The sequence below is a fragment of the Octopus sinensis genome, linkage group LG9, assembly GCF_006345805.1.
Source record: "Octopus sinensis linkage group LG9, ASM634580v1, whole genome shotgun sequence".
NCBI classification, from domain to species: domain Eukaryota; kingdom Metazoa; phylum Mollusca; class Cephalopoda; order Octopoda; family Octopodidae; genus Octopus; species Octopus sinensis.
Window position 1 is genome coordinate 17,007,208 of NC_043005.1, and position 65,890 is coordinate 17,073,097.

General features: G+C 37.4%; 3 protein-coding genes across 9 annotated transcripts in view; 2 read left to right on the forward strand and 1 right to left on the reverse strand.

Moving 5' to 3' along the window:
• The window catches only part of LOC115215522 (afadin), a 232,217-nt gene extending 229,993 nt beyond the window's left edge, over positions 1-2,224 (forward strand). For all 7 annotated transcript variants that reach the window (XM_036505804.1, XM_036505805.1, XM_036505803.1 and 4 more), the window contains one exon: positions 766-2,224. In XM_036505804.1, the coding sequence (XP_036361697.1) occupies positions 766-1,644 (879 nt within the window). In that variant the 3' untranslated portion in view covers positions 1,645-2,224. The remainder of the gene's footprint in view (positions 1-765) is intronic.
• A 21,019-nt stretch (positions 2,225-23,243) lies between these two features.
• LOC115215643 (bifunctional peptidase and arginyl-hydroxylase JMJD5) lies at positions 23,244-55,669 on the forward strand. Its single transcript, XM_029784893.2, has 10 exons — positions 23,244-23,783; positions 27,702-27,768; positions 31,761-31,883; positions 34,639-34,685; positions 38,037-38,129; positions 42,158-42,331; positions 45,369-45,438; positions 49,307-49,372; positions 51,515-51,586; positions 54,940-55,669. Exons 1-10 carry the CDS (start codon positions 23,332-23,334, stop codon positions 55,030-55,032), a joined length of 1,257 nt encoding a protein of 418 aa, XP_029640753.1. The 5' UTR covers positions 23,244-23,331; the 3' UTR covers positions 55,033-55,669.
• Positions 55,670-64,974: 9,305 nt separating this feature from the next.
• Positions 64,975-65,890, reverse strand: part of LOC115215929 (sushi domain-containing protein 2-like) — a 266,474-nt gene continuing 265,558 nt past the window's right edge. The window contains exon 20 of the mRNA XM_036505806.1: positions 64,975-65,714. The gene's annotated coding sequence lies outside the window, so the exon portion shown is untranslated. The remainder of the gene's footprint in view (positions 65,715-65,890) is intronic.

Here is a 65,890-nt window from a genome sequence, read left to right on the forward strand (position 1 = left end):
TCAATCTGTAGTGATGTCATTTTGACAGTCTTCAGTGCGCGCGTGTGGGGTTGGAATCTTCTAGAAGGCCTGAGGAGGTTCCCTCATGCACATGTGTTAAAAGATGGACGGAAAAGTTCTGTCGCGTTCCTTGCTTGCGTCGAAGACTCGGGACGCAGCCGTTGAACACTGTAGATGTTTTTTAATTAACTCCAGATTTGCTGTTTGGTTGCTGACTGACCAAATGTACATTTTACATATACCCGAATAAAGAGTTATATATATTGTTCGGATGCTTTTCTTGTTTCCTTACATTTACATTTTTTAAAACAAAGAGGAAGAAATTCTACAAATCCTCTACCACCAATAAAAACACTGCATTAATTTGTTTTCATACCTTAGGATGTAATTTTTGGGTAATGTATGAATGGTCTGTGAGCCTGGTCAATCCTGTTATTGTTCCTTCTAGGAGTTGAAAACATGACTTTAAATTAGCAAAACTTTTACTGAAATTTTTTTCAGTTTTGCTCTTGCTGCTTATAAATTGTGTTCCCACTCTGTGGTACCTAAATAATAACTCAGTTGAGTGAACCATTTGTATTTTTGACACAGACAGCACAATGCTGATAGTTGGCTACAAACAACCCCTAGTACTCTGTTGATGTACTCATCCTCACGTAGGCTCTAAATCTCCATTTATTCTCTTAATCATTGCAGCAATTTTTGTAGAGATGGAGTAGGATGTTTTTTCTTACAAACTAACCATTTTTCTTTTTTCCATTCTAGGAAAAAGAACAAATCCTTGCAACACGGGAAGCTGAAGAATTCCGTCAGCAAGCTGAACAAAAGCGCTTGGAAGAGAAACAGCTTCAGGAACAAGCTGACAGACAGATGGGCCGATACTCAAACATATCCAAGTCGAATATCAGCTCTAAAATGTATTCAAATAATACTTATACAGAACACGGTCCCAATCTGACATACCAAACAGCCCCCGAGAAGAACTTCACAGCAGCACCACAACCTCCTGAGAGAGGGTCTTCATTTGAAACCCTCAACCAATACCAGCAGCGTAATTTGATAAAACCTCTCCCTTCTGATCAAATGACCCCTGATAACAACAATATGGGTAAAAGTGTTAGCACGTCTGCTTTGCGAACAAACCAGGATGTGACTGCTCCGAAAAAATCAGTTTCCTTCAATACTCAACTGGAAACCCGGATCAGTGCTGCCTATAGTGACGATGAACGATCATCCAACCCTTCTTTCCGTTCTTCTGGTGAGTTTTCCCCAAATCTCAGCCCCTCTTTCCTTGGAAACAGTGAACCGTCTGAATTGACGTCAAAAATGACCAATGAGGTATTCACTCAAGACTCTCACCAATCAACACCACCACCACCTCCAACAGCAAATTCAGTTGAAGTGCACTATAGGATTGCTGAAACCCCTGGTGTGATTGGTGGACAGGAAATCTATCGCGATCCCCGCACAAGAATCCAAGCAAAGAAAGCTGCTGGTTCTGCAAAATCTCCCGGTCCTGAACGGATGTCATTTAGGGATAAAATGAAATACTTTGCACAAGAAGCTGGAGAAGGCACTCCGAAGGAGAAATCGAAAGCATCTCGTGTACAAAGAGATATAGAATATGCTATGAATGGTCAGTGAACTACTGCAAATAAAAACTACAAAAATTGACAAAGAAATATTTGGTAAATAAAGGAGCCATTTGGCTTGAGGGGTGAGAATTGGGAGAAGGTTGTGGAGTGAGATGGGATAGCAATTTCTTCCAAAATTTTGTGTGTGTGTGTGTGTATGATTTACACACTTCTCACTCCTTCATAAATGGCATTTAGTTTTTTTTTTTTTCATTGTATTTTCTTCCCCTGGGATATTAACTGTACATTATGCTCCAGAAGTGAGGCAGAAACACTGCTGTTCATCACCCCCTCCCCCTTTTTTTTTTTGATAGTCAAAACAGTCATATTATTTTTATTTTGGCCTTGTGCCTAATGTTAGAAATTATTACTAATATTGTTATACAGGATAAATTCTTTATTTTAAAAAAAAAAAAAGGAATAAAAATACATAGTTGACTATTTATTACCGAAAATAATGACTGCCGCTGCCACCAAGTTCCTGGATCTGTCTTTCTGATGTAAATAAACATAATAAAAAAACAATAAAAATGAGGTTATCTCACTTACCTGCAGCAGTAAATATCAATAAAATATATTTTAAAAAGAAATTTCAATTTTTTTTTTTAACATCTCGTCCTGCCGTGTATGTAATTTATGTCTGATGGAGGGTACTGCGATAAGTAGTTGATAACACTGCTACTGTGTACATACTGTACATTATAACAGCCTGGACTGTCCAGTACAATAGATATTTGCATTGTAGAACAAACAGAGCTTTGTGGGGCTGCCCAGTACAGTAATGCCTACATGTAGCTTTATGGACACTTCCATATAGTATCGCTTTATAATGTTGACCTAACATTATGCATTTAACTGTACAATATATCTACACATTTGTATAGACTATCCAGTACAGTATACCAGTGTGATGCAACCCAAATATTACAACTGTGCAGTAACCTGTACTGCTTACTATATCACTGAAGTGGTTACCAAGCTAACATCCACTGCAGAGCAAAGCTCTTTACCTCCAAAGACCTTCTTAAAATCATAGTCCGTTTTTTGTTTGTTTTAAGTTTATTTTTAGTGATGTTTATTCCTATCTCTCCATGCTTTTGTCTTTTATCTATAACATTATGAATCAGACTTACTGGTCAACTCAGTAGATATTTGTTGTAGATCTTAATTTTTTCACATTACTATTTTTGTTGTTAGATTTAATATAAGATAGTAAACACAAAATTTGGTGTCCCAAAACCTATTAGTTTAACATATTTGGATTGTTTTCTTCCCATAGAAATCCTGCCTTACAGCCATATCATCAAATGTATAGGCACACATAGCAGACTCATAAAGTGTGTGCTAAGACCTTTCCTGTATTTTATATTACTGTCTAGTACTTCTTCAAATAACTTAGCATCTGTTGAACCTGTTCTGCTTTCTGTGATTACAATTTGAAGTCAAATAACGATATATATATATATATATGGTTATCCGTAATAATGAAGGGTGAAATTAATTAATTTGGAATAATTATCAATTACACCAAGTAGTCTTCGGCATGTAAAAGCCTCATTCGAGGGAAATTTAAGTAATACTAAGCAATAAGGGTTTAGCAACGAATTGCCTTACCACATACCGAATTTAGAAATAGCAGTCAAAGGGTTATAGCTATTTCTTAGAAGAAATAGCTATAACCCTTTGACTGCTATTTCTAAATTCGGTATGTGGTAAGGCAATTCGTTGCTAAACCCTTATTGCTTAGTATATATATATATATATATATATATATATATATATATTTGTCCTTGGAAAAACTATTTTCACACACACACATTGGATATATATATAAAGTGTATTGTATTCATTCAGCTGTCCCCATCTGGTTTATCTGACTTGTCAAAGTAATTTACTTGGGTCCAGCTACTGATACATGTGAAGAGGTAGGGTGGGAGTGACCAGTGGAGCTGAACTATTGTGAAAAATAGTTGACGATTTTCCAATTAAAGGTGGTAATTTTATAATTGGAAACTCATTTTTAATAAATGATTCAGATTACTACTTTTAATTTAATGAGAACAAATCTGGTGGGTTTGCAGAATTAGTAGAGCGTTGGGCCAAGTATCTTGTGATGTTGGTATCCTATAATGGTCAGAATTTGAATCCTGTTAAGACTGCCTTCCTTATGGGGCAGAGGCAATAAAATAAGTACCGATCAAGCCCTGGGGTTGATAAAATATGGACTGGTCAAGTTATTGTGCTTGGAATAATTGACCAGTTCCTTTTCCCTAAATTAATCTTGTACTTCTATTAGAAATCCTTTGGTCAGAATTTGAATCCTGTTGAGACTGCCTTCCTTGTTGGGCGGAGGCAATAAAATAAGTACCGATCAAGCCCTGGGGTTGATAAAATATGGACTGGTCAGGTTATTGTGCTTGGAATAATTGACCAGTTCCTTTTCCCTAAATTAATCTTGTACTTGTATTAGAAATCCTTTTTAGCATTCAGATATCTTTTAGTCCTCGTTCAGGGGTTGTCAAATCAATTTTTATTCTTTTAGATCAGCCATGATATTTAGTTATGAAGATATTTGTATTGTTGAAATAACCTTTGTTAAAAATGTAAAGATTTAATTTAAGAGTTTATCATGGTCATTGTAGTGGTAGGGGGTCAGTTAGTGGGGTTAACAAAATTTGTTTCCGACATGGCCCATCACCAGTTTCCTCAGATTTTTTTTTCAAATTCCTACCATCTGTAGAAAATCCCTTTTTTTTTTTCTTTTTTCTTCCAGACATTGACTTCTTATTCAGCCCTAGCCAACTCTAATCCAGTAAACCTATGACTGAAGGCATTTCAGCCATGGCCATCAGTTCATATTGTTTCGTATCTCTAGGGCTACATTATCTTGTGTCCTTCCGTTTCTGGAGATTGCAAGGTGAAAAAGACTTGGCTGTTATTTTTAGCCAATCAAGTGACTACATAGTCTCTATTGTTGGCTCTCTGCTTATCTTGACCAAAGTCAGTAACTAGGTAAGAGAAGACCTCTACTAATTTACTGCGATCACTCTGCAAGGATACATTTTTGAAGTGACCGAATAACCTAGTGATAGAAGACGTGTCTTTGACAACCCATTATTTCATCTATTCATTCAGTGTTGTTAGATGATTCATCTGCAAAATAAATTGTACCAAATTCCTCTTTGTCATGTTCTTTGAGAGAGATGTAAAAAGATTATTTAAAAAAAAAGAAAAAGAAGTAAAATGAGGAAATTTAACTTGCTATAATTTTCTCTTCAGTTTTGTTATATGGGAGTGAGAAAGAGGAATGTTCCTGCTAAATCATGCCATGGTTCTTGCCAATAAATTCTTTGAGTGTAGATATGGAGTAGGTGGATTTTGGTGTCAATTTAAAGATTTTAACTAACCGTGGTGGATAAACCAAACATATGAGAAGTGATGGGAGGGCAAGCATAACTATAAAATACAAGCAGTTGTTTAACTAAAGGGCATCTCTGATTGAGCAGTAGTAATATAATCAAAGGTGTTCAAATCATGATGATCTTGACATTTTAAGGATATGTGTGTTTCCCTTTTTCTGCTTTTGTTTTGTTCACTACCCCTCAAAATAAGGGTATAATTTGAGGGAGATTTGACTGCTATTTGTAACATGTTTAATGACTGCTTAGATGCACCTGTGATGGTTAAATACAATTTGACTGGAATTTCTAGCAGCTGTTATAATAATAATAATAATAATAATGATGGTTTTAGAAGGACCCTGGCTAAATGTGATAAATTCCAGCTGTCTCTGTTCCATCTTGGATGCCAGAGGATTTTCTTTTTTTTCTTTTTTTTAGCATTAGTAAGATACCTGTGATAGATAGTATGTGTCTGATTATATATTAAGACATACAGAAACTTTGAAATTTGCCTCAGTGGATTCCTCTAGATGTGTTAACATTTGTGTTGTTGAAGTTGGTGTAGTGGTTCGGAAGAATCAGGTGAGCATCGGACCAAATGGTTAGAGACTGGCAAAAATCGTTAGAGTAACTAACAAAACACTTTGTGGGGTTTTTAGCTACATCACTTCAGGTTCTAAGTTCAAATCCAACTAAGGTCAAGTCTGTCTTTTAACCTTTCATATAATCTATCATACGTCTTCTTTCGCTCAAATATGTCCTCTTGTACTTTGTTAGAGAAAGTTGTGTTGGATGAGGTACCTTGTAGCTTATTCAGGATCTTTGCATTCTCAGTTCAAATACCCTGTGTTTGTGGTGAAAAATAGGGGGGCTTTGAGAACTGATTAATGGTAACAAGGCTCCAATGTCAAAACATATGGACCCTGAACTGAAGTAAGATACATGCAAGAGCAGAAATCAAACCCATGTCAGCTGTTAGCTGTCAGGACACAGCATCCTTCGAAAATACCATAAATTTGCTGAAATCTGTCAACACTACTTTTCTTGACAGGTTTATGTCTCTTCCATCTCCTCTCTATGGTTCCTTTTACTCTTCACTTCCTGGTTATCATTGCTGTCCTTGATTTATTGCTGCTCACTGTCTCTTAAAATAATTAAAAAAAAATTTTTTTTCAGGTAAAATGTTAGAAAAAAAAAATGCATTTAAGCATTTTATACAATAAGCTCATTTCTATCTTATATTTTTAATCACAGCAGTGTACTAGGTTAGACTAAATCCTCAACATTTTACTTTCATTCCTCCAATATTTCGAGTTCAAATCTTACTGATACCAACTTTCCCTTTTTAACCGCCTGGATAGTAAGTACTAATGATGTGTTGAGGATTGATTCAATCAGTTTTATATCTCACCTGATTCAAATATGTGGGTTTTGTGTAGAGAATATCCTTTATTCTGGTATTCAATTCCTCACAAATTTCTGGGGAATTGAATCGTCATCGTTTAACTTCCACTTTTCCATGCATCAATCAGAATTTGTTCAGACTGATTTCCCTATGGCTGAATACCCTTCTCGCCAATCCTCACCTGTTTCCAAATAAGGTAATATTTCCCACATGGCCAGACAGGATTTTCGCAGGAGATCAGAAACACACACACACACATATGTACGACTGGCTTCTCTCAGTTTCTGTCTATTAAATCCATTGACAAAGTTTTAATGAATATTTCATTAAATTACCTTCCTAGTTTTTAACTGGTATTTTATCAGACTTCAAAAGGATTAAAAAGCAGTCTACCGTAACAGGATTTGAACTCAGAACACAGAGAAACATAACTAAATGCTATACACTATTTCATCCATCATTCCACTGTTTTGGTTTTCTTTTCCTGCTGCAGTTATATATTTTTTCTATTTTCATAATATTATTTATTTATAAGATTTATTTAATTATATTTTTTCCTTTGTTTGACTTAATGGTGATGGATGGCAGAATCGGTAGAGCACCAGATAAAATGCCTTATAACATAAAGTTACATCCCTTGACATCATAAGTTCAAATTCTGTCCAAATAAACTTTACCTTTCAGCTTTCTGGAGACATAATTATCATCATTATTATTTAGATTTTAGTCAATCTTGGTCGAACAGGCAAAGGAAAAATGTTTCGACTATGAATTTCCTGTATTTAAAAAAAAATTTTAATCATTTTTTTTTTTACAGTCTTAGTTCATCTTGGGCTACAATATATAGTATGTCCTTCCATTTATAAAACAGACATAGTGAGTTTATAAGGGAGATTTCAATGCTATTACTAACAGGTTGAGTGGCCACATTCCAGTCAGGTATCAATACAATTGATATAATCCTCTCACAAAGATGTGTACCACTTCCACCCCAGGGCCATTCTAATAAAATCTTTGCATTCTCTTCTGAACACTGTTTATAAAGTTGTAAATATTCTTGAAATGTTTGTCTGATTTGTCAGTCACTGTTTGTTTGGTTTCCAATTCCTGCTGAAACTGTTTCTGTTGTTGTTGTTGTTGTGAGACTTTCTCCTATCACGTACAAAAATCAACAAACAAGCCTTGATAAAATTACATTGGTATATGTAATAATAATAATAATAATAATAACATTGATAATAATAAATAATTAACATTTTCATTTGTGTCTTATTTTTCTTTTCCATTAATTCTTTCCTTTTCTCTCACTTTGTGTCCTCATCCCCACCCCTTAATCTTTCCCCTCTCGGTCAGTTAGTTCTTAAATACAATATGACTAACTTATTCATTTTGATCATGTCTCAAAATGATACGAGTCTTAATGTCGACAGTTTTTTTTTTGTTTTTTTTAAAATGAACATCAACTTTGAGCAAACCTATGAATGAAGTTATTCCAATCATGACCATCCTGTCTCCTGCTCATCCACAGTACAGTACACTCAGGATTGAATCATTCAAATTTTCAATACCCACCACTCCAAAAAAAAAACGGTGTGATTTGGAGATTTGGCTGCTACTTCTAGCTGGTCAAGTGACTACATAGAGACTCCTGCATTTGCTCATTTATGCATATAAGTGTGAAAATATACAAACACAAGTGTGTGTGTGTGTGTGTGTGTATGTATATATGTATGTGTATATGTATGTGTATATTGGTCCAACCCATGCTAGCATGGAAAACGGACGCTAAACGATGATGATGATGATGTGTGTGTATATATATGTGTGTGTGTGTATATATATATATATATATATATATGTCCCACCCATGCCAGCTTGGAAGGCAGATGTCATCGTATGAGTGTGCTTTCAAGTGGATACAGCTATAAATAATAGCATTTAATATACTGAGTTAAAATCCTTTGGCTAGAAAAGAGGTTGAATGTTGCCTGTGGAACGCTAACCGCCATTCACAAGATGCAGGTTCAGTTCCTGAGATAGTCTTTTTTGTCCAAGGAATTTTTTTTAATCCAATATAGTAAATGCTGTTACTTATGTCTATCAAAGGTTACAGGCTGACAGAATTGGGAACACACCAGACAAAATGCCAAGGAGCATTTAGCATTCTTAGCCGAAATTCTGCTGACATCCGCTTTGCCTTTCAGGCTTGATAAAATAAGTACTTGTTAAATACTGGACTTGATGAAATTGACCAGCACCATGCCACAAGATTTCAGGCCTTGTGCCTATAGTAGAAAGTGTTTATGGCTGTATTCCATTTTGAAATTTGGTGTGTGTGTGTGTGTATATATATATATATGTAATAAAATAGGGTAAGATTATTAATAATTTTACCAAGTATATATATATATATATAGGTGCACGAGTGGCTGTGTGGTAAGGAGTTTGCTTACCAACCACATGGTTCTGGGTTCAGTCCCACTGCGTGGCACCTTGGGCAAGTGTCTTATACTATATCCTTGGGCGAACCAAAGCCTTATGAGTGGATTTTGTAGAAGGAAACTGGAAGAAGCCTGTCGTGTGTATATATATATATATATAATATATATATATATATATATATATGTCCCACCCATGCCAGCTTGGAAGGCAGATGTCATCGTATGAGTGTGCTTTCAAGTGGATACAGCTATAAATAATAGCATTTAATATACTGAGTTAAAATCCTTTGGCTAGAAAAGAGGTTGAATGTTGCCTGTGGAACGCTAACCGCCATTCACAAGATGCAGGTTCAGTTCCTGAGATAGTCTTTTTTGTCCAAGGAATTTTTTTTAATCCAATATAGTAAATGCTGTTACTTATGTCTATCAAAGGTTACAGGCTGACAGAATTGGGAACACACCAGACAAAATGCCAAGGAGCATTTAGCATTCTTAGCCGAAATTCTGCTGACATCCGCTTTGCCTTTCAGGCTTGATAAAATAAGTACTTGTTAAATACTGGACTTGATGAAATTGACCAGCACCATGCCACAAGATTTCAGGCCTTGTGCCTATAGTAGAAAGTGTTTATGGCTGTATTCCATTTTGAAATTTGGTGTGTGTGTGTGTGTGTATATATATATATATGTAATAAAATAGGGTAAGATTATTAATAATTTTACCAAGTATATATATATATATATATAGGTGCACGAGTGGCTGTGTGGTAAGGAGTTTGCTTACCAACCACATGGTTCTGGGTTCAGTCCCACTGCGTGGCACCTTGGGCAAGTGTCTTATACTATATCCTTGGGCGAACCAAAGCCTTATGAGTGGATTTTGTAGAAGGAAACTGGAAGAAGCCTGTCGTGTGTATATATATATATATATATATATATATATATATACACACATGCACACATATATATATACACACACACACACATATATATATATGTGTTTGTGTGTCTGTGTGTATATATGTTTGTGTGTCTGTGTTTGTCTCCCCAACATCACTTGACAACCGATGCTGGTGTGTTTATGTCCCCGTAACCTAGCGGTTCGGCAAAAGAGACTGATAGAATAAGTACTAGGCTTACACAGAATAAATTCTGGGGTTGATTTGCTCGACTATAGGCGATGCTCCGGCATGGCTGCAGTCAAATGACAAACAAGTAAAAGAAAAATATGTGTATATATATATATATATAAGATCAAGGTGTAGGAAGAAAGCTTCAAGCAATCCGTAGTAAATATAAAAAAAAAAAACTTTGGGGACGAGTGGTTTATTGAGATGGTAGGTTGTGGATTTTGTTTCGAAGAACGATAAGCTAAAAAAAGCTCTTTTTTTTTATATTCCACAGTAGGCGACCAGGGTTGCCAGGTGTGTGAATAAGAATACAAGAGTTACAGAATGGATTAGAAAAGATCTGGGCTACATATGTTTCATAGCAAGTGGAACCTCAGAAGTGGTAAAATCCAAGTGAGGTGTATACTGCAGGCTACTCTCCAAGCCAAGGACACCTTCATTAGATTAAAGATTACATTGTTGCAAAGAGGTACATGTTGATACAAAGAATATTCAATCAGGATGTGTCAACTTTTGTATGTATATATATATCATCATTTGATGATGATTATAAATAATATGGATGGCTAATTTGCAATTTTACAACCCTAAGGCAGAAATATATGTCCCTAAAGTGAAGCAGGAGTGGCTGTGTGGTAAGCAGATTGCTTACCAACTACAGGGTTCTGGGTTCAGTCCTACTGCATGGCACCTTGGGCAAGTGTCTCTTACTATAGCCTTGGGCTAACCAAAGTCTTGTGAGGTAGATTTAGTAGATAGAAACTGAAAGAAGCCTGTTGTATGTATGTATGTATGTGTTTGTGTGTCTGTCTGTACCCCCACCATCGCTTGACAACCAATGTTGGCGTATTTCGGTTCGGCAAAAGCGGCCAATAGTTTAAGTACTAGGCTTACAAAGAATAAGTCCTGGGGTCGATTTGTCTGACTAAAGATGGTGCTCCAGTATGGTTACAGTCAAATAAATGAATGAAACAAATAAAAGAAAGGGTACTAATCAGCACCACTCGTATTGCTAGAAATAAGAGCTAAAACAACTCAATAGTCAATGAAAGCACTATCTTAATGATCTATGTTACCAGTAGCATTGAAAAGCAATCTGACATAATGAAAAAAAACAAAAAAAACATGGAAAACCTAAACTTAAATTCAAAGATACTGCAAAAAGGAATATGAAGTGCAAAGGAATTGGTCAAAATAAATGGCAAACTAAAGCAAAGAACTGACCAGTTAGAAGAAAGGTTATCCCAGTCATACCAAAAGCCATGAACAGTTATAGTCACAATGGCTGGCTGCAGATAATAATACACACACACACACGCATATATATATATATATATATATATGGCGCAGGAGTGGCTGTGTGGTAAGTAGCTTGTTTACCAACCACATGGTTCCGGGTTCAGTCCCACTGCGTGGCACCTTGGGCAAGTGTCTTCTACTATAGCCTCGGGCCGACCAAAGCCTTGTGAGTGGATTTGGTAGACGGAAACTGAAAGAAGCCCGTCGTATATATGTATATATATATATATGTGTGTGTGTTTGTCCCCCTAGCATTGCTTAACAACCGATGCTGGTGTGTTTATGTCCCCGTTACTTAGCGGTTCGGCAAAAGAGACTGATAGAATAAGTACTGGGCTTACAAAAGAATAAGTCCCAGGGTCGAGTTCATCGATTAAAGGCGGTGCTCCAGCATGGCCGCAGTCAAATGACTGAAACAAGTAAAAAAGTAAAGAGTAAAAGAATATATATATACACCAACACATGTACATACAGCTTAATAGCTATGTACCTCTGTATGCATACATATTTAGTAGAAGGTATTGATGAGTGTGTGTATATGTAATCATGGACTTGTGTAGTAATTGGTACATCTATATTTTTGTGTAAGTGTATATATATTTATATATATATATATATATATATAGGGAGAATTCACTAAAAAACAAAAGACGAAGACAGGTGGTGAAGAAAACAAACAGATGTATTAGTATAATGCTCAGGAAGTGGAAAAGTCTTTAACATTTCAAGCTTACTTTCTTCCACAGAAAGAAACAAGGAGAATATATATATATATATATATATAAGCAAGGAAAAATTGTAAAAAGGCAGAATGCTAAATTGAAAGAAAATTTTAATGAAAATGGGTGTATGGAAAAAGTTTTTGAAAAATTGATAAAATATATATCATTTCTCCACGTGCGGTCAACACAACCCCACCATTTATTGATCTCTCTCTCTCTCTCTCTCTCTCTCTCTCTCTATATATATATATATATATATATATATATATATATATATTTGTAGATTTATGTGTGGTTTGTATAAATATATATATCTATGAATGTATGATTGTCAATTTGTTCACCTGCCAGTTTGCAGAAAGAAGTAAATAAAGATTTTATTTTAAATTGTTGAAAAGCTTTGTTAAACAAACTCTGTGTACGTGTTTGTTTGTTTGTATATTGTTTGTATGTCTTCCATCATTGGTCTATATACGTCTCTTCTTTTGCACACATGACCTAAATATCTGATCTATTATACAGTCATGAAGTAAATAAATGTGTCGTATGTCTTTTGTGGTGCCATCATCATCATCACTTTGAGGTTCACTTTCCTACGTTTTTATGGGTCACACAGTTTACTGAGGCAGATTGTCTACAGCAGGATGCCCTTCCTGTCACCAACCTTCACCTGTCTCCAAGCAAGGTGATATTCCCCCCATGGCCAGACATGTTTCTGCAGGACATTGGAAATGAATGAATGCCACTACTTTTACTCAATTACAACTTTCACATGATATCAGACAAGGGGGGCACAAACATACCCCCCCCACTCACTCACACATCTCCACACACCCACACAATGGCCTTCTCTTGTAGTTTCCATCAACCAAATCTACTTACAAGACTTTGGTCAGTCCAGGGCTATAATAGAACACACTCGCCCAAGATGTTGCACAGTAGAACTGAACCCAGAACTACATGATTGGGAGACAAACTTCTTAACCACACAGCCATCTGTGCCCTCTCTCCTGTATACACACAGACATATATGTGTATGTTTAATGCTTCCCATGGTGCATGTGTCTCTATCTGCTTATATATCCCTTTTATGTGACCTGTTGCATGGTCGGGTCGTTGGCGAATAAACCGGCAACCCCACCAAGCTTGCTTGGTGAGGAGGGTGTTTATTGGACACCCTGTGGGATGAAAAACAAAACCTGTCAAAGGGCGGAGGAACTCTTGAGAGTCAACGGCCATCCAATAAATGTCTTAAGGCTGTATCATGCGTGGGGACATAGAAATAATCAGACTGAATACCTGATCGCCCGGTTAAACCATTGGGAGTTAAGGACTCCTAGCCTTTGTTAGGGCATCCTTCTAGGAGAAGGTAACTGGGATAACTCCAACATCAAACCTGCGGCTCAGTGGTTACCGATGATTTTGACTTGTTCTTCTTTTCTGATTATGGCTGCTGTTGCTAAGTGAGTGGGATTGACTCAGTGCACAGCCTTTCCTCACTTTAAAAAAATCTTCTTGCACAGGCATTGCACGATAACAACATTGATTAAGCTTCATGCAATGGCCATACTCGATAACGAGGGGGCAGCCACCATGTGTCGTCTGCATATTTCATTCTCCCCAATTACTTTATCAGCCTGTCAGTCAAACTCGTAATCTTGTTCATAATCATTAATTCTTGCTAAACCCCCACCGCCCCCGTTTCCTCTTTCTTACATAACTAAATCCTTCAACATGTCCAACAGGTGAACCACAACAACCATCACCAAAACACCTGTAACCCACCCCACCTACCAACTCTTCGGTTACATAAATTCCACTACAACTTTCATTGCAGTAACATAACATTGTGAAAGTTGTCTGTTTGACATTTCCATCATAGAAAAACAAACATTCTACTTGGAATGTAAATGTCTCTTCTTACAAGGTTTCTTCCAACATACAGTTCCTCTTTGTCTTTTCCTCCCCTTCATTATTCCTCTATTTAAACTTTTTTTGTTGTTGTTTAAGACATTAACCTTTCCCCACTTTCTCTCACCGTTTCTTAGCACCACTTCCATTTCCCAATCCTTTTTTTTTTTTTATTAACCAAAAGGGGCTAAACATAGAGGGGACAAACAAGGACAGACAAAGGGATTAAGTCGATTACATCAACCCCAGTGCGAAACTGGTACTTAATTTATCGACCCCGAAAGGATGAAAGGCAAAGTTGAAAAAAATTGACTTGTAAAGACAAGGAAAGTCTTCATATATCGATAAGACGGGGAAAGAATTTTCTAATCATCACTGCCATTTCCCTATCTTTTTGTGCACCTTTCACTCCCAGGCTTCGGATCCACTCACAAAACCTCTATTTTTCTATCTCCTTCTCATTTTTTCTCCTCCTCTCTCCCCGTCTCCGTATTGTTCTATTAAATGAACAGACAAAAGAAATACCTTGCAGTATTTTTTTATGGCTCCTTTACATTCAAATCCTATTTTAATGTCCACTTTTCCAGACTTGCATGAGTTATACAGAATTCATTGAAGTATATTTTCTACAGCTAAATGTCCTTCTGTTTGTCAACTCTTGTTTGTTTCCAAATAAGGAAATGTTTTCCTATAGCCAGACATGCTTTCATGGAAGATAAGAAATGAAAGGCAGCGAGCTAGCAGAATTGTTAGCATGCTGGGCATAATGCTTAGTGGTTTTTGTCGGTCTTTACGTTCTGAGTTCAAATTCCGCAGAGGTCAACTTTGCCTTTTATTCTTTCAGAGTTGATAAATTAAGAACAGTTGCGTACTGGGGTCGATCTAATTGACTGGCCACTTCCCCCACCCCCCCAATCTCAAGCCTTGTGCCCATAGTAGAAAGGAAGATAAGAAACGAACAGTACTACCACTACTTGTGTGACAATAACACTTGTTTAAAACCATTGTGTAATGTCATGACAAGGACACACACACACACATATCATCATCGTCATCATCTGTCTTCCATGCTATCATGGGTTGTTCAGTCCAATAGGAACCAACAAGCCAGAGAGAGCTGAACCAAGCTCCAATGTCTGCTTTGGCATGGCTTCTATAACTGGGTACCCTTCATAACGCCACCACCTTACAGAGTGTACTGGGTACATTATTCATGGCACCAGCATTTGTGAGGTTACCAAATAACTTGTAAGACAAGACCCCTTCGATGGAGTGGGGGTCAAGTATTGCAGGAGGAGAAAGTATGGGAGAGGGGCATGAAAATGGTGTTTTGCTAAAGATGGGATACATGGCTTCCTTAACTCTTTCAAGCTGGGTGGTACAAATAAAGCACTACTTATTTGTATCAGTTTAATGAGCAGTGGTACATAATTCGTATCAAAACTTAAAATTCTTTTTGCTGCATGGTTGGTAAAATGTACCACTTTGATCTACTGTGCCCATAGTAGAAAGGAAGATAAGAAACGAACAGCACTACCACTACTTGTGTGACAATAACACTTGTTTAAAATCATTGTATAACAACCTTATTAGGACTTGTGCCTTGGAAGGTAACTTTCTAGGTGCAAACCCTTGGTCATTCAAGACAGAAGGGGGTCCTTCTAAATTTATATTTCACATGGAATCAAATTTCTATAAGGTTACAAACTGATTTCTGTAAGGTTACAAATTGATTTTAGAAGATTCTGGTTTGGTATTTTCCAGAAATTAGTCAAAGTCACATATTGCAACCCAAAACCTCAAAGAAAAAGCAAGAATATACAAATAAAGTTGCTAATACTGAAAAGGTGTAGGCATAGATGTGTGGTTAAGAAGTTCGCTTCACAACCATATAGTTTGGGGTTCAGTCCCACAGCATGGTATCTTGGGCAAGTGATTTTTACTATAGACCCTGGTCGGCCAATACCGTGTGAGTGAATTTGGTAGATGGAAACTGTGAGAACAAGCAATCTATGGCAAACAAAGGTAGAGTCTTTAAAGTCTGTGGACAGGAGTGGTTGTGTGGTAAGTAGCTTGCTTACCAGCCACATGGTTCCAGGTTCAGTCCCACTGCGTGGCATGTTGGGCAAGTGTCTTCTACTGTAGCCTCGGGCCGACCAAAGCCTTGTGAGTGGATTTGGTAGACAGAAATTGAAAGAAGCCTGTCATATATATGTATATATATGTGTGCATGTTTGTGTGTCTGTGTTTGTCCCCCTAACATCGCTTGACAACCGATGCTGGTGTGTTTAGGGTCCCATAACTTAGCGGTTTGGCAAAAGTCACCGATAGAATAAGTACTAGGCTTACAAAGAATAAGTGCTGGGGTCGATTTGCTCGACTAAAGACGGTGCTCCAGCATGGCCGCAGTCAAATGACTGAAACAAGTAAAAGAGAGTACAACCAACCAAAGTGTGTAAATGTAGCAAAACACTGATAAGATAGAATGAGGCTCTGTTCACCATCATCATCATCATCATTTAATGTACTGCTATGTGTTGGATGGTGTGACAAGAATCAACAAGCCAGAAAATTGTGCTGTGCTCCGATGTCTGCTCTGGCTTGGTTTCTTGTGCTGGACGCCCTTTCTAATGCTACCACTTCACGTACTTGGAGTGGTTCTTGACCAATGTATGTACAGTAGAACCTCGCAGTACGAGTGCACCATTGTATGAGTAATTTGCAGTACGAGCCGAGACTCGTGCGAATTTGTGTCTTGATGTACGAGCAGAAACCCAAAGTACGAGCACACAAGTCGTCCCATTTTTAAGGTAATTCAGTTAATAAAACCAGTTTCTCTTTTACTCTTTTATCTTTTACTTGTTTCAGACATTTGACCGCGGCCATGCTGGAGCACCGCCTTTAGTCGAGCAAATCGACCCCAGGACTTGTTCTTTGTAAGCCTAGTACTTATTCTATCAGACTGTTTTGCCAAACCACTAAGTTACGGGGACGTAAACATACCAGCATCGGTTGTCAAGCGATGTTGGGGGGGACAAACATAGACACACAAACATATACACACACATGCATATATACATATGCATATATACGACGGGCTTCTTTCAGTTTCCGTCTATCAAATCCACTGACAAGGCTTTGGTCAGCTCGAGGCTATAGTAGAAAACACTTGCCCAAGGTGCCATGCAGTGGGAATGAACCCAGAACCATGTGGTTGGTAAGCATGCTACTTACCACACAGCCACTCCTGCATGTTCATATATATACATATACATACACACACACACACATATATATATATATATGACGGGCTTCTTTCAGTTTCCGTCTACCAAATCCACTCACAAGGCTTTGGTCAGCCTGAGGCTATAGTAGAAGACACTTGCCCAAGGTGCCATGCAGTGGGAATGAACCCTGAACCATGTGGTTGGTAAGCAAGCTACTTACCACACAGCCACTCCTGTGCCTATGGTTTACATATTTCTTTTGCAATCTTTTCTTTAAAATTGTCATTTTACTTGTAACTACTCCTTTTTTGTTTTGAATACCATAAAATAATTTTTTTGAGTGGTTTCAGGGGGCTGGAATGGATTAATTATATTTTCGTTAATTTCAATGAGGAAAACTGATTTGTGAAATGAATAAATTACAAGACAAGCTCAGTCATGGAACGAATTAAACTCATACTGGAGGTATCATTGTATCTGTGTTTCTGTGTGTGTGTGTGTGTGTGTGTGTGTGCTTTCATGTGTGTCTGTTTGAGTGGTTACTTTCAGTCTTTGCAAGAAAATAATGCTAAGCTACAAAGAGTGATTTTCATTGACCATTTCCTGTCAACAAATCATATAACAAATGTTTTAGCTTTGAAATATCAAAGATGTGTGGAATGAAGAGAAAAAAAATCTGCTAGCATGCAAAACTTAACATAAAACAAACAAAGAAGCACATCCAGCAACCCTTTCGATACCAACCCGGCTAAAACCGGCTCTGGCTCTGAGTACAAATGTCTTGTTTTCATATGTTTTGAATTAAAATCTTCCACCAAACCTTAGTCCCAATTCATGTTCCTAACTCTAGCTTAATGATGACTAAGTTATTTTACTAAATTCTTTGTTATATTTAAAGTAATCGAAAGAAACACATAGCATCTCAAAATAAATACAGTAACAAAAGGGTTAATAAAACATGTCAAAAACATGAATTTTGTTTCCTTTATATGAACCACTTAACTGTGAATCAGAGTATTAAAGTCAAACCTGAAGTCAGCAAAACTAACAGGAATATTACTGTATAGCTTGTTGACAAAACAAACAGATTAGCCATTAATAAGATTTATATTTAGAGTTATTGTATTATTTGATGTGACAATGTGACCAGCCATGCAATGTTATAATCCCACAGGTGTTCTGTCTTCAATACAGAGAAACTTTTAAATGACGGAGTTAATTACTGGGTTTTATTCTTTTATCATTTTACTTGTTTTAATTATTTGATGGCGACCAAACTGGGGCACCACCTTGAAGAGTATAAGCAATCAAAGTGACCCTAGTACTGTGAGGCAAAGGGAGAGAGAGAGAGAGAGAGACATTAGGGTCCTGCACAAAACATATGCGTTATTTAGTTAGGGCCCTTTATACGAGATCAGCAAAGGCATCCTCCTCCTGCAGGACAACGCTCCGGTCCACAGATCAGAAGCACAGGCGTGCGGCTATGAACTCCTCCCCCATCCCCCCTACTCTCCTGACCTTGCACCCTCTGATTTTCACCTCTTCCCAGCCATGAAGTTGTTTTTGAAAGGAAGCGTTTCCCAGATGATGCAGCCTTGATTTCTGAAGTCACGTCGTGGTTGGAGGACCAAGCTGGGGTCCTCTACAAAAACGGTCTCCAGAGCTGCATCAAACGATGGGAGAAATGCGTAACTCAGGGTGGTTCCTATGTAGAAAAAGACTAATAACTGTGCCAAGTTTCGTTGCTCTACTGCTATGGGAAGTGGGTCAGGGGCATTACTTATTGAACTCCCCTCGTACTTGGAGTTCAAATACTGCCATGAAGTAAACTTTGCTTTTCATTCTTTTGAGGTAAATAAAATATAAATGTCAGTCATACAGTTGAGCTGATTAAATTTTCTTCTAACACAACTTATTCAACCAGGGCCGGCTCAAGGGACTAACAACTTGGGCAGTCGCCCATGGTGCCATGTGCCGAGGGGCACCAAGGCAGGCTTGACAAAGATAAGGAAATTTCCACGACCATCAGCTTGTACATGCCGAAGTTCAGCTTGCTTAGGGCTGGTCCTGTATACAACAAGAAAAACTAAGATTCTGAGGAGAAATGATTTCTTTCTTTCAGGTTGTATGATCATTTAATGGTTTCCTTGTTGTCTTGCAGTCTTCAATGTTCATATATGTAGCAGAAGCACTGTCCCGGATATATAAGTTGTACTCCAATAGGGACCGTACTTCAGTTTCATAGAATATTAGTAACTAATCAAGACTAAAATATTTTCTGGCCTTAATGCTGGAAGCTAGCCTTTGGGACACAGATTTGCCAATGCTATACATGTACATGGGTGGGTCCAGCAAATTTTTTTTTTTAATCACTATCTTAATTTAAAAGAACTGTAGCAAAATCAATTTCTTTTATGGTATATTGTAGTCGACTTTTATAGGCTCCACACATTAATCTTTAATGATTGGAACATTTGGTTGAGTTCTGTACTTTGATTGGCCAAGTTTTGCACTGGATATGGATCTCAGATCCAATCATGTTGTGTGTAATACATTCGAAAATAACTAACCTGAACCATCACATGTATCTAATGACAGCCAAAGCTGAATTATCCAATTGATGGATGAACTATACAACCATCAGAATCTGTGATGTGTTTATTTGGTCCACTGTATAAATTAGCAGAGGAATAAAGTCTCACTGTTTTTTTTTAAAGTTTGTTTCTTGTATCATTTCCATGAGTTAACACACAACACATGTTATATAATAGTATGCAAAATTCCATAGTAAACCAAGAGAGATTTACAACTGCACAGCTAAAGAACCATGAAGAAATACTACTACTAATAATAATAATAATGCCCTGTTGCAGTACCAGGCAGTGGCTCTTGTGGCTTCTGATCATAACTGATTGGAAGTGTTATGTACATTGTTTTGTCTTGTTATAAAAGATGGGCTACAGCAAATATTCTGCTCAATACCACAGATTTGCTTGTCATTTGTTTGACCATAGACAGTTGAGCATGTCCCTTAGTGGCTGACGATATGTGCCTCTCTGATCACGAGCAGAAGTAGTGGGGGAACATCGTAGCCATGTGTTGAAAGGAATTCTTGGAGGTTTGGATAATTCACCTCTGGAAACATGGGTGTTTTGTTCATCATCCTTTAACAAAACTTTATTCAAGGACCTTTTGAGCAGGATGGGCTATTTGACCAGAAGAAAATTCTAACTGGACCCCACCTGCAAGGTCATGCACTGTTTATATTGATATGAGATCACTATGTCGCACACACGTGATTGTGATGCATGTGGCTGGCGTACCCTTATCAGATGGGTAATCCTGATGGGTATACTGGGTTTTGTATATTTTACCCCAGTGTCACTTTGATGGCATGCACTGATCTCTCACTCAATAATAATAATAATATAATAATAATAATAATAATAATAATAATTGTACTTCCCGTCGAAGACTTCGTATGAGTGTTCAGGCTTTGCCGAACAAATAATTTGTTTATAGGGATCAAATGGTCGTGGTGCACATTAGCTCACTTTTTCCATGAGATCAACGTTTTAAACTGGTGCACTGTGCACCACGCATCAGGTATCGAAGTAATTGTAGAGCAATGTGAAATGAAGTGTTTTGTTCAAAAGTACAACACACCACCCAGTTTAGGAATTGAACTTACGATCTCACACTTGTTAGTGCAACATCCTAACCACCAGGCCATGTGCCCTCAATGATAATAATAATAATGATGATGATAATAATAATAATAATGATAATAATAATTTTTATTTCTTTATTGTCCACAGGGGGATAAACATAGAGGAGACAAACAAGTACAGACAAAGGGATTAAGTCAATTATATTGCCTCCAGTGCGTAACTGGTACTTATTTAATCGACCGACCCCGAAAGGATGAAAGGCAAAGTCGACTTCAGCGGAATTTGAACTCAGAACATAACGGCAGACGAAATACCGCTAAGCATTTTGCCCCGCGTGCTAATAATAATAATAATAATAATAATATTAAATAACTACTGGCTCAAGTGATTAAGGTCAACACACGAGTGAATTGCATTGCAATTAGACAACTACCTACAGATTAGTGCAGTTCCGGAATAGATTGTAGAGGGAAAAATAATATTGTTGAAAGATCGGTAAAAGGGCAATGTGATTGGCAATTACTAACCCATTGTTTGTCTTAATGTCTTATAGAAAATGTTAATAGGGCATCCTGGCAGGGAAAATATATACGTCCCTGGTGGAAAGCAATCTACTTCCAGTATAACAAAAGGCGTGCCGAAAAGGATCCAAGGGCACTAAGGACCACCTTGTGATAGACAAGAAAAACTGCAAACGGTACTAAAGAAGAAAAAAAACTGGATAGACTTTAAAACGGCTTACAACATGTGTGGAAGAGCTAAGAATGTGTGTGAACTGATTAAGAACAGCATGCCTAGTTGGAAAACACGTCATTTCTGTAACAACCAGCACTTTGTCAAGGTAACAATCAAAAGAGGTATCTTCCAGGGAGATTCTTGTTCACCTTCATCATATTTGTCATAGTTCGATCCCACTTTCCGTAGTTCTACGCAAAGTCAACGTGCATTATGAGCTGAGAAAGAATGGACCTCGTCTCAACCATCTTCTCTTCATGGATGATTTAAAACTCTTCACAAAAAAACTGAGCCTGGAATAGAGAGGCTGGTTGAGACTGTGCAAATGTGCAGCAAGGATACAAGGATGGAATTCTGTATCTCAAAGTGTGTGGTGCTCACTTTGAAACAGGGAGAAAGAGCAGATTTTAGGGACATAGAATTGCCAAGCGGAGAGCGAATGGAAGACCTGGATGATGATAGATACAAGTACCTTGGGATTCAGGTGTTGGACAATATCCTGCCCTGATAAATGAAAGACAAGATAACTACTGCATATTTGAAGTGCCTCAATCTTCTCTTGAAGTCAAAACTCAACACAAGGAACTTTATGACAGCTATCAACATATGGGTTGCTGCTGTAATCCATTACAGTGCACCAATTCTGAAATGGACACAAGTGGAGATTAATCAACTCGATCGCACTACCCAAAAGACAATAACAATGCATAGTACCCTCCGTCCTAAGGCGAACATATAAGGTAATCACTCGCCTTATAGTGGTTCACCTATCGTGCACTCTGTACATCACAAATTTTTCTGGCTAATATATGCAAATTTATATTGCGGACTCCTCGGTATATCGCGGGTTTCTGCAGCTGATAGGTATTTCTACTGTAATAGTAAATAGTACATATGTCATGCAACATAATAACTTTGACTTGCACGGTTGCTCCCACAACCATGTTGCACACACATGGTTGTGATGCATGTATCTGGTATACCCTTATCAGACAGGTAGTAATGATGAGTAATGTACCCCAGTGTCACTTTGATGGCATGCTCTGCTTTCTCACTCTATAAAAACCCTATGGGCACAAGACCTGAAATTTTGGGGCAAGGATTACATCGACTCCAGCGTTTCACTGTTACTTTATTTATCGGTCCCGAAAAGATAAAAAGAAAAAATCGTCCGGGGGCATTTGAACTCAGAACGGGAAATCAGACGAAATAACGTTATGCATTTTGCCCGTCGTGCTAACAATTCTGCAACAACAAAAACAACAACAACAACGACGACGACGACGACGACAACAGAACTATGAAGAAATAATAGATCAGAGGGGATTTATTATTATCATAGTATAATACCGGCAATCCATTTTAATATAGGCACAATGCTTGAAATTTTGTAGGAGGGCTAAGTTGCTTTTATTGATCCCGCTAGTTGGCGGATACTTATTTTATCGACCCCGAAAGGATGAAAGGCAAAATCGACCTCGACGAGAACTGAACCCAGAACGTAAAGGCAGACGGAATACCGCTAATCATTTTGTCCGGAGTGCTGACGATTCTGCCAGCTCGTCAATAATAGTATCTATGCAGGGGTTTAAATGTTTCCGTTCCTTGACAATAAATAAATGAATGAATCTCGAAGGGAAGTAACTCGCTGTAAGCCACTAGAATTATCTTTCCTTTGTTTTTACTCCCACACTGTCAGTTCAGTTCCTGACAAGCGCATGGGACAGAGGAACAGGTTATTGTTTTGGTTTTAACGATGTCTTACTTGTTCTACCTTTCGTTACTGCTGTACACTAGCGTAATATTTGCACAGGTAGAACAACAACCATCGGCAGATACAGAGACAGAAGTAGAAAAAGATCTCACAAAAGAGCCGGGACATCTGAAGAAATTTGGAAGTGGAAGACCCACCTATCTTATTGATGAAATTGACGGTTTTCCGGACGTTGAAACATTCTTCTCTAAGTACGTATTCGGATCACGTCCTCTGAAAATGAAAGGAGCCGCCCATTGGTCACCTGCTTATCATTTGTGGACAGATAAATATTTCCTGTCTCTGGACATCGACCCAAATTCCACGGTTTTGGTGGAGGAACACAAAAAAGAGAACCGCACTCTACCGGTGAAATGGATGCATTTTCAGAAGTTTGTACAGATCTATAATGACTCGAATATATATATGGTTCAAGATGTCCCACCTTATCTCAAGTAAGTGTGAATAACAGATCTCTTTAGCAATTCATTGAATCTTCACACGCAGAACATATGCCCCTGTTTTGTTGTTATTTATTGTTATTGTTTAGACCCCCGCCTAGACTTGATCAAGGAAGTTCTTGTTCAAAGGCATTCCAGCCGTAACTATCACGTCTTTATTATGTATTTTCCAGACATAGTATATCTAAGATTTCATTTTCCATTTTTTGTTAAGACGGTAGATTGTGACGTAGAGGAAACTTGGCTGCTATTTCTGAAAGCCTAAGCGACTACGTGGAGATTCTCATTTTTGTTATAAAGTATAAGAAAGTAGCAGAGTGGATCAAGCTGTCGATGGTTGAAAGAAATGTCTTCCTCTTTTTAGTTTCCCATTCTACATTTCTTATCCCATCAAAGCTTGAAGACGGTTACCTTTTAATCAAGTTAGGGTTCCCTGCAGATAAGTACCAGTCATTAATTGGTATCAGATCAATCGACTGTACTTCACCTCGTGTCTTGTAAACGGGCCAGAGAAAGAAATCAAGCTTAATTTACTTCTATTGAATGTAAAGTGCTATTATTCTTTGTGTTTTAGCGTTAGAATATCAGACAAAAGTGTCTTGTGGTATATCTTTCTGCTCTTTGCCTCCTGAGTTCAAATCGCCCCAAAGCCAACTTTTTCTTTCTTCTCTTCTGGGTCCATAGAATAATGTAACGGTTAAGTACTGGGGTCGAATTTGCTTAACTCTTTCACAATCCGATTATTCTGTCAAATGTAATATTTATTTACTCACATTCTTTTGAATTAATCATGCGTTATCTTGTGGCTTCAAAATATCAGTGCTGTGTTTGTTTACTTTTAGTATGCCAATGTAGGATAGGTGTAAGAGACCGGGTTTGGCCAGTTTGAGCAATAAACAAGTAGAATATTTTGGCTGGATATTGCCGATTTAAATGCTAAAGGGCTAAGGAATACAAAATACTTATTAAAAAGAAGAGCAACCCTTAACACTCCCGAAGACATTGTGTAGGACACTAAAAAGAAAAAAAACTATAATCTGCAAAACAGTAAGATTCAAAAATTGCAAAGTTGAATGAGCAACACACACTAGTGTAGCTGGAGGGTGGGGGGCACCCCAGGCAGCACTTTTGGGTCTGCTGTAGGCAATATGTGTTTCTTGTGGGGTTTAGGGATGGCGAATGGAAGGGCCGCCCTGGGTGGTACACACTCTAGCTATGCTAGTGGTAACACAACCACAGATTGAAATATAATTACATCCAGTGTGGGGCATTAAACCTACATTACAAGAGGGAAAAGATATGGTACTGCAGAGGTGAGATTTGCCACAGAAGAGGAAGCAAAGAAGCACTCCACTTTGACCCTAAAAAACGAAGACCTCTTTTTATTATCGATATGCTTGGGTCATTGAGTGGCAAAAATAAAAATTGCAGGTATACCACCAGAAATAGATATCTGCTGGTTGGTGGCAGCTGTCATCCTGCTCGTAGAGGACAAAATGAGCATCTTGAAAGCATGGAAACTGCACAAACAAAACTGATTGGGGCAAGGGTTAGTTGTGGGTGCAGATGGATAGCCAAAGTCTGGAAGCAATTCTAGATATCATAAATTTACCTGAGGGTACCAACTTCCACATGGCTGTTGAGTGTAGAAAGCCAAGGTGTCACCTATGTGGGGACACAAATCATCTAAAGGCCTTCTCCTCTCAACAAAAGAGAGAAGGGAGCCTCTAATTTTTGTCAGCACCACCACTACCACCACAGCAACAACAACAACACCAACAGAGGCAGGTGACCATCATGGTTGCAAAAACAATAGTAACAGTGGCAACAACACCAATTATAGCAGCAGCAAAAACAACAGCATCAAAACCCCACCGAAACATTGACAACTTTATCAAGAGAAAAACAGCAAAAGAAATCCACCCAGGCATGCCCTGCATGGAGAGGATAGCAAAAAGCCTAAATAAAAAACAGTCACCAGGATAAACAAAAGAAAAAGAAGCAAAAACAAAGACACACTGGCACCAACACTAAAATTTGGCAGGTGTGGGGACACCTTTAAAACAAACACACAAATACCTATTTCTTTACTACCCACAAGGGGCCAAACACAGAGAGGACAGACACACGGATTAAGTCGATTATATTGACCCCAGTGCGTAACTGGTACTTATTTAATCGACCCGAAAGGATGAAAGGCAAAGTCAACCTCGGCGGAATTTGAACTCAGAACATAACGGCAGGCGAAATACGGCTACGCATTTCGCCCAGCGTGATAACGATTCTGCCAGCTCGCCACCAAACACACAAATACCTCCCCCAGCAGCAGCCATACTGTACTGCCAACAACACATCACTATCTCCATCACTATCATCACCATTACAAGCATAACCCAATTCACACACACTTCTCAGATCCAGTGGTGGCTTGTAGATAAAATTATTGGGGGTGCTGCTTCATAAAATTTTTAGCACCATCTGAACATTGCCAATGCCAGTGCTGCCTGACTGGCTCCCATGCCGGTGGCACCAGCACACCAGGGTTGGCACTGCATGAACGACAGTGCTCTCTCTCCCTAGCATGCAGCTTCCTATCTTGGACATGTGATCATGTGCACAACAGCCAAACACTGCATTGCTGGAACTGTGAAGTGCACAGTTCTATACAAGGATTTTTGTATTTTTTTTCATAAACTAAGGAACGGCTACTGACATTAAACTTAAGGATTATATAACGGACAAGTATAAAGAAAGAATTAAAGAAAAGAGGACTCGTTATATATTGAATGCTATCGATAATATTGAGTGGAAATAGGAGGGGGGGCTGCAGTTCTGCAGTGCCTATACACGAGCTGCCACCGTTCAGATCATACATCTCAACACCAGCAAAATTCAAACATTAATTGCCCTTAGTGTTCAGGGAGATCGTGGATGGTGAAGTTCTTCGATTATCCCTGGAGGTCTTCCTGTGCCAGGAGGACAGCATCACTATCATCCCCACCACTTTTATTTTATTTTTACTATTGTATATTGTGTGTGCCTTTTATACTGTTATATATATATATATTTTTTTTCTCTCATCACACTCATTGTCTATCTTTGTATTGTCCTCCTTATCCTTTGCCCTGGTGGCAAATAAAAGAAATTATTATTATTATTATTATTATGGTAGTGAGTTGGCAGAGTCGTTAGCATGCCAGGCAAAATGCTTGGCGGCATTTTGTCCGTCTTTATGTTTTGAGTTCAAATTCTGCTGAGGTTGACTTTGCCTTTCATCCTTTTGGGTTCGATAAAATAAAGTAACAGTCAAGCACGGGAACTGATGAAATTGACTTGCCCCACTCCTAAAGAACTGCTGATGTAGTGCCAAAATTTGAAGCCTTTACTATTATTATTATTATTATTATTATCATTATTATTTGACAATAATGATAATGATGATAATAATAATAATAATAATAATAATAATAATCATCATCGTTTAAATTCCGCTTTCCGTCCAACCCATGCTAGCATGGAAAGCGGACGTTAAACAATGATGATGATGATGATGATTATTATTATTATTATTATCATTATTGTCATTATCATCATCATTATTATTATTATATTATTATTATTATTATTATTATTATTATTATTATCATCATCATCATTGTTAGCATTATTATTATTATCATTATTATCATTCTCATTATTATTATTATTATATCGACTTAATCCCTTTGTCCATCCTGGTTTGTCTCGTCTATGTTTAGCTCCCGGTGGACAATAAAGAAATTATCATCATCATCATCGTTGTTGTTGTTGTTGTTGTTGTTATTATTATTTGTTGTAGTAGTAGTAGCAGTAGTCTTTTGACATCATTTTATTGCATTCTGAAGATTTCACAAATTCATTCTCCTCTTTTAGACAAGATGTGATTCTTCCTTGTTGTATTCAGTGTCCTGAATTATTTGAAGAAGGGTTTGCAACCACCGTAAGTATTTACACCTCATGCCCCTCTTTCCCCCCCTCTCTCTCTGTAACTTTGTCTGTCTTCCTCACTCTCTCTCTCTCTCTCTCTCTCTGTCATTGCCCATACTCTCCATCTTCCCTCTCACTATCTCTGGGTTTCTCAAGGCATTCATACAAAATGTATGCATGTCTTGGCTTTCTGAATATTGTTCCAATTTAGTTTACCTTCACAGTCTACTGACATGGAAAACCTATGTGGTCGCTAGACTTGCTAGAAACAACAACCAAAATTTCACTCAAGTCAAACCGTCATAAATAAGGGAAGGATACATTCAACAATGATGTTCTATATACTTTTCCTTATATTTGTTTCAGTCATTTGATTGTGGCCTTGCTGGAGCACCGCCTTTAGTCGAGCAAATTGACCCTAGGACTTATTCTTTGTAAGCCTAGTACTTATTCTATCGGTCTCTTTTGCCAAGCTGCTAAGTTACAGAGATGTAAACACACCAGCATCGGTTGTCAAACGATGTTGGCAGGGACAAACAGACACACAAACACACACACACACACACACATATACATACATACATATATATACATACAATGGGCTTCTTTCAGTTTCTGTCTACCAAATCCACTCGCAAGGCTTTGGTTGGCCTGAGGCTATAGTAGAAGACACTTGTCCAACGTGGCACACAGTGGGACTGAACCTGGAACCATGTGATTGGTAAGCATATTAGAAATAGCAACCAAATTCCTTAAAGCAGTATTCAAGGCAGCAAGCTGGCAGAAACGTTAGCACGCTGGGCGAAATGCTTAGCAGTATTTCGTCTGCCGCTAGGTTCTGAGTTCAAATTCCGCCGAGGTTGACTTTGCCTTTCATCCTTTCAGAGTTGGTAAATTTAATACCAGTTGTGTACTGGGGTCGATCTAATCAATTGCCCCCACCCCCAAAATTTTGGGCTTTGTGCCTAGAGTAGAAAAGAATTCTACGGTTGGAGGCCCTTCCTGCAACCGACTTTTACTTGTTTTTTAAGTAAAGTACTTAATTCCAGTGGTCTTTCATGCCTCAAACTGGAAGACTACATAAAATAACATCAACACTGCCCATGTAGTATTAATGCAAATGCACACACACACACACATACACTATCACACACATATACACACACTCACACTCACACATATATGCATACACACTCACACACACACAAACATGCACACATACACAAACATGCACACACACACTCTCACACACTCATACACACACAAACATATATACACACACACTCTCACATACAAACACATTCTCACGCACACACACATGCACTCACACAGACAAACACGTACTGCTGTACAATTATACACAAATACCTATAAATCATCATATTTGTGTATAATTCACTTGTGTTGTATGTGTCTGTATGTTTGTATATACATATATACATTATTATACATATAGGCACAAGAGTGACTGTGTGATAAGAAGCTTGCTTCCCAACCACACGGTTCTGGGTTCAATCCCACTGCATGGCACCTTGTCCAAAACCTTGTGAGTGGATTTGGTAGACAGAAACTGAAGGAAGCCCTTCATATATATATAGATATATGTATTTGTGTGTCTGTGTTTGTCGCCGCACCATTGCTTGACAACTGATGCTGGTGTGTTTACATCCCCGTAACTTAGCAGTTCGGCAAATGAGACACAAGTAAAAGAATATATACATTATTTCATTCAATGTTTTGTAAATTATATCATAGTTCTTAGATTCTGTCAATTTACTACTATACAAGTCTAACACTTCATGATTTACTACCTCCCAGTATCACTTTGTTCTGATAAGTATATTGACATGTAATCTTACTGCTAGACATGACAGTCAATTTTGCATCAATGGGCCTCTGTCCAGAATTTATATTCTAATTTCTAATTCTTTACATATTATCTCTTTATTTCTCTTTTATTTTTATTTTCCCTATTTAAAAAAAAAAAAATCTTCAACCTATATGAGAGCAGAATTGAATTTTGTAGTTCATATTCCAAAAGAGCTTCCTGATGAGATAGTTCTTACAAATTATGTAATGATTGTGTTACGTAAGAATTATTGAAACAGCCGTGGGAATGAATAATTTGAAATATCATGGATAATGCTTTCCATCTTTCTCTCAAATGTGTTTTGTTCTGTTCATGTATTATAGTCTGTTTCTCAGTATGTAATTTTAGGAGTTTAACATGATACTATAGTGTGCTCTGATATAGCTGGTTACTTGTTGTGCATACACAGCACGTTATCTGTATGCATTTGTGTATCATGATAAAATGCTCATGGTACTCTCTGTAATACAGTCAGCTGCAGAAAGGGCATCCAATCATGCAAATTGAAGCCATACAAATAGAAAATGGTCACTTATTATGTGCAATGTGGTCCCTGACCCATTCTGGGAGGGCAATACCTCCAAATTATATCTGATTCAGTGATGAATCATCCAACCCATGCCACCATGAAAAACACAGACATAAAAATGATGATATATATATACAGACACATACAGAGACTCATATCTATCTATCTATCTATCTATTTATCTATCTATCTATCTATCTATCTATCTATCTCTATCTATCTATCTATCTATCTATCTATCTATCTATCTATCTATCTATCTATCTATCTATCTATCTATCTCTGTATATATATATATATATATATATATATATAGATAGATAGATAGATAGATATAGATATATACATATGTAATGTAAACACACACACACATATAGGTGCATGCATGGTTGTGTGGTTAAGAAGTTTACTTCCCAACCACAAGGTTTTGGGTTCAGTTCCCCTGCATAGCACCTTGGGCAAGCGTCTTCTAATATCACCCTGAACTGACCAAAGCACTATGAGGTGTCTGATTGATGGAAACTGAAAGATGCCCATCTTATACAACCATCTGTACACACACACACACCACACACACACAAACACACACACAATAGCTTAACTGGCCAAAACTTCGAAGTCACTATCAATTCTATTCTTGTTAAGAATATATTCAAAATATATTTGAACCCTACAAAAATATGGAATAGCCTTTCAGATTAATGCAGAATTGTTTTTATTATAGCTAAGCATTAACACAAGCATAATACACACACACACGTACAGAGAGAGAGCGAGAAAGAGAGATCTTATCCTACAGAGATCTGCTTTGGTTACGTATAAAGGAATGGTTCTGGAGAAATATGGTTTGTGACTAAATTGAAGAATCATTTCAGTGTAGAATAATAAAGAATTGAAGAAGAATCATGTTTATTTGTTAAGTCTGTAATTGTTATTTCTCCCTGAAGTGAACCCTTTAGCATTCCAATCGGTCATATCCGGCCCAAATATTCTACCTGTTTTATATTCAAAATGACCAGATCCAGCCTCTCACTCCTACCTTACGATGCATTTCTAAAAATAAGCAATCACATCATTAAAATCTCAAAGCTATGAGATAACGCATGATTAAATCAAAACAATGTGAATAAATAGGTGCAGGAGTGGCTGTGTGGTAAGTAGCTTGCTAACCAACCACATGGTTCCGGGTTCAGTCCCACTGCGCGGCATCTTGGGCAAGTGTCTTCTGCTATAGCCCCAGGCCTTGTGAGTGGATTTGGTAGACGGAAACTGAAAGAAGCCTGTCGTATATATGTATATATATATGTGTGTGTTTGTGTTTGTCCCCCTAGCATTGCTTGACAACCGATGCTGGTGTGTTTACGTCCCCGTCACTTAGCGGTTCGGCAAAAGAGACCGATAGAATAAGTACTGGGCTAACAAAGAATAAGTCCCTGGGTCGATTTGCTCGACTAAAGGCAGTGCTCCAGCATGGCCGCAGTCAAATGACTGAAACAAGTAAAAGAGTAAAGAGTAAATAAGCTTTACATTTGACAGAGGAATTTGAATGCTGGAGGGTTAAAGAATTTCACGATTGTATTAAGAACATCTCTCTTCTTTTCTATAGGTTATGTGGTTCAGTAGTGGTGGAACAAAGTCGGTCATCCACACAGACAATCTGGACAACATCAACTGCTTGTTTCGTGGAGATAAAGAAATAGTCTTTGTTGACCCCAAGTATCAGGATAAGGTGAGAACAACTAATGCAAAGCTTGATTAGCAATGACCAAGGTGTGCCACAACACACTCTGGTCTTTATATGTTGCTCTTGTCTTGGTGCCACTCGCATTCACCTTTTAGTCTTTCTGTAAAGTTTCCAAGCTGATGAGTTTAATGTCTGAAGTTAGGGTGACAGCTCCTACCATATATATATATTAGCAACAGAGACAGTATTAATGTCAAGAAGTAATATCTATTCCCAATTAATTCCTATTGGAACAAACTTTACTGTGGTAGACATCATGAGAGAAACTCAAATATTGGATTTTGGTGCAGAATGCATGCTTGTTTGTTTATGCCACCAGCAGTGAGATAATTCCCCACCAATTCCAGCACTGAGACCAACAGATCTATAATTTCAATCTTCTTTGATCTCATCAGTGAAGTTTGTTCTAACAGAAAATTCATATTTAAGTGAGAATAAACATTACCTCTTGCTAGCAATACCTCCTTTGCTCCTAGTATATATCTTTTAACAAGCTAACTGGCTAATTGCTACACCAGTGCCTGTTCAGTTACAGGATTTGCTATATGTCACTAGTGTGGAAGTGAGTCGCTGCTATCGCATATATACATATATTCATCAGTCAAACCGTCCAACCCATGCCAGCATGGAAAACAGACATTAAATGATGATGATGATATCGCAGGACAGCCTGCTGTGCTAACCTTGGATCGTAGAGTGACCTGCTGTTCTTGAGGAGACCTGTTGAGTCAAGTTCGTCAACATCAAAAAATTCGAATGGAAATTGTAGTTAAGACACCCATGCCAGTGACATGTAAAAGCACCGTTCGAGCGTGGCAGTTACTAGTGTCGCCTGACTTGCATCCGTGTCAGTGACACGTAAAAGCACCAACCGATCGTGGCCGTTTACCAGCCCGCTCTGGCTCCTGTGCCGGTGACACGTAAAAAACACCCACTACACTCTTGGAGTGGTTGGTGTTAGGAAGGGCATCCAGCTGTAGAAACACTGCCAAATCAAGCTGAAGCCTGGTGCAGCCTCCATGGCTTACCAAACCCCGGTTGAACCGTCCAACACATGCCAGCATGGAAAACGGACGTTAAATAATGATGGTGGTGATGATATATATATATATATATTCAGTACCTGCTGTGGGAAGATTGGTGTTATGAAGGGCATCCAGCCATAAAAGCCATGCCAAAACAGACACAGTAGCCTGGGGTAGTCTTCAACCTGGCCAGCTCCTGTCAAACCGTCCAACTCTTACCTGCATGGTGAGTGGACGTTAAACGATGATTGTGATGATGATACATATGTGTATATATATATCACTATCATCGTTTAACATCCGTTTTTCATGCTAGCATGGGTTGGATGGTTCTACCGGGTGTCTAGGAAGCCAGGAGGCTGCACCAGGCTCCAGTCTGATCTGGCAGTGTTTCTACAGCTGGATGCCCTTCCTAACACTAACCACTCTGTGAGTGTAGCGGGTGCTTTTTACGTGCCGCCGGCACAGAGTCCAGCGGAGGCTGGCAATGGCCACAATCGATTGGTACTTTTTACATGCCACTGGCACAGCAGGTCACCCTACGATGCAAGGTAAGCACAGTAGGTCGGCCTATAATCCAAGGATCTAAGGTAAGCGGACAGATGAATTAGACTTATTGATATGTAGATGTCCGCTTGCTGTACATGGTACAATCATGGTTGTTGTTGTTATTATTATTATTATTATTATTATTATTATTATTATTATTATTATTAATATTAATTTTATTGACTTTTTGTAGGGTTATATATTTTAATGAACTGAACTGTTTTTTTATATATATATGTCTGCTTTAAATTTAAATGTGAGTGTACATGTATTTCCTTGATGTTAGTTATGGAACCAGGAGTCCAATATGGAAAATAACTGTGTTTGTTAATGTATACTGATATATTTTGTTTATATTGTATTATTGTATTAATGTGTATATATATATATGTGTAGAATTATGAGTGTCTATGCACACATTTTTATATTTTATATTTTTATATTTATATGTAAATTTTTTTCACACTTATATTAAATTCTCTGAAGAGGCCGTGATACATCCTTGTTAATGTCTCATTTATACCTGCTTTATATGGCTAATAGGTTAAATGAGACATACTTGTCCTCATGGCCGAAACAGCTGTCAGATATGATGTAATTGTATTTTATATTTCTATTTCCATGTCTAGTTATATTTACAATATATTATGTATAATGTCTTTGCTGTTATGTAATGGTGTAATAAAGTATTGATTGGGTATTATCTGATGGTTGATGATTGATTGATTTAAGTATGTTTCTCCAATTTCTCATTTTGTGTGTATATATATATATATATTATATATATATATATATATTATATATATATATATACACACATATATATATACATACACACATATATATATAATATATACACACACACACACACATATATATATATATATATATATATATATATCAATCTATGCATGTATATATATACATATATATATATATATATATATATATAGTCCAACCCATGCTAGCATGGAAAGCGGATGCTAAATGATGATGATGATATATATATATATATATATGTTGAGCAGTTAGTATTTTTGTATGAAAACATAATGAAACACTTACACACACACACACACACACACGTGTTTATGCTTATGTACATAAATACACATTCAGACATAGTCCACCAATATGTCTAACATAAGAATCATTTCTCCCTGTAGATCCAACTGAACACCTATGGCTCATATTCAAATATTGATGTCGACAGGTAATTAAAATTCTAAAATATTCTTTACAATATTTATTAATGATTTCCTTGCACATATAGACTCTTAATTGAATTATTTCTTTGTAGTACCATAAATTTGTATAGAGCTTCTAAAAATTATTATCAGATTTGAAATATCATACAGTTCGGATCTTTTCGGATTGAACAGCAATTTTTAAAATAATTTCTAGGTAACTAAAAAATTTTAAACTTCGTATATTGGTAGAATGTGTTTATAAAACATCTTTTTCTCTTGGCTTTATTGAGAAAATTCTATAGTTTGTAAGATATTTGTTGTTTTTTTTTCTTCAATTTTTGCAATTTCAACCAATCGATGACGTCCATTGAGGTAAAAAGCATTCTGTGCCGTATGAATATGTCCCTCGTTTAAGAAACAGATTGGGTTTATTTACATTTGTGAAGAAAAAAAGATACCCTTCCCCCCACCCCTAACCCTAACCCTAAAAGAGATTGAAATGCAATAGATCGATTCTAGGGTCATAATTATGGGTGACAATTTCATGTGACACCGCTAGAAAAAACTGCTGTTCAAACCAAAAAGATCCTACAGTTCTTAAATTTGGCATATGAGGGAGTCTATCTTTTGTACATTCCTGGTGTTTAACGAACCTGCACATCTAACACATGTAAAGACTACTTTCTCCATTAGTCATCCAGTGATACCACTTCACCTCTTATGTGCCTATAGCTTTCACTGGGTACACCTTATGAAGTTTCTCTTGACACCTTTTCTACATACTGAGCAGGGCCATCTCCCTGAAGGGATCTGCGATTTGTCTGTTTTCCTACTTAGCAATACTTTGATCTTTACTAAATTAACTCTAAGGCCCTTTGATTGTAGACCTTGCTTCCACACCTGAAATTTCTTCTCTAGTTCTGGTAGTGATTCAGCAATAAAAACAAGATTGTCAGCATAGAGGAGCTCTCAGGGGCAGCCTCAGTTATAGCTTGGATGGCCATGATAAATAAGAAGGGGCTAAGAACAACTGAACTCTGGTGGACTTCTACTTGTACACTAAACCCCTTGCTATACTCATTGGTTACTCTGACCTCACTAACAGCATGTGAGAGCTGTACATTGCTTGTACAGCTCTCACTAACCACTCATCTATTCCTAGCTTCTGCATTGCCCACAAATAAAAGAGCAGGGTAGAATTATTAATAATCTTTTCTACTGGAGGCACAAGGCCTCAAATTCGTTGGGTGGGGACTAGTCGATTATATTGACCCCAGTGTTTCACTGGTACTTAATTTATCAACCCCGAAAGGATGAAAGGCAAAGTTGACCTTGGCAGAATAGAATTAGTAATAATGAAGAATTTAGTTATAATTTTGTTCTTATTAAGTTGCTGTTAGGAACATAAATTAATTCTAAGTTTTGGTGGAAGATTTTAATTCTGAACTTTTGAAAACAAGACATTTGCAGTATAGAGCCAGGCACAGTTTCAGGTGGGTTGGTATGAGAAGGGTGGCCGTGTGGTAAGTAGCTTGCATACCGACCACATGTGTTCTGGGTTCAGTCCCACTGCATTACACCTTGGGAAAGTGTCTTCTACTGTAGCCTTGGGCTGACTAAAGCCTTGTGAGTGGATTTGGTAGACGGAAACTGATAGAAAACTGTTGTGTATATGACTGGGCATGATGAAGCCTTCCAGCTTCACAGACCCCAGTTGACCCGTCCAACCCATGCTAGCATGGAAAGCGGACGCTAAATGATGATGATGATGATATATATATATATATACAAAATGAGAAAATGGAGAAACATACTTAAATTAATCAATCATCAACCATGAGATAATACCCAATCAATACTTTATTACACCATTACATAACAGCAATAACATTATACATAATATATTGCAAATATAATTAATATATATATATATATATATATATATATATATATATATAATATATATATATATATATATATGTATATATATAATAGGCGCAGGAGTGGCTGTGTGGTAAGTAGCTTGCTTACCAACCACATGATTCTGGGTTCAGTCCCACTGCGTAGCACCTTGGGCAAGTGTCTTCTACTATAGCCTTGTGAGTGGATTTGGTAGACAGAAACTGAAAGAAGCCCGTCATATATATATATATATATACATATATATATATATATATATATGTATGTGTGTGTGCCTGTGTTTGTCCCCGTCAACATCGCTTGACAACTGATGCTGGTGTGTTTACGTCCCTGTAACTTAGTGGTTTGGCAAAAGAGGCAGCGAGCTGGCAGAAACGTTAGCACGCTGGGTGAAATGCTTAGCGGTATTTCGTCTGCGTTACGTTGTGAGTTCGAATTCTGCCGAGGTCGACTTTGCCTTTCATCTTTTCGGGGTTGATAAATTGAGTACCAGTTACGCACTGGGGTCGATGTAATTGACTTAATACCTATGTCTGTCCTTGTTTGTCCCCTCTGTGTTTAACCCCTTGTGGGTAATAAAGAAATAGGTTTGGCAAAAGAGACCGATAGAATAAGTACTAGGCTTACAAAGAATAAGCCCTGGGGTCGATTTGCTCAACTAAAAGCGGTGCTCCAGCATGGTCACAGTCAAATGACTGAACCAAGTAAAATAGTAAAGAGTATAAGCATACGTATATAAATATATTTGACATCATCATCATCATCATCATCTTCATTGATGTAGTCACCGTTTGAACACCTGTTTTGTTCCTGTTGACATAAGGGTTTCAGTATACTAGTTTGTCACATTAGTCAATAAATACCAATTTCTAATTCAACTTTCTTGTCCAACACTCTGACATGATGTAATTACAATTGCAATTAACTTCCCAGCCCTTGTGTTTGTCTTTCATGAGAAATTAAGTTTTATGAGCTATTTCTATTAAAAAAAAGAAAGAAGCATTTTAATAACATCACCATCATCATCATCATCGTCATCGTCATCATCATCGTTTAACGTCCGTTTTCCATGCTGGCATGGGTTGGACGATTTGTAAAAATATATGTGTATATATATATATATATTTGCTTACTAACTGTTATTTCAGTCCTTCTGCATGGCATCTTGGGCAAGTGTCTTTTGCTATAGCCCTAGGTCAACCAATGCCTTGTGAATGCATTGCATTTGCTAGAGGGAAACTAAAAGAAGACTATTGTGTGAGTGTGTGTGTATGTGTGTGCATTCATATGAGTGTGTGTGTGTGTGCATTCATATGAGTGTGTGTGTGTGTGTGTGTGTGTGTGTGTGCATGTTTACATCTGCCTCTAATCCTCTAACCTACCACTACAACTCCTTTTAATTAACTTTGTTTCTGAAACAAATCAATTAATTGTGTTCCATTTTATCTTTTCAGAATGGATTACACACAATACCCTGAACTGGCTGAGATTGAGTATCACCTTGGCAACATGACTGCAGGGGACTGTCTTTACATCCCCTACCTTTGGTTAGTTCTTGTTATTTTTTTTTATTACACACATGTGAGTGAGAACACTTTGAGATATTTTTGTATCTAACATATGTCAGATACTGCGAGCGCTGCTTCTGATTGGTCAATCCATGGTGATGACCCGAGGTCACGGTGACGGCACTACTTTTGTCATTCATAAGTTACAACTAAACTTTCAATCTGTGTTATGTATTTCTTGAACGTGAACTTGAATGTTAACAAAATGTTAAACAGTCATCAGTTATCAGTCATTTCACCTGAAAACTTAGCGCTATAAAGTCGGACTATCTTCCTGCGGCATGACATCTTTTACAGTTACACATTGTGACGTCACTGACGTGAAATCAAGCTGTATTCATGCGCGCTTCAACACGATGTGAAGAATTTAGTTTTATTGGGTTAATAAAATATGATCGTTTATTCGTGTGTAATGAACAAAATACCAAACTCATTCCCTATGGATACCGTATTTATTACAACTCGTGGCTTGTAAACATACCTAACTCGCTTTCGCTCATTAGATACATTTACAAGCCACTCGTCGTAATAAATACGGTATCCATAGGGAACTCGTTTGGTATTCTCTATTTACTACATCTAACATGGTAGTAGAATGTAACCCTATCTGTTGTGCCAGCATGGAGAGTGAACATTAAACTGATGATGATTATGGCATCTGTCCTAGTGGAGCGCTAAGAGCACCATCCGAGCATGATCGTTGCCAGAGCAGCAAACTGGCTTCCGTGCCAGTGGCACGTAAAAAGCACCATTCAAGCGTGATCGTTACCACTGTTGCCTTACTGGCACTTGTGCTGGTGGCTCGGGAAAAAACATTCAAGCGAAGTTGTTGCCAGTGCCGCTGGACTGGCTCCTGTGCAGGTGGCACGTAAAAAACACCATTTGAGCGTGGCCGTTGCCAGTACCGCCTGACTGGCCCTCGTGCCAGTGGAACATAAAAGCACCCACTACACTCTCGGAGTGGTTGGCGTTAGGAAGGGCATCCAGCTGCAGAAACTCTGCCAGATCAGATTGGAGCCTGGTGCAGCCATCTGGTTCGCCAGTCTTCTGTCAAATCATTCAACCCATGGAAAGCGGACATTAAACAATGATGATGATGATAATGATGATGATAATGATACATGCTTGATGAAAATGAAGATGCTGGAAAATACATCTCATTAAAGCTAAAAGGAGGATGCTGCATCTCTTACCCATCATCATCATTTAACATTCGTGTTGTATATGCATATATATATATAAATGCAGAAAACAAAGCAGGTTAATTTAAATCAATTCATTCTTTCCTTGTTAATTAATCTTCATAATTTTACTCAATGTTCATCACAGTCTTTATGTCTTCATCCTACAAATATTTACATATAAACATGACTACATTATTTGTATGCATGTACATTAGAACATAAGACAATGCAGTGATTTCTAAATACATTGTTATATTTCATATCTTTTAAAGGCATATGAATAACAAATGTGTGTCTGTGTGCGTGTCAATTTGCTGAAACGTCAAGCTGAGTAAATTCACTGTCTTCCATACATCCAGGTTTGTCCTTTTAGGTGCTGGTGCCACTTAAAAAGCCCCTGTACTGCTGCTGCATTAATGCACCTGTGTTGGTAATGCATAAATGCACTCATGATGGTGACATGTAAAAAGCACCCAGCCCACTCTGTTAAGTGGATGGCACCAGGAAGGGCATCCAGCTGTAGAAACCATGCCATAACAGACAGTTGGAGTTTGGACAGCTCCCTGCTAGCCAGCTCTGTGTCAAACCATCCAACCCATGCCAGCATGGAAAGCAGATGCTAAACGATGATAATGGTAGTAGTGCACTAGACTGTAATGTGAAGGATTGGCCTGGGCAAGGCTTTAAATTACATCTGGTAGTGGGGCTCTGGTTTAGGAATCCAAGGTTTTGAGGAGTGTGGAGCCACCTGAGCCCAGAGCAGTAACACCTGTCTGGGTCCCAGTTATTGGTTAATTAGCATGTCACAGAACTACCTCTGAAAGAAGGTCACTCACAGACACCCTAATGCACCCAGGCTGGTTGAGGGCTCTTTCAGCTCATTAGATGCTCAGCTAAGAGAAAGTAACTCCATATGAGGGAGTGCCAAAAAATTCCTGGCTTTAAGGTTATCACGAAAGGCCTGGTTGGAGGCCCAGCCTTCCAAGTTCCTTTAAAGGGCTTCGAAAAACTGAAGGACCGCTGCAATAAGTATGAATCTGAGAGGGGAGATATGTTGAATTAAATCATTCTTAATTGATTCCCCTGTATTTTCTTTTACCCAAGGCCAAGAACTTTTCAGCAGCCCTTCATACAAATCTTGCATTCTGATAACTAATGATCTTATGGCTCTTGTTGTAACAAACCAATTCAAATCTGAAGAACAAGAGAGTGGGGCTGGCTCTGCACAAACCATGCCTACTGTATATAGTATGTAATGATATTCATCGTGCAGGTTGTTCAGCAAGCCAAGACATTAGCACCAGCACCATAACACCTTCTTCATAAGTCCAAGGTGATAGGGATATAGGCAATGGGGACAGGTAGGGGATGCTATTGTAGCTTTGACCCTGCATACAGAGGAGCATGTGGGTGATGGTCACCTCAGGGTGACGGTCGTTTTTCGCAGTCCTTCACTGGGCAGCTATGTCTTGCTGCATGTTCATTTATTGATGCAATGCGAGAGTCCATCACTATGAATGAAAATGCACAGTATTGTAGTGGGACACTAAACCATACTGGCCAAGTACTATACTGTCTGTGTTTCACAATTATCAGACCTACTTTTATTCACAGTAAACCTGACAGAGAAGCCACTCCACCAGAATTCATACTTAACAACCAGTAATAGAGTTCAGGATTTATCTCTTTGTGATTACAGATAAAACCCTGATAAGACTATCACTCTTCATATCCTTCTCACTCACTCACTCTCTCTCTCTCTCTCTCCTCCCACTCTCTCTGGGTTGATAAAATATATATATCAGATATGCTGTTTCGCTGAACTACGAAAAATAAGTGACACCCATATTTAGCTTTGTGCCATGTCAGGCCAAACATAGAAACTTTAGGTCAACTTCCAGATACCTTTAGGTCATCCTTAGCATCTCAATTTGTGGAAAATATGTTGTGTGTTTTATATTCCAATGTAGAGGCAACACAGGTGAGTAGATTCAGCACCAGACTAGTGACTGATAGGTCTGAAGTTCAAGTACACTGTCTTGAAAATAAGAATATTTTTTGAATAACGGTTGGTGATATGTAAAAGGCACCTGAGTCAGTGACACATAAAAGGCATCTACTATATTCTTAGAGTGGTTGGCGTTAGGAAGGGTATCCGGCTGTAGAAACCAAGCCAAAATCAGACCTGAGCATGGCGCAGTTCTCCAGCTTACCAGTTCCAGTCGAACCATTGAACCCATGCAAACACAGAAAACAGATGCTAAATGATGATGATGATGGTGGTGAAGAGGCACAAAAATAACAACCAATAAACAGATGCAAAAACAATGAACATAAACACCACATAACGGCATATATAAATATATTCACCAAACTGAGTTGTAACAGTTCTCACCTGAAGATCCCTGAGGCATGAAACTCTAGTCATGCAATAAATATTGAGTTTTAATAAATCACACACTCTACATGTATTAAGCACTCTTCTCTCATTTGTTCAACATGTATATGCATATAGTGGTCTCAATGATAATGATACGAAACCACAATGATATTTTGGTCATTGACTGATGAGGAAAACTTAGCTGTGAATATTCTGTGTATTGTGTCTTTGTCTATATTCTCTATTCATTAAGTTTTCATCTTGTTTCCTGTTAGCTTTGCTGTCATCTAACTTTTTCTCCTTGTTGTGTTCCGTCTGTTCAATCCTTGATATATATATATATATATGTATACATATACACACACACACACACACACATACATACATACATATACACACACTTTTACAAACACTTATATTCAAAATATTGTTTTGTATATCAGGATCCACCAGGTTCGTTCTTATGGAAGCAATCTGGCTGTCAATGTCTGGTGGAATAATTCCAAAAATCACCTCATTGATGTCAACAAATGCTTGAAAGAGTGTAGACATGATCTCAGTTTGGCAGATGTGAGCTTTTCCTTTAAAGAGGATGACGATGATCTGAGCAACTTTCAGTGAGTATGTCTTTTGTTGGTTCTTGTAAGGGATTAACTCTAATATCAATCACACTGATTCTGAAATATTTTAACCTGATTATTGACAGCTAATCCTGTAAGTATTCTTGAAACAGATCTTGAAATATTTTACACAAACTTTTAACAGCTTTCCATGACATATACTGTATTTTAGCGTGTATAATTTGTCAAAAATTAGGTTAAAAAATATTGGATTTTCTTATACATGGATAGTATTAGAATCCCTTACAAAACCTTTTTTCCAAATTTTAAGTCCAAAAGTTAGGGGGTTCCTTATATACTAGGGTTCCTTATACATGTTCAAATATGGCATTTTTGCTTACTGTAAATCCTCAAGTATAGTCTGCCCTTGAGTATAATACGCAGGGGATTTTTAGGGGGCTGTACCTCTGAAAAACCTAAACCTTGTGTATAATACGCACCCCTTCTCTAACTTGAGTCAAGGAGGTCTATATAACATCTTTGGTTTGTAAAAATGTATACGGTAACGTCCTTTATTATTGTATATATAACATAATGCAAATGTGTAGCTTTTGTGTGCATTTTGTTTGCAGAAAATAAAGAAATAACAGTAATGACATTTAATAAATGTTGCTTACTGCAATTTATGGATGATTCTTTTATGACTTTATTGCTTTCAGGCTTAGCTTAAGGTATTTTCGCGCCCGACATCACAAAATGTGTCTGAATAAACATTGCCAGACAGCAAATAGAGACACGGACATTGCTTAGAAAATAATTTTCATTTTTAACCTCGTATATAGTACACACTAGTGATTTTGACCTTTAAATTTTAGGGAAAAAATGCAGATTATATTCGAGGATTTACGGTATGTCATAAAAAATTATTATCATTGAGAAATGTGAGATAAATTGTTTTTAGCAGAGGACCTCAAATTAGATAAAGCTATAAATAATAAGATTTAAACATTAGGATTTAAAAACCTTTGGATGGAAAAAATTCAAAAGCTGCTTGAAAATGTGGATTCAAGTTCCATGGGTAATTTTGAGTTCTTCCATCCAAACAGTATTTACACACTATCATTTATAGCTTTGCTTTCTTTGAGTTCCACCTTTTAAAATTATTCATTTATATATCCTTGGGATTTTTTTGGTTTGAACGGCAGTTTTTAACATAATTTCTAGGTAACTAAAAATTTTAAACTTTGTATACTGGTAGAATGTGTTTATAAAACATCTTTTTCTCTTGGCTTTATTGAGAAAATTCTATAGTTTGTAAGATATTTGTTGTCTTTTTTCTTCAATTTCTGCAATTTCAACCAATCAATTACGTCTATTGAGGTAAAATCATTCTGTGCCGTATGAATATGTCCCTCGTTTAAGAAAATGATTGGGTTTATTTACATTTGTGAAGAAAAAAAAATACCCTTCCTCCACCCCTAACCCTAACCCTAACTAACCCTAACTCTAAAACAGATTGAAATGCAATAGATCGATACTAGGGTCATAATTATGGGTGACAATTTCATATGACACCGCTAGAAAAAACTACTGTTCAAACCGAAAAGATCCCATCCTTGTTACAAATTCAGAATATTTTTACATTGGTTTTTGAGAACAAATTATTGTTAATGGCAGGCAACTATGTACAAGATGTTTGGGCTCAATTTGATGATTTATTACATCGCCTTTATCTTGAGAACAACTATTAAGCAGTATTGGGAAACGGTCAATGGCATTGGAGAGCATGAAGATTAAAGTTGCAGTTGAGAAAAAGTTAGCTGGGAAGTAGCTTGCTTACCAACCACATGGTTCAGGGTTCAGTCCTACTGCGTGGCACCCTGGGCAAATATCTTCTACTGTAGCCTCAGGCCGACCAAAGCCTTGTGAGTGGATTTGGTAGATGGAAACTGAAAGAAGCCCGTCGTATATATGTATATATATATATATATGTATTTGTGTGAATATGTTTGAGTGTCTGTGTTTGTCCTCCCAACCCCAACATTTCTTGACAACCGATGCTGGTGTGTTTACGTCCCTGTAACTTAGCTGTTCGGCAAAAGAGACCGATAGAATAAGTACTAGGCTTACAAAGAATAAGTCCTGGGGTCGATTTTTCTCGACTAAAGTCGGTGCTCCAGCATGGCCACAGTCAAATAACCGAAACAAGTAAAAGAGTGATGCAAAGAGCTGGAAGCCATCTGAATATTAGAAAAGAGTTGCCTGTATGATGATTTGTGTCAGATGTCTAAAGGCCAACACTATGACTGCTGCTCATTGTTCTGTAAAGGCTGTAAGATGTGACACGGACGTCATGAAAACCAAGCTTCCCCAAAATGTGATGGTGTTTGGGTGCGTCTCCAGTGAGGGTAATGTCATGCTGCCCCACATCTTTGAACAGGCCTTTTTTTTTAGGATCAATTTTTAGGGTCTTGTCAGGTCAGGTCTGTTGTATGCAGCATCGGATCCTACTACTGGTAAACTGTAAACCAGTACAACCTGTGTCAGTGGGGTAGAAAGGGCTCCCTTAGCCGTAGTGAAGGCAATCTATCTAGGGAGATAACCTTACAATAAATCACTCGGTCCGTAGCTTAGAAATACTGGGTTGACGTCCAGCGGGAACAGCTTTGTTTCATGGAGGAGGAAAGATCTTCTTTAGTACTTGGTTGTACAATGCTTTCCAATGTGTGTAGTAGTGGCGCGCGCACACATTATTAGCCATTTGAAAAGACTATGGTCTTGACCACGGTCGAACAATGATGATGATGATTGGCTCAATTCAGACAGCTATGTGAAACTGCTAAAAACTGTGGTCAATCTCTGGTTGGAGAGGGTTACCCCCAATTCCCCCAGTTGTAATCCCTTGGATTACTATGCATTAGCCAGCCATTCAAAACTACACAGTCTTTTTTTTTTTTTTTCTTTTACACAACTGATTTTATTTTAAAATTATACCAGTGTTTTTGAACTGTAGACAGACTCCCTATCAATTCAGGTTAATTAGATCCCTCTTTGCATCTGTTGGACTAAACCTTATTATGTTAATTTCTTTCAGGGATAGAATGTTTTATATAGCCGAGTCAAAAGACATTGAACTGGATGATTTGAAACTTATTCTGTTTGGGGTAAGTTACACCATGAAGTCTACATTAATTAATTAATGTGTGTGTGTGTGTGTGTGTGCATGCAAACAAGCAAGGTAATATTTCCCAATAGGTAAAGCTGTTTTTCACATAAAAGGTACAAAATGAACAACACTGCTTGTATGATGGTGATTGTCATTTACAAACATCATGTGATGTCAAGGCAAGGATACACAAACACACACACACACTATGTATATATATGTATTCTTCTGTTCTTTTACTTGTTTCAGTCATTTGACTGACCATACTGGAGTACCACCTTTTGTCAAACAAATTGACCTTAGGTCTCTTTTACCGAACCGCTAAGTTACATGGTCGTAAACACATCGACATCGGTTGTCAAGCAATGTTGGGGGGGGGGGGCAAACACAGACACACAAGCATATATATATTTATATATATATATATTATATATATATATATATATATATACACATATATATATGATGGGCTTCTTTCAATTTCCATCTACCAAATCCACTTACAAGGCTTTGGTCATCCCAAGGCTATAGAAGAAGACACCTGCCGAAGGTGCCATGCAGTGGGACTGAACTCAGGACCATGTGGTTGGTAAGCAAGCTACTTACCACACAGCCACTCCTGCGCCTATCTATCTATCTATATATATATATATATATATATATATATATATATATAATATGATGGGCTTCTTTTTAGTTTCTGTCTACCAAATTCTCTCACAATGTTTTGGTTGACCTGAGGTTCATTAAGCCAGAGTTTAATCCAGATTCCAAGATAGTGACTCAGAGAGTGCAAAATTCTATCCCTTAATAGAATGCCAACCTGTCACAGGTTCAGTCCCCAGCTGCTTCTGGTTCTCATTGTCAGTTGACTAGATGAGAGCAACAGGTAATGCAGTGCTTTGTTCAGAAAAAAAAAAAAAACTGCAGACAGACCAGCCAGCCTAAAAAATCTGACCCATGAACTTACAATCAGGAGTCCAACACCCTAACCACTGAGCCATGTACTTTTACTCACATATACACATATATATTTATGTCATGTTTACTGGCAGCACTTTGTGTGAGAGAAGACCCATTCTCCTGTCTCAGCATGGCAGAACAATTCTTAAAATTGTTATGTATATGTATTTTTGTATATATGCAAGCACATTGCTCTGTGGTTAGAGTAATGGGCTCTCAATCATGAGGTAGTGAGTTTAATTCCTGGACTGAGCTGCGTGTTGTGTTCTTGAGCAAGACACTTTATTTTCACGTTGCTCCATGTCACTCAGCTGTAGAAATAGGTTGTGACGTCACTGGTGCCAAACCGTAATGGCATTTGCCTTTCTGTAGGATAACATCTGTGGCATGGAGAGGGGAGGCTGGTATGCATGGGTGGTTGCTGGTCTTCCATAAACAACCTCACATGGACTTGTGCCTTGGAGGGGAACTTTCTGGGAGCAATCCCATGGTCATTCATGACCGAAGAGGATCTTTATATATATGCAGGCTTGTATTACTAGGTATACATGTGTGTGTGTATATGTGGATACATTCAGGCATGCGTATGTACCTACCTACTATCAAAACTACATCATTGGCCACTTGATAGCCTCTTACACCCCTTTATCATTCACCCTTCTATTTCTCATTCTTTACATCACATCCCTATCACTCATTTGCCTGTTAACCATATCCTTGTCACTCATAAGTCTTTTACCCATTCCTTTATCGTTTTTGCTCCCTGCATCCTCATCCTTATTGCTCAATCACTCCCTTCCTCTTCTCAGTGCTTACCATACTATGTTACCAGTGTGGCTAAAGATAGAAGTGGACCTCTTTTCTGCTCATCATATACTGCACTCTTTCATCCATGTCTTCTATTTGCCTGTCTTCTACTTGCCACACAATCTTTCACCCATGTCTATTGCTTATCTCTCAATCACTCTCCCCTCATCTCAATTCTATGCTTCACTGAGGACAGCAGTGGATCTCTTCTGAATGCCAGACATTACACTTCCGGTGTAACTAAAGAAGCCACTGGATCTATTCTGACTCTGTCCCAAACACTTTATGCCTGCCACTAATACAGACCCCATCTACTTTCCATTCTCTTGCCAGCATTCTCAACACCCAACATCCATCTCATAACCTATGTAAAGGTGGTCCCATGGGATCCCTTGTGCTCAGTTCACTTCTCATTCACCTCCCTCCCCTGTACTCCCTGTTGTCACCCCATGTCACTCTGATTGCTAGCATACCCTTGCTCCTTCTTGCCAATACTATCTAGGCCTCTGTCTTAGCTCTATCTCCTGGGTCACATAGATTTCTGTGACCCCCTGCCGTATTGGTCATATTGTGTTACTTTGAATATTTGTATATTTGTGCCCATCTCAGAGTACAGAATACTCCTGTTGCTCCACCCCTTATCACATATCCCTCTCATTGCTGTCATCTGTGCCTCCATCATTCATGATTCTTACCCTCTAAAGTGGCCAGTGAGTTTGCAAAAACGTAAGATAATGAGATCCTTTTAGTCATGTCAAGGACATGGATACTTCTCTAGCGGTAGTAACCTAAGCCTGAGGAGTTAGATTCACTGATGAGCTTACAAAACTTTAAGTTCATGGAGCTGAATCAAACTGTTATTAAATACTAATATATGTACTTTACTGAATGTGTAGAGTGCCTTTTCTTTCGTTTGTCCACTCATATATATATATATATTATATATATATATATATATATATATATATGTCTGTGGTGTGTGTGTGTATGTATATATATATATATATATATATATATATATATATATATATATATATATGTCTGTGTGTGTGTGTGTATGTATATATATATATATATATGTTTGACCCTTCTGTCCGGCATTAGTCGCCATGATAGATCGTTAGCCACTACACACATTTTTTTTCTCTCCCTGTTTTTTCTGTGTCCCTTTCTGTAGAAGAGTGTAGGCTCAAAACGTAAAAGACTTTTTCTATTCCTGAGCATTATACTAATACATCTGTTTGTTTTGTACACCACCTGTCTTCGTCTTTTGTTTTTTTCATAAACTCTCCCTCATGATAGATCGTTAGCTCCTACATGTTTCTCTCCTTGTTTTTTTTCTGTGTATCTTTTTGTCGAAGAGCGTAGGCTCGAAATGTAAAAGACTTGTTCTATTTCTATTCCTGAGTGCCATACTAATACATTTGTTTGTTTGTACTCCACCTGTCTTCATCTTTTGTTTATTTTCGTAAACCTTCCCTTTATATATATATATATATATATTTACATACACACATATATACAGACGTATCTGTTTCTCCAGAATCAGACCTCATAGTTATTTGTAGTCACATAACTACAAATGACGTTTGGCAAAAGTACTCATCGCTTTGTGATGGCCATGGAAGGATGGAATGATGATGATGATGTGTACAGTGATGGATTCGAGGGTTTCATTTAATTATGACTTGATTTCTTAATTTCACTGGAGTATAAATATCTATGAAGGTGATATTAAAAAAATATAATAATTAATTCAGTTTAATTAAAAACATGGGTAAGCAATGCATTGTAAGCCAAACTATAATTTACAAAATATTTATCTGCGTGCAAGGTATGCATGGCCCCCTCCAATCCCTTTTTTTTTCATTAATTATGTTTTCCCTGTTGGTTCACTGCATTTACAGTGACAAAAGTAACAAGGGATTGTCTATATGCTATGGGTGGAACAAATACCACCCAGAGTGTTTTTATTCAAATGCATGTTTTTCAGTTTCATCCTCCATGTTTACATGTTTTGTTGATGTACTTCGTCAAAAAATAAACATGCTCACAGATACACAATTAACAAGCAGCAATCCTTCTTAATGTTCCAGGAGAAATTCGGTGAAGAGCTGGAGCAGATGAACGCCGGTTATGGATATGTAGCCCAAGTAAAGAAGGTAAGACGTTTATCTTCAGATGCCACAGACATGCATCAGTATTGTCATCCTCCTCCCTCCCTCCTCCTCCTCCTCCTCCTCCTCCTCATCATCATCATCATCATTTTTTTCATCATCATTATTTTCATCATCATCATTTTCGTCGTCATCATCATCATCATCATCATTTTTTCATCATCATTATTTTCATCATCATCATTTTCGTCGTCATCATCATCATCATCATCATTTTTTCATCATCATTATTTTCATCATCATTTTCATCATCATCATCATCATCATTTTCATCATTTTCATCATCATCATCATTTTCCTCATTGTCATCATCAGCATCATCATCATTTTCATCATCATCATCATCATTTTCATCATTGTCATCATCAGCATCATTTTCATTGTCGTCATCAATAATAATAGTAATGATTGCTTAAAACTTTGGTGCAAGGCCAGCAGTTTCAAAGGAAGGGCCAAGTTGATTACATCAACCCCCAATTGCTACTTATTTCATTGATCTCAACAGATGAATGGCAAAGTCAACCTTGGCAGCTTTTGAACTCAAAGCACAAAGACAGAAGAAAGGCCTCTAAGCATTTCTTTCAGCACAGTAAATATTCTGCCACTTAAAGAAAAATAATAAGTATACTCTTTTACTCTTTTATTTGTTTAGTCATTTGACTGCGGCCATGCTGGAGCACCGCCTTTAGTTGAGCAAATTGACCCTAGGAGTCCAATGCTCTAACCACTGAACCATGTGCCTTTTGTTACCAACAACGGTAACAACCCACTGAACTTTGCCTAGTTGGTTCTAATTCTAGCAACTATGCTTTCAGGCTGCACCAGGCCAGATCTGACTGGCCTGGTGCAGCCTTCGAGCTTGCCAGACCCCAGTTGAACCGTCCAACCCATGCTAGCATGGAAAGCGGACGTTAAACGATGATGATGATGATGATGATGCTTTCAGAGCATCCTCCACCACTGCTACCCCTTGGGCATTGCAAGAAATCTATTTCCTGTATGTTCTTTGTGTTTATTGTTTCTGCACATCTGCCACACACAAAGACTACTTTTTCTATTAGCCTTGCTCTGATTCCACTTATGTGTCCATAGCTTGTACTGAGTACACAGTATGGAATATCTACCTACTCCTTTTCTATATATTTAGCAGGGTCATTTTCCAGAAGGGATTAGTAATTTTTCTGCTTTCCTACTTGCTAGTACTTTTGTTGTTTCTATGTTATTTGATATTAAATGACATTTGACTTTAAATGATCATGATGATGATCATCATTATCGTTTAACGTCCATTTTCCATGCTGGCATGGGTTGGACGGTTCGATTGGGGTCTGGGAAGTCAGGAGGCTGTACCATGCCCCAATCTGATCTGGCAGTGTTTCTACGGCTGGATGCTCTTCCTAATGCCAATCACTCCAAGAGTGTAGTGGGCGCTTTTTACATGCCACCGTGGCAGGGGCTAGAGGAACTGGGATCGACCATGATCGGATGGTGCTTTTTACGTGCCACTGGCACAGAAGCCAGTCAAAGTGGCACTGGCATCAGCCACATTCGGATGGTGCTTTTTACATGCTACCGGCATGGGGCTCACAACTACAGTTTCCATTTGATTTGATTTTAATATTGCTGTTGATGTTGATTTACTTGACTCCTGGCATAAAATGATTTTTGACATGAAATGATATTTTGACATTAAATGTTTGTTGACAATAAAATGTATTTGACAAATGATATTTGACATGAAATGTCATTTGATGTTAAATAACATTTGACATTAAATTCTATTGGCTTTAAAAGATATTGGCATAAAATGATTTTTGACATGAAATGATATTTCGGCATTAAATGTAATTGACAAATGATATTTGACATGAAACGGTATTTGACATTGAATGTCATTTGATGTTAAATGGTATTTGACAATAGATAATATTCAAAATTAAAACATCATTTTATGATAGAAAAGGAAAACCCTTCCACTGACATCTACAATGAGTCTTGTCTCAAATTGCTGCTTAATTTCAATAACATTGAAATCACAGAAGTTTAGTCATAAAAGTAATATAACGAAGTTGAGAGCAATATTACAATGTTGTTAAGTCTATTTTTTTCTGTCTTTTCTTGTGCCAGTTATTTCAAAAATTTGATTTGGATGGAGATTTGAAGATCACTGAAGAAGAACTGAATTCTCTACCGGATGTGGTATGTGTCTTTTAACTACATATGTTTCAGTTTATATTTAGAGTAGGCACTTGTATACCGAGGGAGTTTCTGAATTTGCTTCCAAATGCAGGAGTTGATGTCTCATCAGGCAAGAAAGCAACTCTGTAAGGTGTTGCTTTCTTAAGGTGACAAGCTGGCAGAAACAGCATGCCAGGCGAAATGCTTAGCGGTATTTCGTCTGCTGCTATGTTCTGAGTTCAAATTCCGCTGAGGTCGACTTTGCCTTTCATCCTTTCGGAGTCGATAAATAAAGTACCAGTTACGCACTGGAGTCGATATAATCAAGTTAATCCATTTGTCTGTCCTTGTTTGTCCCCTTTGTGTGTAGCCCCTTGGGGGCAGTAAAGAGATAAGAAAGCAACTCTAGATGTTTCAGCTCCTTTCACTGTTACACCAAAGCTGCCTGGTGCCACCCACTGATGTTGGTGATAAGACTCCTACACAATAGCCTGAGCTTTGTTGAGTCAGAAGTTGGGATTCTGGGCCTGATGTTTCAATCATCCTCAATGCTTGTTCTTGCTGCATCACTCATCCCTCTCTTCAACAGGGTGAAATGGAATGCTTTCTAGTGGCTTTTAACAATTTTCTGGCAACATCTTTTCCTCCCCTTTGCAGATTGTCCAAGATTCCTGAGCATTGAATGAACCATCATCATCATCATCATCCTCGTTTAATGCCCGTTTTCCATGCTAGCAAGGGTTGGACGGTTCAACCAGGAGGCTGCACCAGGCTTCAGTCTGATCTGGCAGTGTTTCTACAGCTGGATGCCTTTCCTAACGCCAACCACTCCATGAGTGTAGTGGGTGCTTTTTATGTGCCACCGGCATGGAAGCCAGTTAAGGCGGCACTGGCATTGGCCACATTTGGATGGTGCTTTTTATGTGCCACTGGCACAGGTATCACAATTACAATTTCCATTTGATTTTTATTTTGATGTTGATGTACTTGACTCAATAGGTCTCCCCAAGCACAACAGGTTGCCCTACGAACCTTGGTTCCAACAAATTCTTTAACACCCAGCTCTGTATTTTACTAACCCTTTTTGTATTTCTTTCACAAACTAAGTTATTTATCAGTGTTTTACTACCACCATTTCCTACTTCCAACATGTCCAAGTCCGAAATAGTTAGTCATCACTATTTCTGTTGTAGTCTTTATTTTGTAGGAAGCTTAAATCATTCTTTTCAATGATTTAATAATCAGTATGAAACCATGTTATTATTTTGTGTCTCAAGAAGTGGTTTACCTAAGGCGGCGAGCTAGCAGAAACGTTAGCATGCTGGGCGAAATGCTTAATGGTGTTTCGTCTGCCACTACGTTCTGAGTTCAAATTCCACCGAGGTCGACTTTGCCTTTCATCCTTTCGAGGTTGATTAAATAAGTACCAGTTACGCACTGGGGGCGATATAATCAACTTAATCCATTTGTCTGTCCTTGTTTGTCCCCTCTGTGTGTAGCCCCTTGTGGGCAGTAAAGAAATAAGAAGTGGTTTACCTTGTTATATGGATATTATTCATAGAAAAAATACAAATACATTCACACACACAATATATGGATGTACATAGCAACATGTATATAGGTCGTAGAAGTACACATATAAGTACATACTAGCACACAGATAGCTACATACTAAAGTAGCTTACACAGCTATTTAGTAATACATGTAGAGCATTCTAAAGTTTCTACCAAGCGTAAATAGTAAGTATTGATGACTGTAGTAGATATATTGGTAGCTAGAATAGACATACTGGTGGTTATAAATAAAAGTTAGTTATTCTTCACTGTAGTGGGGCTGTTAACTTTGGTGTCATTGGTGCGTTAACTATGTTGCGTTAACTGTTGTGTGACTGTGTTAACTAATAGCGTTGGTATGTTAACTGTAGTGTGATTGGTTTGTTAACTGTTGTGTTAACTATGGTATGATTGGTTTCTGAACTGTGGTATGACTAAAAAAAAAATAAATGCACCCTTTTAAAGCCTAGCCAGGCTCATGGGCCCAGTTTTCCGGTTTCTATGGCGTATGTGTTCCCCAGCTGGATGGGATACCAGTCCATCACAGCATTACTCATTTTTGCCAGCTGCGTGGACTGGAGCAACGTGAAATGAAGTGTTTTGCTCAAGAATACAACGCGTTGCCTGGTCCAGGAATCGAAACCACAATCTTACGATCATGATGCTGACACCCTAACCACTAAGCCACGCGCCTCCACGTGGTATGACTAGTGTGTTAAATGTGATGAAATTGGTTTGTTAACTGGTATGAATGAGGCACTGTCTTCTGTGTTATTGGCGTGTTAACCTTTGTGTATCTTAACTGCTGTGTGATTGATCTGTTAATTAATATATTTTCTGATGAGACTGCTCAGCTCTCTGTCAACGATGCCCAGAGTAACTCCCAGGCCATCATGGCTTGTACCCACAACAAACTCTCTGTAGAAATCTGATGCTATTTTCCTGCTGACAGCATTGTCTAACTGGTGGTGTGCTGTGAGAGCCAGGCAGTTCTTGTATGATTAGCACATTAACTGCTGTGTTATAAGTTTGTCAACTAGTGTGTTATACCATACTAACATGTGTATAATTAACTGATGTGTAAACTCTTGGATTTGGTTGGTGGTAATTATAAATTGTTCTTCTAATTGTTGGTTAATGTGTTGACTTGGTGTTGTGCGATTATTAATGCAGTTCTATATTTAAGAGATGAGGAATTATGTACATTATTTACATTTGATGGATATTTGTCCTACGCCATACGTCCACTGGCATATGGCGTAGTGGTTAAGAGCGCGGGCTACTAACCTCAACATTCCGAGTTTGATTCCAAGCAGTGACCTGAATAATAATAGTAATAATAATAATAATTATAATAATAATAATCATCATCATCATCATCATTATCATTTAGCGTCTGCTTTCCATGCTAGCATGGGTTGGACGGTTCAACTGGGGTCTGTGAAGCCAGAAGGCTGCATCAGGCCCAGTCTGATCTGGCAGTGTTTCTACAGCTGGATGCCCTTCTTAAATAATAATAATAATAATGACATCGAAAAATACCTTAGGAATGAGAACCCAGGTTTGAAATTTCCCCAAGACACCTGATGAAGGCTGGAGGGTATATCAGCTGAAACGTTATTAACAACAAACAAGATGAGGACAAATATCCATCAAATGTAAATAATGTAAATAATGTTCTTCTAATTGTTAGCTAATGTGTTGATTTGTTGGTGTTGTGTGATTATTAATGATTTAATTGGAAGATATCGACTAATGTGTCTGTTGATTCTCCTTCTCCTTGCTTTCTGACTTTCTATATTTCCTCTCTTTTATTTCAGACATGGGAAGAGTGTATGGATCTTGTCATTGACCTCGGCCATCTCTTAGAGGCTATCAAAAAAGCATCAAAAACGTCACATGAAGAATTATGAATGGTCTGTCTGCTAGTGACTAACTTGAGGTGGAAATGTTCTAAAATCTCACTTGCTGCATTATGGGGAATTCATCACAAAATATTTATGGGTAAAACAAACCTTTCATGGACTTCATCCCAAAACATTCAGATATTTAATGTCTCAACCCTCATCTATCAGAATTTCTGTGTAAGGGAAAAGCAAAAGAAATATGCAGCTCAGCCCGATGATAAATTCATATCTTGGATAAAAATTTTAAATTTAAATTTTTATGAAAAAAAATTGGGGTTTTCTCTTTAAATTTTTCAGAAGTGGGTGTTTGACCCTTTATTTATTTATTTATATTTTTAATTACCTACTGATGAGAGGAAAGCAGTGCCCACGGCCCTTTACAGGGATTCGAGTGGAGGGACAGAGTGTATCTTCAAATCAGAGATCTGGTCTGAATGCTTGCTGTAGCATGGCCTCTGTTAAAGGCACCCATGGACTAGGTGGTGATGTTAACCTGGACATCAGTTGTGTCTGTGACCATGTATGTTCCTTCATCTAAACTTCATCATTATCACAAACCCTTTTTTTTTTGAATGGTGGCTTGGCAAAAATAATTTTGCACATATACTTTTTGTAAAAAGAACAATAAACACATTAAAACTTCTTTCAAGTTTCCTTTTGCACCTGATACAATGTGTGTGTACAGACATACACAGATATGTTTGTTTGTGCTTATATATATATGCATTATATATGTGTTTGTGTGTATGTATGTATATATATGTGTGTGTGTGTGTGTGTATATATGTGTATATATATATATTTATATATATATATATATATATACGAAAAATATGATGAATGAAAAAATTAAACTGAATTGCCTATTTAATAAGATGAGATAATGTTTGATTCTTAAGAAAATAAATAAAACCCTAACTTTAAATCAAATAAAATTTAATCATAATACTTAGATATAATGTATAATCATATTTTATTATTTAGTATGACTAGAATATATCTACTTATTTATATATACTATAAGATAATATTTAATTAACTTCTAATTTAAGATATTTTAGTTTCTTAATAAAAATCTATAGCATAATAAATATTAGATGGTATTATTCTAAACTTTTAATCTTAAATTAGAAACTCAAGTTTAAGAATAATAATAGTATAATCAATATATATTAATTGTATTATAATTATATAAATAATAAAAAATTAGATTTTTACTGATTTTACTTATTTCAAAATATTTAAAAAATATTTTAAAATTATATGTTGAGTAATTTAGTATAGGCAAGTGTGTGACACTTGTGGAGACCTGTTGAGGCAAGTGTGTGACACTTGTGAAGACCTGTTGAGGCAAGTGAAAATCAAATCAAACCAAATCAAAATAGATGAACATCAATGGAATTTGTATCTTTGTGGTTCCAGTACGGGTGGCACACAAGAAAACCATCCGAACGTGGCCGTAGCCAGTACCGCCGCATCGACTGGCCTCCGTGCTGTGGGCACAACAACACACCATCTGATCGTGGCCGTTCGCCAGCCTCATCTGGCACCTGTGTCGGTGGCACATAAAAACACCATCCGAAGACCCGGCGACGTAGTCAGTCCACCTGTGCATACCTTCCTACTTATGACACTTGTGAAGACCTGTTGAGGCAAGTGTGTGACACTTGTGTAGACCTGTTGAGGCAAGTGAAATCAATCAAATCAAATCAAGACCTGTTGAGCAAGTGAAAATCAAATCAAATCAATCAATCAAAATAGATGAACATCAATGGAATTTGTATCTTTGTGGTACCAGTACCGTTGGCACACAAGAAAACCATCCGAATGTGGCCGTAGCCAGTACCGCATCGACTGGCCTCCGTGCTGTGGGCACGTAACAAACACCATCCGATCGTGGCCGTTCGCCAGCCTCATCTGGCACCTGTGTCGGTGGCACATAAAAACACATCCGAAGACCCGCAAGACTAGTCAGGCCATAACCCGTGGCCCCTACCTGGGACGTAGTCAGTCCACCTGTGCATACCTTCCTTCTTGTGACACTTGTGAAGACCTGTTGAGGCAAGTGAAAATCAAATCAAATCAAAACAAATCAAAATAGATGAACATCAATGGAATTTGTATCTTTGTGGTACCAGTGCCGGTGGCACACAAGAAAATCATCCGAACGTGGCCGTAGCCAGTACCGCATAGACTGGCCTCCGTGCTTTGGGGACGTAACAAACACCATCCGATCGTGGCCGTCCGCCAGCCTCATCTGGCACCTGTGTCGGTGGCACATAAAAACACCATCCGAGCGTGGCCGTCTGCCAGCCTCGTCTGGCACCTGTGTCGGTGGCACATAAAAACACCATCCGAGCGTGGCCGTTCGCCAGCCTCGTCTGGCACCTGTGTCGGTGGCACATAAAATCACCCACTACACTCTCGGAGTGGTTGGCGTTAGGAAGGGCATCCAGCTGTAGAAACACTGCCAGATCTGACTGGCCTGGTGCAGCCTTCGGGCTCCCCAGACCCCAGTTGAACCGTCCAACCCATGCTAGCATGGAAAACGGACGCTAAATGATGATGATGATGATGATGACCTAGAAATTCATTATTTATCAAAGTTAACAAAAATAAATTAAATTAACCAGAAAGAAAAAAATTTTTTAACTATTCCCATCATGCATTCACTTCTGGCTTCTTTTAAATGGTAATAAGAATTATCTCCCCTGCAAAGTAGCTCTCTGGTAGCCATGCTTAATTCATAAGAGAGAAAATTATCATACAGGTAAGTTAACATTTCTTTTTCCTGCTTTTATTCCACATTTCTGTTCATTATTTACTAAAGTAAAATTATTCCAACAACTTCTAGTTATATAATTTTAGTTTGTCATGTCTTAATATACAATGTAAATAGCAAAATAAGTTCATATAAGATAGACATGAAGATTGGCAATATACTTGTTTTAATATTGTATTGTATTTAGAGACATTCTATTTCAGCAATATTGAGGAATATGTTGTCATGAAACGTGCGTAGTCTAGATAATGTAAAGTATATGATTTGTAATAAGAATTGAAGGTATTAATTTTGATAATTTGGCATAAGAATTGTAGGTATTAATTTTAATATTTAGTCCTATATGTACATATTGCGGATAATGTCATTCAATGATGATTGAGTTGCTTGAGGGTGATTCTGTCTCTTAAACCTATATATATATAATCAAAAATTGTGAAGCATGACTGTCACCACCACTACATGAACCTGAAGATTGCAGAATTTAATGCATGAAAGTACTAGTTCAATCAAAATGAACATTTAACATTCTACTATTTTATTTTATTCTATTATATTATATTATCTTATAATATATCATTATAAGATTGTAAATAAAACGTGAAAATCAGACAAGGTTGGAATTCCTTTTATTAATATATTCTTCTATACACAATCACACACACCCATATATATATATATATATCTATATATCTCTTATTATAAAAGGCAGATTTTATCTGCCTCCCTTTGTCAGTTATAGAAATCTACAATATAGGATTTCTTCAATTACAATTTACCTAGCATTTTTAAGAGTAGAATGCATCGGGTTCTGCCAGGTCCAGTTTTTAAAATTTAAACTCCAATTAAGCAAAATTTACAGAAAACTCACATTCTGGTGTGTATGTCAAATGCTTTTCTTAGTCTGGTTTACAGCACACGCAAACGCACACACACAGTGTGCAACCAATAAAGTGAAACTAGATGTAATATTTGTTTCTGTCTATCACGCTGATAGATACATGAGTAAAATGTATGGCAAGCTAACAGATAAGAGTGAGTGAAAATGTTCTTGGAAGAGAGTAAATAGCGACAGAGTGATTTGAGGAAGACTAAACTGAAAGTATGAAACAGTGTTTATGTATAAACAGACGACACTTATATAAACCCTTTCGTTACCAAACCGCCTGAATTTACCTATTCATATTTAAATGAGAATATCAGAGTAAATCTCTTTAGTACATTCGTGAAAACACGTATTATACTTCGTAAACACTTCAAATACAGTTTTGTACAAAAATCGAAGTGTAATTTTAATTCCGTGAATTATGGGAGATTTTTTTCCGAAATTTGTTCCTATTGTGTTTTCAAAATTTGTAATTCTGACAAAAAATGGATACGAATTTCATTATATCAAGCAGTGAGTCAGAATTCGAAGGATTTTCTACTGAAGACCTTCATAAATCTAACTCTATGACTGAAAAAAAAAGCATCTTTATATAAGAGTGAAGTTGTGTGTCTGTCTCCTACAATTTAGATTCGTAACTACTCCCACATTTTGCAGTGCAGTTTAACCAAAAGCGGGTATCTTATAGTCGTGATTCATATCGAGCCCTTCTGGGTATTAGCGCGCGTCTACGATGAGTCTACGATTTAAAAAAAATTTACCATCATATTTTTCCATTTTAATGCATTTTTTCGCTTTTATATAAGGGAAGTAACTCTCTAAAAATATCTACGATGTGTCAACGATTAAAAAAAAAAATTTACCTTAATTTTTTTTCAATTTTTAATGCATTTTTTTGCTATTTTTTGGCTATAACTCTCTAAAAATGCTTATATAGTTATTTCCCTTACAACCCGAGCAACGCCGGGCGATACTGCTAGTATATGTATATAATACAGTAATTCATTTTAGTACTACTAAATTGAACTTCTCTCTCCTGTGGACTCAGAAATAACTCCCCTAGTATTAATATTAAATATATATATGTATAATCTGTATATATATATATATGTATGTATATGTATAATCTGTATATATATATATATGTATGTATATGTATAATCTGTATATATATATGGATATATATGTATGTATATATATATGTGGATATATATACGTTAAACAATGATGATGATGATGATGTGTATGGATATGTATGTATATAATATATATATATGGTGAGAAATTTACATCCTATCACATGGTTCCACATTCACTGCTTGCCACTTTGGGCAAGTGACAGCCTCAGGCTGACCAATGCCTTATGAGATTTGGTAGAAGGATACTGAAAGAAGCCCTTAAAATTTTCACAGATTCATTCTACAAAACTGTTAAGTTGCATAGTATTGAGTCGAACTGTTATTCTTTTTTACTCTAGGCACAAGGCCCAAAATTTTGGGGGAGGGGGCCAGTTAATTAGATTGACTCCAGTATGCAACTGGTACTTAATTTATCGACCCCCAAAAGGATGAAAGGCAAAGTTGACCTTGGTGGAATTTGAACTCAGAGCATAAAGACAGACGTAATACCGCTAAGCATTTCGCCCATCGTGCTAATGTATCAGCCATCTCACCACCTTGATCTTGGGATATATTTATTTCTTTATTGCTCACAGAGGGGACAAATCAGGTCAGACAAAGGGATTAAGTCGATTGCATCAACCCCAGTGCGTAACTGGTACTTATTTAATCGACCCTGAAAGGATGAAAAGCAAAGTCGACCTCAGCGGAATTTGAACGCAGAATGTAATAGCAGACAAAATACCACTAAGCATTTCGCCCAGTTCGCTGCCTGTATCATACAATGAGCTTGCTGACTTCCCCAGGTTCTCCACTGTAGATCCTGTCATTTTATATAGATCTTTACATACCTTGTACTTAACCCTTTCGTTACCAACCCGGCCTAAACTGGCTCTGGCCCTCTAGTATTAATGTCTTGTTTTCATAAGTTTTTCATTAAAATCTTCCTCCAAACCTTAGTTGCAATTTATGTTCCTAACACTAGCTTAATGATAAGTAAGTTATTTTACTAAATTCTTTATTATATTTAAAATAATTGAATGAAACACAGAGCATCTCAAAATAAATACAGTAACGAAAGGGTTAAACTCTTAATATCCTCCTTTCTCAGTAGCAGCAAGCCACAGAACCCTCAGTTTCTTGTGAGTACATGACAGAAAAGGCACCCAACCATAGAAAATCTGCCTCAATAAATTGTCTAACCCATGCAAGCATGGACAAGTGGACATTAAAATGATAAAGCAGAATCCATACAGAATATGAATGGCTGACATTTTGGCTGGAGTTTGGTGTCCCATAGAATAAGGCATCCACGTTCTTCACAATGTTTGAGTCTAAAGTGGAAGTGCCGTGCTCATTGTTACACTTGATATTCAAACTAGGGCATCTGTATCGAAAATGTGGCCAGGAAGGAGATTAAGAAAAAATGGTCATCTTTTATACATTCACAATGTTGACAATTACAAAGACAGAAATAATAATAAAACAAAAAGTTTTGTAATTAGATTTTATGATTTTCTTTCTTTATTGACAATCTCAAAAAAAAAAAAAATATATATATATATATATATTATATATATAATCAAGCAATAACTATTTACAAACAATAAATAACAAGTATAAAATTTAATTTAATGTGAGCTTGTTGGTAGGTCCATGACACGACCGATCCTATTTTTTTTTTTTGTTTAAATCACAAGGATTGTATCATATGACCAGAATATCTCAATCTATACACTTGGTATGGCTTGGAATATTCCACAAAGAGAAGAAACACTGACATGAAACTCTATATTATATATATACACACTCACATATGTATACACACACACAAACATATATATATATACATTCATATACCCATACACAATTGTTTTTTTTTTACCGTTTAAAAAATTTTTTATTCTACGGAAAGATTTTCAAAATACATCTGAATTGTTTTTGGCAAAAGAAGGGATTACTATTCGAGTCAAAATCCCAATTTTATTTCATAAAAGAAATTCTGTGTTGCTAAGGGGATAGAATTGGATAGCTTACAATGTCTGTGAGGTGAAGGTCGTGGGTTATGGACCACACACATAGTTCTAACATTCACATCTTAATTACTAGTCATGTTTTGCCTCCTGAGCAAGACCCATACCTCTGCTTGCTCTAATTTCCTCCTTGATTGGTTAGAGCAATCATGCACAAACTGTGACCCATGGCACTTTCTGAATGGCACGCCAAGAAAAAAAATTACCTTGAATTTTTTTTTAGCAGTGCAACCTGCCTGATGCTGAGTCATGTCTCATGTAGCTTGTTTCTTGAAGGTTGTCCATGACTGGTTTAGAGAAACAGAAAAAAACCCCCACTCTTTACTTAATAGATGAGGAGTAGTTAGGAATATGAAAGGAAAGTAGAATCATCCAGCTGTGAAAAAAAACCCAAAACAAAACAGAACACTTGCTCCAACAAGTAAACAATTTCAGCTGTGTAAATAAAATAAAAAAACCCAACAAGAGTATTAAGAAAACACTTAATCGAGACCTTCACACATGTGAGATAAATGATTTGGACAAATCCCTTCCTTGGCTGCTGCTGTGCTGAGGGAATTCAGATGGTGTCCCCTTGTCTCAGGAAAAGACAAAGTACTGCAGGTGATTTTACAGTCAGTTGGTAGGTTCCAAAAAGACAATTTACCAAATGGGTAAGGTGGGGAGGGGATTATCAGAAGACCTCAGAATACTGTGTGTACATTGGTGCAGATACCATGACCAAATGGTATAAAAGTTCACTTCCCAATTGTAGCAGTCAATGGTTCAATTTAGACATTTCATGCTGGTAAAACCTTGTGACTGAATTTAGGGAGATGGTACCAGCATAGCAGCCCATCAGATGAACTCTACTTGTAATTGGAGGGGTTCCACCCATAACATACTGTGTAACGATGATTCTACTTGAGGAGCTGTGGAATATGCAGCCATTTACACCAATTGGACAATAACAGATACACTGGCAGAAGAGACAAACACAGGACATCAATAAGTTTTATGATTTACAATTTGGAGTTCATTTTCCAGAAAGAATTTCTCAGATGATAGAATTTTACATTTGAAAAGATTAATTTTTGACTGGATATGCATCAAAGAGACCTAACATAAGCAATCTTTTGAATCATGTAAATGAAGCTATGGAGCCTATGGGGCTTTGTGAAAGACAAGTTAGCAATGATCTAGAAAAATGGAAAATGGGATTTAGTGAAGCTGTTGACTTTGCTATGAATAGGGACCAATAGCTAGTGTTGAGTGTACTTCTCTTATGGTGTGAATAACAGCTTTTGAAAATGGAAAATATCAGAAAGGTTTTTCTGTTTTTAAAAAAAAAAAAAGGGTGGGGTAGAAATTTTAACTTCTGTTTGTGGTACGAAAACTAGAAATGATTACTGGCTTTACGGATCATTGTGATTAGGACAGAATTTGCTTAATCCCTGAAATTTTGGAGTCTGATACACCGGTTAGTCATTCAAATGAGTTAAATCTGACTGTTATAAAAAGCAGTGCTATTTGAACCAGACAAAACAAGATCGGGTGACATGTTACTTTTGGTAGCAGGAAAACCCCTTCCAAATCAAACAAGATTATGCTTTAAGTTTCATAATTTCCATACAAACTTAGGTAAGACATTCATGGCCAAGATCAGCTAGTATGTAACTTGATGTGGGTTGGATTTACAGTACACAAATGACATGGAAAGTTAGACTTCTCCCCAATAGTGACTGCTCTGTCGTGTTCAGCTAGGATAGGAGTGTGTGTGTAAAAAGAGGGGTCTCTATCATTATATTACAGTGGCAGTTCCCATAACCAAGTGGATTAAAGAGACAGAATTGAAGACATTTGTCCTAAAGTAGTGTAACTGTTGTAGTTTGTGCAACACATTTTCATAGTTTATCAAATGACTTTTATCACAAATAGGGACAACATATTCCACATGCATTTTTGCCATGTGTGTCACATCTATTTGCCTACAAATATAGGAGACACCTCCTTGTAAAATGTCCTCTATTGCAAAATAGCAGTTGATTCATATATATAATTCAACCATGTTCCTTCTTGTTAGGGGTGGTAGCATAAGATTTCAAGATAATATCACTGGTTTCCTTAAGAATTAAAGGTTCCAGAAAAACATAATACAATATTGTTATACAAACTAATTGCATAGATGTTATAAAATTTATTTTGCTGTTGCAAGACAAGTCATCCTGATTGAGCCTAGATTTAATCACCAACAGTAAAAATTTGAACTCAGCACAGCAAGGTAACAAAACATTCATCAATTATACAATCAATGCTCACAATGATAATTAGCACCTACTGTAGTACTTATTAATAACTGAAGTAGTTTACTGAGATGAATTCATATTTCACAGTAAGCATGTTGTATTGCTCAGTTAAACATTTAATTATCTTTCGTACCTCTATCTTAGGTACCATAACAGCAAGGGACACATAATAACATAGTTACAGCTGTAAACACAGTATTTTACTACAGATGGGGACATAGAGACAACATACAGCTTTAGTTGGGGACATACATAACATGGTGGTAGGATGGTTAAACTGGGGCCTAATGTTTCAAGTATTTCCTTCCCTTTGAGAAATAACCATTTTCAAGTTTGGTATAATTCCAAAATCTGAAGAGACTGGTTAAAAACAAACAAAGAAAAAAATATTAAAAAGACATGAAACACAGTTGACATCAAACCTGGCACTAAACTTTCTTTTCGTAATATTTTCTTCTCTTCATGTATATACAAACATCTTTTTTATACAATTGTATACACTCGTATGTACATATAACACAAACATGTTGATTCTATATTTCTGTGGCAAACCCCTTTATAAAAAGCCCCCATACTCTTTTTACTCGTTTCAGTCAAGCAAATCGACCCCGGGACTTATTCTTTGTAAGCCCAGTACTTATTCTATCGGTCTCTTTTGCCAAACCGCTAAGTGACGGGGACGTAAATACACCAGCATCGGTCGTCAAGCAATGCTAGAGGGACAAACACAGACACACAAACATACACACACACACATATGCATATATATATATATATATACATATATACGACAGGCTTCTTTCAGTTTCCGTCTACCAAATCCACTCACAAGGCATTGGTCGGCCCGAGGCTATAGCAGAAGACACTTGCCCAAGATGCCATGCAGTGGGACTGAACCCGGAACCATGTGGTTGGTTAGCAAGCTACTTACCACACAGCCACTCCTGCACCTATGTTTGTGTATGGCAGTAAGTAGGATTTCAAACAGCCAGCCTTATACTGAGATGACTGTGTTTGTCACAGATACAAGATACAAAAACAAACAAAACAAAACTATTGTTGACTCACTGAGAGGGTGGCTGTACAAAACCTTCCTAGAAGTGTTTGTTATCCTATTCACTATGTACAAGCAATCTTTACACAATTTCCTATTTTTGTAGGAATGCAAAAAATAAAAAATAAAATAAAAAAAATAATAAACCATAATATTACATAAAACCAGCAAACATACACATCTAAAACCAAACTCAACAAATAGCTTATATCTCTCCAGAGCAGACAGGGTATTAATATGTTTATATTGTACATACTCAATAATACAGACAATGCTTAGACGCACACACATACATATGAAACAACGATGTACTGTCTGGGTAGACAGTATCTGGGTAGGCAGTATCTACCTAGACAGAAAAAACTATAAATATTAATTACAAAGAAGTAATTAATATCCAATTCGTTATAAAATTGATAATTTAATGATTCATAGGATCAAGTCAATAATTCTGTAAATGGTTAATATTTTGACATTAGACAAACACAATATCCAATATACACACACACACAAACATATATAGATATATTCCTTTATTTTTTTTCAGCCATGTGGCTGTGTTCATGCTGGAGCATATACATTTTATTAATAATTGGCAGAAGTTACAGAGTGTCTCAAGGGCCAAGAGTTCTGCACATTGACTGGCATTTATCAAAACTTGATAAAATTTGATAAGAGTGTCAAAACATGAAAAAATCCCTGAATC

What these genes read in the sequence shown, in the direction of transcription:
- LOC115215643 (XM_029784893.2), top strand. Translation starts at nt 23,332, where the DNA reads ATGTCTTACTTGTTCTACCTTTCGTTACTGCTGTACACTAGCGTAATA. An exon ending in GATGATCTGAGCAACTTTCA is followed by an intron (nt 42,332 to 45,368) that starts GTGAGTATGTCT and finishes AATTTCTTTCAG; the next exon opens with GGATAGAATGTTTTATATAG. An exon ending in TGAATTCTCTACCGGATGTG is followed by an intron (nt 51,587 to 54,939) that starts GTATGTGTCTTT and finishes CTTTTATTTCAG; the next exon opens with ACATGGGAAGAGTGTATGGA.